This window comes from Carcharodon carcharias, chromosome 27 (genome assembly GCF_017639515.1).
Source record: "Carcharodon carcharias isolate sCarCar2 chromosome 27, sCarCar2.pri, whole genome shotgun sequence".
NCBI lineage: Eukaryota > Metazoa > Chordata > Chondrichthyes > Lamniformes > Lamnidae > Carcharodon > Carcharodon carcharias.
The window spans coordinates 17,481,264-17,542,211 of record NC_054493.1 but is presented as its reverse complement, the minus strand read 5'-3'; the positions used below and the strand labels follow the sequence as shown (position 1 = coordinate 17,542,211).

The window sequence follows — 60,948 nt, the reverse complement described above, 5'->3', positions numbered from 1 at the left end:
TCTGCAGCTTTCTTCCTCACTGTTAATGACAAGGCTGAAAATGTCTTAATCATGTCCCCAAGTTAAAGTCTAAATCAGTGGTTATATACTACAGAAGTATGGAATCTGTGCTGAGCCATCCAGAACTCAACTGGAAACAGCCTTGTGGTCCCCAAAACACCTCTTGGCCATTCCCTTTTGCTTCCTGCTGCTCCAGCTGATGACACTTCCTGCACTTGTGATTGTCCAGCACAGAGAAGCATCCTGGTTTTCCCACATGGAACTGGATGCGCACTCTACAGGAATTGGATGCTCTGCCATGCCTTTATTTATCTGATTATTAACTCATTTAAACAAAATAAGCTAATCATTAAAATAAATAAAGATTCATCAGCTACCCACCAATCAGCTTCTTCTATTGTGCTGAAGTCACCTTATTTTTAGAGGGAATTAACAAAAATGTTTTTCTTAACTCTTATTATCTAAACACCTCAGGGTTTAATTTACTGAAAAAAATCAGAATTCTTCACTGTTTCAACTCATTTTTAGTTAGCTTTATCATTATTCCCTAGATTTGATTAATTGAATACTGACTGCAATTATATGATAAATTATCAATTCATCTTCAGTTTCAGGCTAATTGATTACTTTATAGTTGATTAATGCAGTGACCAGGGCCATACACAGTACTCTAGCTATGCTCTAACTGATGTTTTACACAATTCTAACATAATCTCCCTGCTCTTATATTCTAGGCCTCAGACAAGAAAGTGCCCCAAATGCCTTCTTGACCACCTGATCTACCTGTCCAGCCACATTCAGGGATTTGTGGATGTGCACTCCAAGGTCTCTCTGTTCCTCTATACTTCTCAGCATCATCCCTTTTATTTTCATTTCCTTGTCTTGTTTGCCCTCCCCAATTTCATTATCACACACTGCTCCAGAATGATTTACATTTACCAATTTTCTGCTCATCTGACCAGTCCATTGATGTTTTCCTGCAGTCCACAGCTTTCTTCCTCATTGTCAACCACACCAGCAATGTTGACATCATCTGCAAATTTCTTGCTCATTGCCCCTACATTTAAGTCTAAATCATTGATATAAACTACAAATTGTGGAACCCAACTGAAAACTGATGTCCAGACATGATTCAGTCCTGTATGTGATTAACAGTAGCAATACCAGCAGAATCCAACCCCCGCTGTCGCATATGAACTTGCTGGTGTCTCAGCAGGTTGTTTGACTGAGCGAATCTCTTCCCACACACGGAGCAGGTGAACAGCTTCTCCCCAGAATGAACTCGCTGGTGTGTCAACAGATTCTGTTTACTTTTAAATCTCTTCTCACAATCAGAACATTTAAAAGGTCTCTGATCAGTGTGAACAAGTTGATGTGTAGTGAGATGAGACGACTGAGTGAATCTTTTGCCACACACAAGGCAAGTATATGGTCTCTCCCCAGTGTGAACTCGCTGGTGTATCAGAAGGTCAGATGAATCAATGAATTCCTGCCCACATTGACTGCAGGTGAATGGCCTCTCCCCAGTGTGAACACGAGTGTGTCTCACCAGATGGGCTAACCGAGTGAATCCCTTCCCACAGATAGAGCAGGTGAATGGCCTTTCCCCAGTGTGAGTGTGTTGGTGTTTCAGAAGATCCTTTTTGCTTTTAAATTTTTTCTCACAGTCAGGACAATTAAAAGGTCTCTGCTCAGTGTGAACAAATTGGTGTGTCAGAAGGTGGGATGAAGAATTGAATCTCTTCCCACACACGGAGCAGGTAAATGGCCTCTCCCCAGTGTGAGTGCGTTCATGGTTCAGTAAATCCTTTTTACTTTTAAAGCTCTTCTCACAGTCAGAACATTTAAAAGGTCTCTTATCAGTGTGAACAAGTTGGTGCGTCAGGAGGTGGGATGACTGACTGAATCCCTTCCCACACACATTGCAGCTGAATGGCCTCTCCCCAGTGTGAGTGCGTTGGTGTGTCAGTAGATCCTTTGTGCTTTTAAAGCTCTTCTCACAGTCAGAACATTTAAATGGTCTCTCATCAGAGTGAGCTCGATGGTGAGTCCGGAGGTTTGACAAAGCATTAAATCCCTTACCACATTCAAGACAGGTGAATGGCCATTCGCCAGTATGAACATGCTGGTGTGTATAGAGGCTGGATGACTGAGTGAATCCCTTCCCACACACAGAGCAGGTGAATGGCCTCTCCCCAGTGTGGCTGCGTCGATGAGTTTCCACCTCAGATGGATAATTAAATCCCTTTCCACAGTCCCCACATTTCCACGGTTTCCCCGTGGTGCGGGTGTCCTTGTGCCTCTCCAGGTTGCGCGGTCAATTGAAGCCCAGTCACACACAGACACACACACAAAACACATGTACAATCCCTCCCCGCTGTTAACAGTTGATTTTTTTCAGGCTGTGTAACTGGTTAAAGCTCTTTCCACAGTCAGTTCAGTGGAAAACTCTCACTCGGGGTGTGTGTCTGTCTTTGTGCTTTTCCAGTCACACTGATGTTTGAAACATTTTCCCACAGATAGAACAGCCAAACATTTCTCCTTCCACATTCAAAGGCCAATGATATTCGGATCCTGATGAATCAAGTGACTGTCAGATCTTGATGTGGTGTTTGGTTTGAATTTCCCATCTGCAAATCTAACCCTCCGAATACCCTGTAAATGAAGTTTAAATTTAAATACTCAAAATATGCAATCGACAAACAGACCATTCTATCCAACTATTCTGCTAGTATCCCATTCCATGCAAATCATCTCAGCCTTTCAGCTTACCTTTCTAATCCCTTTTCTCCCATGTACTCATCTAGTCTCCTGTTGAAACTATCACAATGTTTCCCCCTCAATGATTTCTTGTGAGTTCCACATTGTAACCACTCTCTGAGTGAAGAAATTTCAAGTGGAAACATTCTCTCCAAATCTACCCCGTCCAACCCATTGATCATTGTAAAGATCTCTATCTAAAGAAAAAATGCCCCAACCCAAACTTTCCCAACACCTGTAATTTTTTTTTTTTGGTTTACAAAATTCATCAATTGGCCCAGGATAGAAATTGGGAAGAGACAAACGTTTCTCTCGGTTTGAGTTTGCTGTGTGTAAATCCTCCTCTTCTAACCCCCTGTAAAAGGAGTTGCCAAAATCCATCCCTGTCAGTCCCGGATAGAAATCCACAACATACTCTCCTCCTGCTCCGGGTTTGTCACCGGGACATTTCCTCTCGGCTCCACTCAGTGCAAACGGAGAACCGGTAGGTTCTCATTTGGGGTTTGCAGTTTTCACAAGACGTTTCCGGAGCCTCTCCGTCCACCCGCCGAATCCCTCGCTCCCTCCGCCCCGCCATCCCGCCCTTTACCCATTGTGAATCCGGGAGAGAAGCGTCTGTCCCTGGTCATCTGATACTGCGCATGCTCCCAACACTGGCAGCATTGCGCCTGCGCACTGCTCCCCTGTTGTTATGGACAGGGGACATTCTCCACCGCGGGGGATACTGGGTAGAAATGCTGCCATAGAGAACCCAATTATGAACAGGTTTTTTTTTTTGCTTTCACACTGGGGTCGGATGGCCAATAAATAAGAATAAATTCGTGCTGGCTTTCCTTAATTAACCCACATTTATCGATGTGATTATTAATTTTATCCCGAATCATTGCTTCTAGAATTTTCCCCACCACAGAAGTTAAACTGACTGGCCTGTAGTTACTGGGCTTATCTTTACTTTGTTTCAACACAGTTGTAACGTTTGCAATCTTCCAGTCCTCTGGAACCACCTCTGAGCCTAAGTGAAATTGGAAAATGATGGCCTGTGCCTCTGCAATTTCCACTCTCACTTCCTTCATTATCCTTGGATGCAACTCATCCAGTCCTGGCACTTTATTAACTTTAAGTATAGACTATCTATCAATTTTAAATACTTCTAGGGTTTTAATTACCTCCTCTTTCACCGTGGCCATATAGCATCTTCTTCCTTGGTAAAGACAGATGCAAAATATTCTTATAAAAGCAAAATACTGCAGATGCTAGAAATCTGAAACAAAAACTCAACAGATCTGACAGCCTCTTACTCTCTCCAATATTATACTCTCATACGTTCTGTCTCCAGGAAGAATGTGTCCATTGTCCTTTGTTGTTTCATTGGCCTTTAATGTAAGTGGATTGGAGTAGAAGAATGAAGTCGTCTTGCTACAATTATACAGGGATTTTCTGAGACCACAACTGCCAGCCTGCATGCAGTTTTGGTTTCCACATTTAAAGAAGGATATACTTGCATTGGAGGTGGTACAGTGAAGGTTCACTACATTGGTCCCTGGGGTGAAATGGTTGTCCTATGATTAGTAGCTGAGTAAATTGGGTCTATAATCTCAGTAGTTTAAAAGGTAAGAGGTGATCTCATTGAAACATTTCAGATTCTAAGGAGCTTGATAGGGCAGACATGGAGAAGTTGTCTTCCCGGCTGAAGAATCAAAAAGATGGGGCACAGTCTCAGGATAAGGAGCCGATCATTTAGGATTGAGATGAGGAAAAATTTATTCACTCATGTTGTTGTGAATATTTGGAATTCTCTACTCCAGAGGATTGTGCATGGTCTATTGTGCACGATTCATTTAATGCTGAGATAGACAAATCTTTGGTCTCACAGCGAATTGATGGATATGGGGAACAGGTGGGAAAGTGGAGTTGATGCTGAAGATCAGCTATGATCGTATTCAATGATGGAGCAGGCTTGAGGGGCCATATGGTCTATTCTGCTGCTTTTTACTATGCACTTACGTCCAGAAAATGCTTTTAACTTGTAAAACTGATTCGATTTCTGATCCCAGCTGTCTGTGTTTTAATCTTGTCCCATTGAGTGATTTCACTATGACTGAATATGGTTTTACTGATCAATGGACATTGAGCTCTCAGTGACTGCACTGCAGAAACCATTCGTTTAACTGTTCTGTGTGGAAATGAGAAACTGAGCAGAAAATGGTTAACAGGTGCACTTCTCTCAAACACTGAGATTAGGGAGGGGAAAATGTATTATTGTTGACAGCAAACAGTCTCAGGCATTCCAGATCTGATTGGTTGTTTTTATTTAATTGTAAGATAATAGGGAAGTATAACATAGAAATAAGAGGAGTTCATACAACTCCACGCTCCCCCACCCCCCCCCCCATTTTACATCATTATTTTGTTAATCCCTCCATGATTTAGTCTTTTTAATCCTATTTGTCTTCAATACTCGACTTTCCAAGAGCTTATTTTAAACTCTTCAACTCATCTGTGATGGCCACTCTCTGTGCCCAACCTGCCTTTTTCGGAAATAATTTGATCATTACTTCTCTGTGTCAGCCTAATTTTCTCTCTTTCTATGTATCTGTCTTTCTCACTCTGCATCACTCTCCATCAATCCCACTCTTTACAGTCTTTGGAAAATATATTGTCCTTCAATAGAAGCAGGAGGATGTCATTCAGCCCCCTTGACCCTACCCTGAATTCACTAAAAGAATTGCTGATCTGTCTATCGGCACTATTCCCTTACGTCCATCTTCCTCGCTCAACAAAAGCAGGAAAAACCCTGGCAAACAAACTCCCAGGAGGAGGTTGGGTGTGGGGGGCTCAATTCCACTTGAGCATTCATTGATTGAACCTAAGTCCAACACCACAGATTACTCCAGATGCGGCCCAACTAGTGTTTTATACAGCTCCAACATAACCCCTCTGCTCTTATATTCTATGCCTCTACTAATAAAGGCAAGTATCCCATATGCCTTCTTAACCACATTGTCTACCTGTGCTGCTGCCTTCAGGGATCTATGGACTTGTACACCAAGGTTCCTCTGATCCCCTGTACTTCCTCGGCGCGTGACATTCATTTGTATTCTCTTGCCATGTTAATCCTCCCAAAATACATCACCTCACACTTCTCAGGATTAAATTCAATTTGCCACTGCTTGGTCCATTTTGCCAGCCCATCTATATTTCCCTGTAATCTAAGGCTTTCCTCTTCACTATTTACGACACCACCAATTTTTGTGTCACCTGCGAACTTACTGATTATACCTCATACTCACATCGAAATCATTAATGTACACTACAAACAGCAAGGGTCCCAGCACCGATCCCTGAGGTATATCACTCATCACAGGCTTCCAATCATAAAAACAACTTTGGATCATCACCCTCTGCCTCCTGCCACTAAGCCAATTTTGGATTCAATTTGCCAAATTGCAGAGCTTGAAAATCGGGGCTAAATTAACCACATTAGCTATATGGGGGCTGCAGCTGACCGACGCTGCAGAGTACCACTGCTCCCTGAGGCTCACAGTGACAGAAAACAGTGAAACTCTCATACAGAACTCCAGCACCCCCCACCGCCCCCCCCCCTCCCCCCCCCCCACCCCCCCACCACTGGATGCCTGGGCCCCAGCTGCTGAAACATGATATAAGGGCGGTCAGATGCTGACACGGTGCTGAGTCACACCCCTCTGAGCTGACACACATGGAGACGGAGCCAGGAAGCAGCCCCTTCTGTGAAGGACTCACAACAGACTGATTATTTGACACTGGTAAGTGTTCTTGAGTATCAGCAATCTCTGTCTCGGTGCGTATCTGAACTTTGAACCCTGGTTTTAAAGGGAGAAGTATTTGATCAGAGGCAGGAAGGAAGCTTTAACCTGGACATTGATTCTCTGATGGGTCTGTCTGTCCGATTGGATTCTACAGTTTGTTTTCTCAGCTGCTCCTGGAGACAGTTGGGTGACGGTTTAAGCCGAGTTTCTATCTGACACCCAACAGACAGGTGCTCCCAGCCACACTCCAAAGGCAGTTTTTGTACAGGGGTGAGACAGTTTTCCATCACTGTGAGTCTTAGAGAGAGTGCAGTGTGAATACGCTGGTGTCTCAGCAGGTCATTGCTTCTTGTAAAGGTATTCTCACATTCAGAATATTGAAACAGAGTGAACACATTGGTGTTCAGTGTATTGGGAGGATTCAGAGAGAAGCCGGAAGCGGCGGATAGTGAGAGTGGAGAATGTTCATTGTTTAATACAGAGATAAAAACAAAAAACTGCGGATGCTGGAAATCCAAAACAAAACAACTCCGCCGATGCTGCCAGACCTGCTGAGTTTTTCGAGCTATTTCTGTTTTTGTTCATTGTTCAATATTCGGCTCTGGGGCCGCACTCAGGATTTGTAAGCCCCGCTCGGGGTTTATTAACCCGCTCCCGACAGTGACCTCTCACCTGACAGCTCACAATGCCCGGCTGATTGACGGCAGCAACGGACCAATAGCATTAGGGGGCGCGTCCGCGGCAGCGCCTAGTTCTCGAGCCAATCGGAGTGATGGAGGGGCGGGGCTAGGCTGCGACTGAAGCATGCGCAGTACTGGAATCGGAGCTGGAAGAAGGCGGTCGAGTTTAGATCACAAAGGGTGAGAAATGAAGCCGACGGCTGGAGATTGGGAAACGGCGCGGGCGGGGGGGGGGGGGGTGCCTGGAAACCGCGCGCGAACTCAAAGGGCGGATGGAGATTATGAACCGGGGGGAGCCTGGAAACCGCGCGTAAGCTCGGTGGACGGGGAGACAGTGGCCTAGTGGTAATGTCACTGGGCTAGAAACCCAGAGACCCTGTTCTGAGGATATGGATTCAATTCAGTGAATAAATCTGGAACATAAACCTCGTCTCGGAAATAGTGACCATAAAACTATCATGGGTTGTTTTAAACCCTCATCTGGTTCACCAGCGCCCCTTCAGGGAAGGAAATCTGCCAACCGACATGTGACTCCAGACCCACAGTGAAGTGGTTCACTCTGAAACCGTCCAGCAAGGCACTCAGTTCCAGGGCTATTCCGGATGGGCAATGTCTGCATCCCATAATAGAATTAAAAAACATGGTGGCTGTGGGATTGGAAACCCTGCTAAGAGGCCTGGCTTATGCAGGCAACTAACTGCCCGTCACCATCTTGGGAGGGGAAGTGGGGGGGAGGGGTGAATGGTTGGCCATATTGGTGAGGGAATTGTCATTTGTGGGAGAGAATTCCAAACTTTTCCCAGCCTTTGTGTCAACAATTGTTATCTCATTTCACTCTGAACGACCTGGCCACAATTTTTAGACTATGACCCTAGTCCACGACTCCTCAGTTAACAGAAATAATTTCTCTCTATCTGGGATAAATTCCTGGAAACACAATCCGAGTTTCAGTCATCTCTCCTGATAATTTAATTTCAGATATTACTGTGACTGGAAAAGCAGCTGGATACACAAAGCCCTGCTCAGACCACACCTGGAGAACGGTGTTCACTTTTGGGCAGCGCACCTCAGGAAGAATATATTGTCCTTGAAGGGAGTGCAGCACAGAGTTGAATGAATGATACCTGGACTCCAAGAGTTAAATTGTGAGGAGAGATGACACAAAGTTGGGTTGTATTCCCTGGAATTTAGAAGATTAAGGGGTGATTTGATCAAAGTTTTCAAAATATTAATTGGAACTGATTGGATAGATAGAGAGAAACAATTTCCACCAGTTGGGGAATCTGGGACTGGGGGCATAGTGTAAACATGAGAGAGCCAGACCTTTCAGGAGTGAAGTTAACAAACACTTGTACACACAAAGGGAGGTAGAAGTGATGAATTCTGTTCCACAAACAACAGTTGATGTGAGATCAATGTTAATGTTAAATCTAACATTGAACAATCTTTGTTAACCAAAGGTGTTAATGGATATGGGGCAAAGGCAGGCATATAGGGTTAGATCACAGATAACCCATGATCTCATTTCACGGTGGAACAGATACGAGGGGCTAATTAGCCATCTCCTAGAATCGTAGAAACACATTGAGACCATTCAACCCTTTGTGCTTCTGCTGTCTCTTTGAAAGAGCAGTCATGTTTAGACCTACAAAGCACACTCTGTTAGTAATCAATAAGTTCCTCATTCTCAAATCCTTTTAAAATTCCTTATAGAATCAGGTTCCAGCACCTTTTCAGCTCAAGAGTTCCCGGTTCTGACAACTCCCTGCTAGTGCAGAAACTGCTGAACTCGATGTTGAGTTCTGGAAGGTTGTAAAGTGTCGAATCAAAACATGAGCTGCTGTTCCTCGAGCTCCCACTGAGCTTTATTGGAACAGTTCAGGGGGCCAAGGGCAGAGAGGTCAGAGTGGGAGTGGGGCGGAGAATTAAATTGACAAGTGACTGGAAACTCAGGGTCAAGCTCACAGACTGAACAGAGGTTGTTCAACAAAGTGATCACCCAATCTGTGTTTGAACTTCCCTATGTAGATGCAGACCACATGATGAGCACTGAATAAAGAAATTAAATGGAAAAAATTACAAGTAAATCACTGTTTGTTGTAGGCTGAAGAAAGATGCTTTATTTCAAGAGTAAGGGTTACAAAGTAAAACAAGCCGATTTCCAGAATATTAAATCAGCAGTCCAGTTATAGAGATTATTAACATCAGCAGAAACAAGCCCAAACTATCAGAATGAACATGGTTCAGTCCTAAATGTGATTAACAGCAGAATCCAACTCCTGGAGTCACTGCTGAACTTACAGGTGTGTCAGCCGGTTGGATGATGGATTAAATCCCTTCTCACACGTGGAGCAGTTGTCTGGCCTCTCCCCAGTGTGTTTGGAGCTGATGGTTTTCCCCATGCACCAACTGCTCTTGTCTTTCCAGGTGGTGGGGGTCATGGGTTTGGGAGATTCTATCAAAAATTCTGGTTGAATTGCAGGTCTATGCATTTCCTTTTCCCCTCCTCCACTTCTCTCTCTCTCTTCTCCCATAGAGGCCAGAGTCTTGTGTAGACCCAGACCAGGTGGCAGGTTCCCTTCCCTGAAGGACATTGGTGAACCAGTTGGGTTTTTATGACAATCCAGCAGTTTTCATGGTCATTTTTCCTAGTGCCAGCCCCACAAATTACCAGATTCATTCAGCTCAATTTCACAGCCTGCCCTTGTGTTTTTGTGGGTTCTGTTTCATATTTCCTTGTTTGTTTTAAATTCATTTTACAGGGTATTAGAAAGATTTTCAGTCAGGAAAGTCAAACCAAACATCACATCAAAATCTGCCAGAGTCGCTCGATTCATCAGGACCTGAATATCATCAGCCTTTGAACATGGAAGCAAAAAGTACCATTCACACCAGGGAGAAACCCTGGAAATGTGGGGACTGTGGGAAGGGATTCAGATCCCCTTCTGAGCTGGAAACTCATCGACGCAATCACACCGGGGAAAGGCCGTTCGTCTGCTCCGTGTGTGGGAAGGGATTCATTCAGTTAGTCTGTCTTCAGAGGCACCAGCGACTTCACACTAGGGAGAGGCCGTTCACCTGTTCTGTGTGTGGAAAAGGATTCACTCTCTCATCCCACCTGCTGAAACACCAGCAAGTTCACACTGACAAGAGAGAGTTTAAATGTCCCAAATGTGAAAAGAGCTTCAAAAACCTACACGGACTGAGGGTGCACCAGCACATTCACACCAGGTATGCACCATTCAGCTGCTCACAATGTGGGAAGAGGTTCAGGACATCACCCCACCTTCTGACACACCAACGAGTTCACACTGATGAGAGACCTTTTAAATGTTCAGAATGTGGGAAGTGCTTCAAAACTCCTGGGGATCTACAATATCATCAACGTATTCACACTGATGAGAGACCGTTCAGGTGCTCTCACTGCGGGACTGGCTTCAGGCAATCATCTCACCTCACTACACACCAGCGCACTCACACTGGGGAGAGGCCATTCACCTGCTCCAAGTGTGGGAAGGGATTCAGTCAGTCGTCCAACCTGTTGACACACCAACAAGTTCACACTGAGGAGAGGCCATTCACCTGCTCTGAATGTGGAAAGGGATTCACACGATCATCCCACCTGCTGAGCCACCAGCGCATTCACACTGGGGAGAGGCCGTTTACCTGCTCCAAGTGCGGGAAGGGATTCACACAATCATCAGCGCTGCTGACGCACCAGCGAGTTCACACCGGGGAGAGACCCTTCACCTGCTCCATGTGTGGGAAGGGATTTAATCGATCATCCAACCTGGGGAAACACCAGCGAGTTCACATGTGACTGCACTGCTCTGATTCTGCTGCTGTTAATCAGATTCAGGAGTGAACCTCGTTAATTATGATATTGGGGAAGTGTTGATGTTGTTGTTGCTAACCACAGTATCCAGGCTGGAGTTGACAATTGTGAAGTGCCTTTCACAATCTCAGGACATCTCTGTGTGCAGTAAGCCCCACAAACAGCAATGTGATAATGACCAGAGATTATCTGTTTTTAGTGAGTTTGGTTGAGGGTGAAATATTGGCCTCACAGGGGAGAACTCCCCTCCTCTCCTTCCAAATAGTGGCCATGGGATCCTTCAAAGTCCATGTTCAAATGCAGCAAGACCTGGACAATATCCAGATTTGGGCTGACAAGTGGCAAGTAACATTCACACCACAGAAGTGTCAGGCAATGACCATCTCCAGCAAGAGAGAATCCAATCATTGGCCCTTGATGTTCAAAAGCATTACCATCACTGAATACCCCACGATCAACATCCTGGGGGCTACCATTGACCAGAAACTGAACTGGACCAGCCATATAAATACTGTGGCTACAAGAGCAGGTCAGAGGCTAGGAATCATGCATCGAGTAACTCACCTCCTGACTCCCCAAAGTCTGTCTACCATCTACAAGGCACAAGTCAGGTGTATGTTGGAATACTCCCCACTTGCCTGGATGAGTGCAGCTCCCACAACACTCAAGAAACTTTATACCGTCCAGGACAAAGCAGTCTGTTTGATTGGCACCACATCCTCAAACATTCACTCCCTCCACCACCGACGCACAGTAGCAGCAGTGTGTACCATCTGCAAGGTGCACTGCAAGGATTCACCAAGGCTCCTTCAACAGCACCTTTCAAACCCACAACCACTACCATCTAGAAGGACAAGGGCAGCAGATAGATGGGAATACCACCACCTGGAAGTTCCCCTCCAAGTCACTCACTATCCTGACTTAGAAATATATCGCCGTTCTTCACCGTTGCTGGGTCAAAATCCTGGAACTCCCTTCCTAACATCACTGTGGGTGTACCAACACCACAAGGACTGCAGCGCTTCAAGAAGACAGCTCACCACTGCCTTCTCAAGGGCAACTAGGGATGGGCAATAAATGCTGGCCCAGCCAGCGAAGCCCACATCCCGTGAATGAATGAACAAAAAACATCTAGAGTATTGTGTACAGTACTGTTCTCCTTATTTAGGAAAGATGTCAATGTGTTCGAAGCAGTTCAGAGAAGGTTTACTAGACTAATACCAGGAATGGGTGGGTTGTCTTATGAGGAAAGGCATTTTTTTCAATTGTTCATGGGATGTGGGTGTCACTGGCTAGGCCAGCATTCGTTGCCCATCCCTAATTGCCCTTGTTCAGAGGCATTTCAGAGTGAACCACATTGTTGTGGGTCTGGCATCCCATGCAGGCCAGACTAGGTAAGGATTGCACAGTAAAGGGTATTAGTGAACCAGATGGGTTTTTACAACAATTGGCAATGGTTTCATGGTCATCAACAGACTTTGAACTCCAGATGTTTTATTGGATTTAAATTCCAGCATCTGCTGTGGCAGGATTCAAACCTGAGTCCCCAGAGCATTACCCTGGGTCTTTGGAATACTAGTCAGTGACAATACCACTGTGCCATCGCCTCCCCTCCCACCAAGGTTTGGCTTGGACAGGTTAGGCTTGTATCCGCCAGAATTTAGAAGAATAAGAGATGACTTAATTGAAATGTTTAAGATCCTGAGGGGTTTTGACAGGGTGGATGTGGAGAGGATGTTTCCTCCTGTCGGAGAATCTAGAACTAGGACTTACTGTTTAAAAATAAGGGGTTGCTCATTTAAGACAGAGCTGAGGAGAAATTTTTTCCCCTCAGAGGGCTGTGAGTCTTTGGAACTCACCATTAGAGATATAAATTAGCCTAGTGGGTCAAAAAATTAAAGGGGTTGTTTTTACGGTAAAAGACAGTTAATTTACATTTCTGTTTGGACCATCCTTGCTATATCACGTCATGTAGATAGGCTGTGGGAGTTAGGAAAGTTCTTTGGTTTAATTTATCTGTGTGTGGCCATCTTGGTGATGCAATGGAGAGTGGGTGGGGCTTCATGGTCCCAGTGACCAGGAGAGAAAATGATGAATTCATTGATTATATTCTCACCCTCCATACAGGGACTTGAGAACAGAACCCAGCCAGATTAGAGAGAGGGATAAACGGGGAGTGAGGAGAGGAATGGTGGAGATGGTATGATGGGTTTGGCAGGATGACCATATCTCACGGAGAAAATTAAGGGACAACCTGTCATGAGAATCCGTATGAGTGGGTGGGAGGGTCTTGTTTGGGATGCTGCCAGAGCTGGTGAGGCGTGGAGGAATGGGGTGAATTGGCTGACAGAGCTGTTGGAGCACAGAAACAGTAAAGGACAGTGTTCTGCATGAGGCATGACCACAATTTAAGGGACAAACAGTGTTCTGGCACCAGGAAGCCCAGGACAGCTGAATACAGGACAATTCTGTAAAATCCTGCATTTTGGATTCCAGCACAGGGAGGAGGAAGAGTGTGTGGGATGAGGGTTTACTGCCTTGCAGGAACAAGAGAGGAAACCATGTTCCATAGAAACCAAAATTGTCTGTTTAGAATTTCTATCCTGTCTTTACAGTGATGAGTTTTGTAAACTCCTTTTCCAGGATATTAGAACGGGTTTTACAGGCAGGAGACTCAAACCGAACACCACAGCATGATCTGACAGAATCACTCGATTCATCAGGACCTGAAGATCATCAGCCTTTCAATGTGGATGGAGAAATGTTTGTCTGTTCTGCCTGTGGGGAAATGTTTCAAACATCAGTATGACTGGAAAATCACCAAGACATGCACACCCGAGTGAGAGTGTTCCAGTGTACTGACTGTGGAAAGAGCTTTAGTTACACAGCCTGAATAAAGATCACACCATTCACAGTGGGGAGAAACCATACACATGTTCTGTGTGTGGATGAGGTTTCAACTGATTGTCCAATCTTAAGAGACACAAGGACACCGGCACCATGGAGAAACCATGGAACTGGGAGGAATGTGATAAAGGATTCAATTCTTCATCCAGGCTGGAAATTCATCAGTGCATTCACAATGGGGAAAAGCCATTCAGTTGTTCCGTGTGTGGGATGGGATTCACTCGGTCATCCAGCCTTCAGTCACACCAGTGAGTTCACACTGAGAAGAAGCCATTCAGCTGCACAACCTGTGGAGAGAGGTTCCAGTCTTCATCCATCCTCACTGAACACCAGTGGATTGACATGGGTGGGAGACCATTCACTTGCTTCGTGTGTGGGAGTTGTTGCAAGGATATGCTTTTGCTTCAGTAACTGGAAGCCAGTATCCAGTGGTGTGCGTACCACAGGGATCTGTGCTGCGCCCTTATTATTTATCATTTATGTAAACGACATAGATGATCATGTGGGGGATAGGATTAGTAAGTTTGTGGATGACACAAAGATTGGCCGGGTAGTTAACAGTGAGGTTGAGTGTCTTGGGCTACAGGAAGATATAGACGGGATGGTCAAATGGGCAGATAAGTGGCAGATGGAATTTAACCCTGAAAAGTGAGAGGTGATACACTTTGGAAGGAGTAATTTGACAAGGAAGTAGTCAATGAACGACATGACACTAGGGAGTTCAGAGGAACAAAGGGACCTTGGTGTGTCTGTCCATAGATGTCTGAAGGCAGAGGGGCAGGTTAGTGGGGTGGTGAAAAAGGCATATGGGACACTTGCCTCACAACCCTGTGAGATATCTGCACTCCACTAATTCTGACATCCTGAACATTCCCGATTTTAATTTAATCCTGAAAAGTGTGAAGTGATACACTTTGGAAGGAGTAAATTGACAAGGAAGTTTTCAGTGAATGGCATGACACTAGGAAATTCTGAGGAACAAAGGGACCTTGGTGTGTCTGTCCATAGATGTCTGAAGACAGAGGGGCATGTTAGTGGGGTGGTGAAAAAGGCATATGGGACACTTGCCTTTATCAATCGAGGCATAGATTACAAAAGTAGGGAGATCATGTTGGAGTTGTATAGAACCTTGGTGAGGCCACAGCTGGAGTACTGTGTGCAGTTCCGGTCACCACATTATAGGAAGGATATGATTGCACTGGAGGGGATGCAGAGGAGATTCACCAAGATGTTGCCTGGGATGAAACATTTAAGTAATGAAGACAGGTTGGATAGTTGTTTTCATTGGAGCAGAGAAGACTGAGGGGCAACTTGATCGAGGTGTACAAGATTATGAGGGGCATGGACAGAGTGGATAGGAAGCAGCTATTCCATTTAGTTGAAGGGTCAGTCACGAGGGGACATAAGTTCAAGGTGAGGGGCAGAAGGTTTAGCAGGGAATGAGAGGAAAAACATTTCTACCCAGAGGGTGGGTGACTGTCTGGAATGCACTGCCTGGGAGGGTGGTGGAGGCGGGTTGCCTCACATCCTTTAAAAAGTACCTGGATGAGCACGACACATCATAACATTCAAGGTGATGGGCCAAGTGTTGGTAAATAGGATTAGGTAGGTAGGTCAGGTGTTTCTCACATGTCGGTGCAGACTCGATGGGCCGAAGGGCCTCTTCAGCACTGTGTGATACTGCGTGCGAAGGGATTCACTGAGGTATTCGCCCTCTGGTAACACCACCGAATGCACACGAAGGAGAATCCATTCAGCTGTACTTCCTGCAGAAAGAGTTTCAGGCAGTCAACCGACCTCAGTGAACACCAACGTACTCACACTGGGGAGAAGCCGTTCACCTGCTCCATGTGTGGAAGGGATTTCCTTGGTCATCCCAACTGCTGACACATCAGCGAGTTCACTTTGGGGACAGACCGTTCATCTGCTCCTTGTGTGGGAAGGGATTCCCTTGGCTATCCAAACTGCTGACACATCAGCGAGTTCACACCGGGGACAGACCGTTCATCTGCTCCTTGTGTGGGACTGGATTCACTCAGTCATAACACCTAGTGAGACACGAGTGGGTTCACAAGTGATGACAGGGGTTGGATTCTGCTGCTGTTAATCACACCCAGGATCGATAGTCTGACAATAATTGGTTTGTTTCTGCTGATGTTAACAAAACTTTAACAGGCTGAAGTTAAATATTCTGGAAATGTCACTGATTTTCAGGGCTGCATTGTCCCTTTTTAAAAGCTTCATCTGTGATCTTTCCCCTTAATATGAGAACTCTCAATAGGAGCTAATTTACAATAAAATAATGAACTTTTACTTCAATCTTAAATTGATCTTTGATGCAAACTCTACAATTCAGTGTTTGAAAGGTTCCACTGATTAACATCTCCAATTAGAAAGTGCTGATTAACTCTTGCTGACAATTCTTACTGACTTCCACATACTTCACAGTGACACCTCCATTATGAAGTTAAATTATGAAGGAACAGCAATTAAAATGATGAAATATTTTACAGGCAGATTAATAAAAGCTTCATCAATCAACATTGATATTGATGAAGCTTGGAAGTCGCTGAGTTCAATCATTTCTGACACAGCAGCAGCAATGTTTGGTAAAGGTGGAACCCACACAAAGACAGGTTTGAGACCGACTCAGCAGAGATGACATCTGTCATTGAAGCAAAAAGCAAAGCCCACCTGATGCATAACATAAAGCCAACAGCCAAATACTGTGTGCAGTCCTGGTCACCATATGAAGTTAAGGGGAAGTGGTGGAGTGGTATTGTCACTGGACTCGTGTTCCAGAGACCCAGGGTAATGGGGATGCGGGTTTGAATCCCAGTATGGGAGATGGTGGAATTTGAATTCAAATATCTGGAATTAGAAGTCCAATGATGACCATGAAACCATTGTCATAAAAACCCATCTGGTTCACTGATGCCCTTTAGGAAAGGAAATCTGTCATCCTCACCAGGTCTGACCTACATATGACTCCAGACTCACAGCAACTCCTAAAAATGCTCTCTAAACAAGGGCAATTAGGGATTGGCAATAAATGCCAATGTTTATATGTCATGAGAACGCACACACACAGACAAACTGGGTCTCTTTTCTTTTGAAATAAGACGTCTGAGGGCTGAGTTAATCATTTAAAATGATGAAAGGTTTTGATAGAGAGGATACAGGGAGAATGTTTACTCTTGTGGAGAAAAGCGTAACTAGACAATATAAGATTGTCACCAAAAAATCCAATAGGGAATTCAGAAGAAACTTCTTCACCCACAGATGGAGTGAGTGAAGTGAATAGTATCAATGTACTTACGAGGAGGCTGGACAAACATATGAGGGAGAAGGGGATATTGGGTTACGGTGACAGATTTGGAAGTGGAAAGATGGGAGGAGACTTGAGTGGAACGTAAACACCGAAATGGACTGGATGGGCTGTTTCTGTGCTGTATGTCTATGTAATCCTATGTAAGGCTTCAACTGATTGTCCAACCTGGAGAGACACAAGGACACCCACAACAGGGAGAAAGCATGGAAATGCGGGGACTGTGGGAAGGGATTCAGCTCATCCCAGCTGGAAACTCATTGGCTCAGTCACACTGGGGAGAGACTGTTCCCCTGCACTGTGTGGAGGAAGGGATTCACCGAATCATCCAGCTTCCAGAAACGCCAGCACACTCACAGTGAGGAGAAACTGTGGAACTTACACTGTGTGTGGGAAGAGATTCATTCAGTCACCCATTCTCCAGATACAGTCTGTAAGAATTCTGTTCTTTCTTTGTGTATTTATATAGTCTGTAGGAGTTGTGTTCTTTCTTTGCCTGTGTGTTGATCTGTCGGGCAGAATCTGTGGAGGTGATGCCATGATTTGGACCAGCTTGTCCTAGTTTGGAACTGTGAGATGGTGGAAGTGTAGAAGTTCTATGTAACTCTTTCGAGTACAAACATGTTTCCATCTGTTTTTTCAGATGAAGTTACATTGTTTCATAGTTTTGCCATTGTGAGATTTGAACTCTTGATCTTGGGGTTACAAGCCCAGTACCATAACCACTTAGCTAGTTAGGCCAAGCAGAAGTTTTATGTAACTCTTTCGAGTACAAACCCGTTTCCATCTGTTTCAGATTAAGTTACATTGTTTCATAGTTTGCCATTGTGAGATTTGAACTCTTGATAATCTTTTAAATGAAAACCAAATCAACAAAATTGGGATAAATAAGGCACAGCCCCTAATTCAGGTCAGCTGTAAAACCAAGGACAAAGTTTAAAGGAACCTTACAAACTTTAAATCAAAATGTGATTAAAGGGGTCAACAAAACACCCCAGTCCCCGCGGTGCCCACCGAGCACGGAAGGCCTCGAGAGTGCCAGCAGACACCGCGTGCTCCCTCTCCAGGGACATCCGGCAGCGAACGTAGCCGCGGAAGAGGGACAAACAATCGGGCGGGACTCCCCCGTCGATCGCCCGCTGCCTGGACCTGTTAATGGCCAACTTGGCCAGGCCCAGGAGCAGGTTCACGAGGAGGTCCTCCTCCTTCCCGACCCCCTTCCGCACCGGGTGCCCATAGATCAGGAGCGTGGGGCTGAAGTGCAAACAAAACATCAATAAAAGGTTTTTCAAGTAACTAAAGAGGGAGTGCAGCCTACAACACCCTATGTATACATGGTCCACGGACTCCACAAGACCGCAAAAAGGGCACGTGTCCTGAGAGTCCGTGAACCTATGCATCCTCTTATTATAGGGGACTGCTGCATGCAACACCCTCCAACCCAGGTCCCCGATAGAAAGGGGGAAGACACCTCCGTAGAGGGCCTCCCATCGGGGGTCTCCGCCACCGGACGGCAACAAGGCACGCCAGGGCGTGTCCGGGCGACGGACAAGGGCGAGAAAATGGAAGGTGTGCAGCAGCAGTCCGTACAAAAAGCCCCTCTTTGCCGTGCCAAAAGGCACGGAGGGCATGTCCCCGAGGCGGCTCATATTGCGGGGCACCAGCACCCGAGGGAGGGTTCGGGGCTTGGGGCCAATGTGGAATTCTGTCCGAACAGGGGAGCGTTCAGACGGAAGACCACCGCGCACCTGGGCCACCTCAAGACCCAAAATAACATTGGGTCTGAGCACGACCGTTCTCAGGTCTTGGATGGCATCGGCTGCGACCTGGACACTCACAGACGCGCGTCGCGCCAACTCCTGCGGGAGCATCCAGCCCAGTCCTCCGCCACCCAGCACGTCCCCGATCCTGGTCATCCCTGCGGCCACAGCCCTCCTCTCCGCCAACCACTGAAAAGGACGGAGGGGCGGATTCCTGAGCAGCGGCTCTCTGACGATAGCCGCTACTCCTGACGGGGGAGAGCTGCATCGCGAGGCGACCACTTTCCAGACTTTGATCAGGTCCTGGTAAAAGACGGGCAACGCCTGCAAGGAGCCACCGAGGCCCAGCTGTTCTATAAACAGGAGCTGCACGTCATAATTCAGGCCGTGCACCTGATGGAAGAAATACGTCGTCAGGGCACACCATCTAGGAGGAGGCTCGACGTCGAGGTATCGCTGCAGGGTCTGAAGGCGGAAAGTTGCCACCTGTGTGTGTAGGCACACTAGCACCTGACCACCCTCCCAAAGCGGGAGACTCAGAACTTCAGCAGCGACCCAGTGCAAGCTTTTGTCCCAGAAGAAGTCGACTAACAATTTCTGGATTCTTGTGACAAAGTCCGGGGGAGGGGTCAAAGTGATCAGTCGATACCACAACATGGCAGCGATCAGCTGGTTTATGAGCAGAACTCGACCTCGGTAAGATAGCACTCGGAGCAGTCCTGTCCAGCGCTGCAGGCGAGCGGTGACTTTCGTCTCCAGTTCCTGCCAGTTCGCCAGCCAGGATTCCTCAGCAGGGCAGAGATGGACCCCCTGGTAAAGGAGGCTGGTCCTGCTCCAGGTGAAAGGCCTGAGCTCCTCGGGTAGGGGATCCATTTGCCACTGACCGACCAGGAGTCCAGAACATTTCTCCCAGTTGATCCTGGCAGAAGAAGCGGCAGAGTAGACCTCCTGGCACTCGCGCATCCTCCGCAGGTCAGCCGGGTCACTAAACATAAGGAGCACGTCATCGGCGTAAGCCGAAAGGACCACCCTGATGCCCGACCCGCGCAGAACCAATCCCGACAACCTCCTCCGCAAGAGGCGCAGGAAAGGCTCCACGCAAATAGAATACAACTGGCCAGACAGGGGACAGCCCTGACATACCCCTCTCCCAAAGCGAAGGGGCGCTGTCAGGGACCCGTTAACCTTCACTAGACACTCCGCGGCATAAGGAGCACATCATCGGCGTAAGCCGTTGAACTCTTGATCTTGGGGTTACAAACCCAGTACCATAACCACTTGGCTATTTAGGCCAAGCACCACCAATCTGTAACTCTTTCGAGTACAAACCTATTTCCATCTGTTTCAGATGAAGTTACATTGTTTCATAGTTTGTCATTATGAAATTTGAACTCTTGATACTCTTTTGAGTAAACCTGTTTCCATCTGTTTCAGATGAAGTTACATTGTTTCATAGTTTGCCATTGTGAGATTTGAACTCTTGATCTTGGGGTTACAAACCCAGTACCATAACCACTTGGCTATTTAGGCCAAGCAAAGCAGAAGTGGGGCTTGAACCCACGACCCTCAGATTAAAGATTACATGCTCTGCTGATTGAGCTAGTCAGGGATACAAAGTTACATTGTTTCATAGTTTGCCATTATGAGATTTGAACTTTTGATCTGGGGGTTACAAACCCAGTACCATAACCACTTGGCTATTTAGGCCAAGCTTAAAAAGACGGGGTAAGTGCCACCTGATCCCACTGTCGGAGGAATCATTGTTTTAAAGTTTGCCATTGTGAGATTTGAACTCTTGATCTTAGGGTTACAAACCCAGTACCATAACCACTTGGCTAGTTAGGCCAAGCAGAAGTTCTATGTAATCACAGAGGAATGTGTGTGCTCTCAACAACAGGTGAACACTGTTCAGATGAACACACCTGTGATTGGACAAGAGCCACATGATTGTGTAGTGAAATGTACATGGACAGTTCTGATTGGTGGCCTCAGGGGATCCAGTTGGGGGGGTGGGGGTTTCTAGCATAAGAACAGTCCTCTCAAGGGGTTTAATGCAGTGGAGAAAACAAAGGGAAGAAGACAAAGAAATAAGAAAGAAGCAGGAAAGCTGGAAACGCCACACGAAAACCAAAAGCTACAGGGAAAGAAGTGCGCTCTCCTGTCCAGATACGACACGGGAAGTATACAGCTCACATTATTCTGTAAATCACTGCTTGAACTTTACCTTTAGTCCAGAAGTTTGTCCTGCCTTTCTCTTAATAAAGCTGCTCCATAACTGAACTTTATTGTCACATCCGATCCTGTTGTAAGTAAGGAGTTCAATCCCTACAACCCACAAGTTCACATCAAGGAGATTCTGTCCATCTGCTCCATTTGTAGGAAAGGATTCACTTGTGTGTCCAGCCTCACTGCCCATCAAGTTGTTCACTCTGATAAGAGACCTTTTAATTGTTCTTATTGTGTGAAGAGTTTTAAAAGCTCTAAAGATCCGATGAAATACCAACTCACTCACACTGAAGAGAAACCATTCACCTGCACTGAGTGTGGGAAGAGATTCACTACTCACTCAACCTGTGGACACATCAATCATCCTGCCAATGGAAGCAATTTCTCCCAATGTAAATGAAAACTCCTAAAAAATAATCATTTCCACGCCTCTATTAAATCAGTCCTTAACCTTCTCTGTTCTAAAGAGAACAATTCCAGCTTCTCCAGTCTCTCCGCATAACTGAAACCCTCACCCCGATACAATTCTGGCAAATTTTCCCTGCACTCTCTCAAAGGCCTAGACATCTTTCCCAAAGTGTGGTGCTCAGAATTGACCACAAGACTACAGGTGATCAGTGATTTATAAAGATTTAGGATAACTGCCCTGCTTTTCCACTCCATGTCCCCATTACTAAACCGAGGTTCCCATTATATTTTTTATAAACAATTGATCAACACGTCCTGACGGGTTCAAAGGTTTGTGTGCATACACCCCCAGGTCACTCTGTTCCTGCATTCTGTTTAAAATTGTACCATTTAGTTTATACTGCCTCTTCTCATTCGTCCTTCCAAATGCATCATTGACTGTGAATCACTTTGAAATGTTCTGAGGATGTGAAAGGTGCTAAATGAACACGAGAACTTTCTTTTACAGCTGAATAAAAGTTGTAGATTTTGATCCAAAGATTAAATTGGGATTGATATTCAAAGATAACTACTTTACTGTAGAAAAACTCCAACTGGGAGTCAGTGAATTAAGAGGAATGATCCCAAACAATGGTTCTTCAAGGTACACTGCAGGCCCGACAGCTCAATCAGCTCCACTCTCAGCTCAGGAGACCTCAACAACTCCACAAAGTGTCGACAGGGGAGTTCTCCTGGTGCAGTGGGACCAATATTGGTGCTTTAACTATCACCACCAAAAAAACTGGATTAATCAGTCACTGGTCTGATTGCTGTTTGTGGAATCTTACTGTGCACAAACTGGCTGTTGTGAAACAGTAACAACTGGTATCTATATAACACGATTAATGTAATAAAACATCCCAAGTGCTTCAGAGGAAATTCATAAAGAAAAAAATTGGCACTGAGTTACATAAGACATTATTAATGTAGATGGCCAAAACCTTGATTGAAGAGGTAGATTTTAATGAGCATCTTTAATCAGGAGAGAGAGAGCTGGAGGAGCAGAGTGGGTTAGGGAGGGAACTTTATGCCTGGGTACAATTACTAATGGTGGAATAATTAAAATCAGGGATGTTGATGGGGCCAGAATAAGAGAGCAGATATCTCAAAGGGTGTGAGGCTGGAGATTACAAAGATTCGGAGGGATGGGGCCATAGAGGAACTTGAAAACAAGGCTACAATTTTAAAATCAGGATTTGGTCAAAACCAAGTTTTAACCAATGGCCAATGTAGAGCAGAGAACACAGGAGTAATAGGTGAATGGGAATTGGCGTGACAAAGCACATGGGCAGCAGAGTTTTGGACAATCTCACGTTTCCAGGTGGGGGTGGGGTGAACGTGAGAGTCTGGTCAGGAATGTATTGCAATCGTCAAGTCTAGAGGTAACTCAGGCATGGATGAGGGTTTCAGCAGCAGATGAACTGGAGTGGGGTGGAGACAGGTGATGACAGGGAGATTGAAATATCTGGTATTAGTGATGGTGTGGATATGTGGTCAGGAACTCATCTTGGGGTCAAATCTGACACTAAGATTGTGAAGCGTGGTTCAGCCTCAGACAGTTCCCAGGGTGAGGGATGGACTCAGTAGTTAGGGAACAGAATTTGTAGCAGTGACTAAAGTCAATGGCTTTGGTCTTTCCAATTTTTAATTGGAAGAAATTTCTGCTCATCCAGTACTGGATGTGGGATAAGCAGTTTGATAATTTAGTAACAGTAGAGGAATGGAGAGGGATGGTGGTGAGGTAGAGCTGGGTGTTGTCAGTGTACATGTGAAAACTAACATGGCGCTTTAGGATGATGTTGCCTAGTAGCAGCATGTAGATGAAAAATAGGAAGGTTCCAGGATAGATCCTTGGGGGACACCAAGTTCAAGAACTTTGCAGAGGAAATGGAGGTTGGAGATGGGGTGGTAGTTTGCTAGGACTGTGGAGTCAAGGGTTGGTTTCTCTCAGGATGGTGACAATGGTGCATTTCAAGGCGAGGGTGACAGTACCAGGAGAGAGAGAGAGAACTGTTAACAATATCAGCTAACATGGGCAAGTTGGATGGTCAGCAGTTTAATGAGAATAGGATCGAGGGACTTGGATCCGGATCTCATGGACAAGATGAGCTCTGACATGGATTGACAGGAGATAGAAGAGAAACTGGAGAAAGATGCAATTTCAGGGCTTGGTCAAGGAGGAACTGTAGAGACCGTATGGCCCGGTGGGCTGGTGGGAAAGAGGGAAGCAGCAGAGGCAGCTGATCGGATTGTCTCAATCTTCATGACAAAGAAGCTCCGTAAGCTCCTCACACTTGTTGGGAGTGAGGATGGAGGAGGCTGGGTAGAGCCATTCAGAAGGAACTAACTTGTATTCGAGATACTAAAAAGATTCGACAGGCTGTGTGTTCAACACAAAGCTGATTTATTTAATTATTGCCAGAATAATATCCTCTATAACTGGGCTGGAATTTATTAACATTAGCAGAAACAGACTCCAATGAACATGGTTCAGTCCTGAATGTGATTAACAGCAAAATCCATCACTGTAGTTACTTGTGAACTCGCTGGTGTGTCAGCAGTGTGGATGAAGTTGTGAATCCCTTCCCACACTCAGAGCAGGTGAATGGCCTCTCCCCGGTGTGAATTCGCTGGTGATTCAGCAGGATAGATAACTGAGTGAATCCCTTCCCACACTCAGAGCAGGTGAATGGCCTCTCCCCAGTGTGAATTCGCTGGTGATTCAGCAGGGTGGATAACTGAGTGAATCCCTTCCCACATTCCATGCAGGTAAATGGCCTCTCCCCAGTGTGAATTCGCTGGTGCACAGTGAGTTGTTCTGATCGCCTGAATCCAGTTGCACAGTGAGAGCACCTGAATGGTCTCTCCTCAGTATGAACACGTTGATGGCGCATCAGTTCCCCAGAACTTTTAAAGCACTTCTCGCAGTCTGGGCATTTGAAAGGTCTCTCCTCAGTGTGAACTCGCTGGTGTGTCAGCAGGTGGGATGACTGAGTGAATCCCTTCCCACACTTGGAGCAGGTGAACGGCTTCTCCCCAGTGTGAATTCGGTCGTGCTCCAACAGGTTGGATAACTGAGTGAATCCCTTTCCACACTCGAAGCAGGTAAACGGCCTCTCCCCAGTGTGATCTCGCTGGTGTTTCAGCAGGCTGGATGACTGAGTGAATCCCTTCCCACACATAGTGCAGGTGAATGACCTCTCCCCAGTGTGAATTTGCTCATGTTCCAATAGGTTGGATAACTGAGTGAATCCCTTTCCACGCTTGAAGCAGGTAAATGGCCTCTCCCCAGTGTGATCTCGCTGGTGTCTCAGCAGGCTGGATGATTGAGTGAATCCCTTCCCACACATAGAGCAGGTGAATGGCCTCTCCCCAGTGTGACTGCGTCGATGAGTTTCCAGGTCAGACGGGTAATTGAATCTCTTCCCACAGTCCCCACATGTCCACGGTTTCTCCCCCGTGTGAATGCGCTTGTGTCTTGACAGGCCTGTTGATTGTCTGAAACCTCGTCCACACACAGAACACGTGTACAGTTTCTCCGCGATGTGAACGGTGCTTTTTCCTTCCATGTTCAAAGGCTGATGCTTTCCAGTTATGATAAATTGGGCGACTGTCAGTTCCTGATGTGATGTTTGGCTTGAGGTTCACGACTGAAAGTGATTTAAAACAGAAATAAGGGAGTGAGAGAGAACCCACAAAAACACAAGTGCAGGTTGTGAAATGGAGATGAATGAATCTGGTAATTTGTGGGGCCGGCACAAGGAAGAAGTGTCCATGAAAACTGATGGATTGTCATAAAAACCCAACTGCTTCAGGGAAGGGAACCTGTCACCCAGAATGGACCTACACAAGACTATGGGAGGAGAGAGAGAGAGGAAGAGAGAGAGAGAGAGAGGTGGAACAGGCAGGGGGTCAAAGAGAGGGAACAAACCCAGAATCTACTAAAAGGACCAGGGTATCAGGTGTATGTGAACACCATCACCTCCAAGTTCCCCTCCAAGTCACTCATCGTCCTGACTGGTCTGACATCCAGTACTGGATTAACAGAAATTTCCTCCACTTAAGTACCGGGAAGACCAAAGCCTTTGTCTTCAGTCCCCACTACAAACTTCACTCCTTAGCCACCGACTCCATCCCTCTCCTTGCCAACTGTCTGAGGCTGAACCAGAGTGTTCACAACCATGGCAGGATTTTCACCCCAATCAAGATAAGCTTTCAGCCACGAATCCACATTATCACCAAGACCGCCCATTTCCACCTCAGTAACATCGTCCGACTCTGTCCTCATCTCAGCTCATCTGCTGTTGAAACCATCATCCGTTCCTTTGTTACCCCTAGACTTAACTATCCTCACACAGTCCCAACTGGCCTCCCACATTCAACCTCCCTCTGACCTTGAGGTCACGCAAAATTCTGCTGCCCATGTGTTTACTCACACCAAGCCTCGTTCATCCATCCTCCCTGCGCTCACTGACCTACAAAGGCTCCCGTTTAAGAAGCACCAAAATTTAAAAATTCTCATCCTTATTTTTCTCCATGGTTGTATTCTTCCCTATCTCTGTAATCTCTTCCAGACAGACAATCCTCCAAGATCATTGTACTCATCTAATTTCGGCCTCTTGAGTGTTGCAGATTGGTGGCTGTCCTTTCAGTTGCCTAGGCCCCAAACTCTGCTACCTCACTCTCATCCTTTAAGATAATCCTCAAAACTACCTCTTTGGCCATACACCTGCTGCCCTGCTCTCTCACAACAACTTATGTGGCTCAGTTCAAATGTTTCTTTGCAACATTTTTGTGAAATGTCTTGGAAAGTTTTATTATGTTAAAGGCACAATATAAATACAAATTATGAGAACATAAGAAGTAAGAGGAGTAGGCCATTCGGCCCCTCAAACCTGTCCAGCCATTCAATAAGATCATGGCTGATCTGTCCCTGGCCTCAAGTCCTTATTCATGCCAGCTCTTCATAGCCCTCAACTCCTCAATATTTCAAAAATCTATCTACCTCCTCTTTAAATCCTTTCTGTGATCCAGCGTCCACAACTCTCTGGGGTAGAGAATTCCAGACATTCACTACCCTCTCAGAGAAGAAATTCCTTTGCATCTCAGTTTTAAATGAGTGTCCCCTTATTCTGTAACTATGTCCCCTAGTTCGAGATTCTCCCACTAATGGAAACATCTTCTCAACATCTACCCTGACAAGTGCCCTCAGAATCTTTTATGTTTCAGTAAGATCACCCCTCGCTGACTTGGACATATATCTCTGCTCCTTCATCGTCGCTGGGTCAAAATCATGTAACGCCTCACCTAACAGCTTCATGAGATCACCTTCACCACACGGACTGCAGAGGTAAGAAGGTCAAACATCATCTTCACTATGAGCAACTGGGCATTGGCAATATATGCTGCTGGTCTTGTTAGCGGCATCTAGATCCCAAGATTAAATTTTTAAAATATGTATACGTTTCAAAAACAATACCCTTTTATATTGTATGGACAGTGTTCATTTAATAACCTGATCTCCCCTAGTATCTGCCTCCCTTGATAATTTCAGATTGAAATTGTTGGGTCCAACTGAGTTCCAAAGTCCTCAGGGTTAAATCCAGCAGCTTCTCCTCCATCTCCCCTTCAGCCCAAACTGATGCAAATAAGACTTTAAAAAGGGAATTGGATAAAAATCTAAGGAGAAAAAAAATTGCTGGGCTATGAAGAAAGGACAGGGGAGTGGGACTAGCTGATCTGTCCTTGCAGAGAACCAGAACAGGCACAAAGGATCAAATGGCCTCCGTCTGTATTGTAATCATTCAAAGATTCTCCGATTCTATTAAAAAGGACCAACACTGGAGGCTGAGAACCAACTTCTGAACCAATGCCTACCTGGCAACAAGCTGGCTCTTAATGTGTGTTTGTAGACTCGATTATGTGAGCAATGCTTGCAGTAAAAGGAACACAAATTACGCAGCTGCTGGAAATCTGAAATAAAAAGAACAAATGCTGGAAATACTCAGTAGATCAGGCAGTATCTGTGGAGAAAGCAAAATAGTTAATGTTTCAGGTTGTGCAGAATGAATAATGGGGAATAAAAATGATGTAGAATTTGGTGGTCAATATAAGCTTGGAAACGGAAGAGAAACGGGCTATGGCACAGGAAAAAGAATTCTTTACTATGAAAAGTTTGGTAGGAAGATACAGCCGGTAAGCAAAATATAAAATACCAAATAGAGCTAAAATACACCCAATACACGAGGCAGAGAATGTTAGACAACAGGAGAGAGGTGATCTGGAAGAGCAGAGGTGAAACAGAGCAATAGCTGGATTCAGGTCCACAGAACAGGAGCTGCACAGCCCTAGAGTCATGAAACTCTCACAGATAACAAAGCATAGCATTAAGAATTCTAAATGGTAGCTGAATGGTCAAAAATACTCACCTCTGAAATAATTTCACTGTTTTCAATATTAAAATCTCCTGCTGGAGCCTGCAGCTGGAAAGATATCAGAAGCACTGGAGTCAGAGAAAAATCTCCCAGTTGAGGAAAGACCCGGGGAGTGGGGTGATGTCACTGAGCAATTGTCGGCATGTGATGACATCACAGACATGAACACAGAACATCTGGGTCTGTGCAAACCAGTGATCACCACACATTATGAAGGATGTGAAGATCCTTGAGAGGGTGAAGAGGAGATTTACCAGAATGGTTCCAGGGGTGTGAATTTTACTTGTAATATTAGATTGGAGGAACTGGGGCTGTTCTCCTTGGAGCAAAGGAGATTGAGAGGAGATTTGATAGAGGTGTACAAGTTTATAATAGGCTTAGGTAAGGTAGATAAAGAAAATCTGTTCCATTTATCTGATTGTGAAAAGGTTACTCGCCATAGATTTAAGGTTTTGGGCAAGATTTACAGGGGAGATGAGGGGAAGAAATTTTACACAGCGAGTGGTAATGACCTGGAATTCAATACTTACACTCAAAGACTGATAATGTCCAGGTCCCGATGAATTGCTGATTCTGTCAGATGTTGATGTGATATTTGGTTTGAGTTTCCTGTCTGAAAATTTTCTTCAAATACTCTGTGAAAAAAGTTCACAAAGCCATCACTGTCAGTCCAGGATACAAAAATATTTCTCTTGATTTGAGTTTGCTGTGTGTAAATCCTCCCCTTCTAACCCCCTGTAAAAAGAGTTTCCAAAATCCATCCCTGTCAGTCCAGGATAGAAATTCACAACATTCTCCCCTCCTGCGCCCTGCTGCTTATTGCCTCTCATCGTCATCAGCAGTTCCTCGATTCAAGGATGATGTTTACTCAGGGTCGTGAGTTTCTGCCGTGGGTTTTAATGTGATTAAACAGAGGCACAGAGCTTTGGACACATTGGGTAGGATGTTCCATGAGGTATTGGGATTAGGAGAGCAGGATTTGCTTCCTTTTCTTTCTCTGTCTCCTCAATAAGACATTGGGACTCAAAGGCTAATGCAGCTTGATGGACAAGTAGTCACCATTCTGAACTTTGGATAACAAGTTCCTCCCGGTCAGTAAAACATTGCCCCCTACAAAGATGGCGGCCGCGCAGGCGCCTCCTGCAGATGACCCTCATTAAAGATGGTGGCAGTTAACCAGCACCAGCCCGATCACTGGAAGCTGCGACCCCACTCGGTACAAACGGTGGAACAGTAAAATTTTTTTCGGAGTTCGAGGTTTACACAACATGTTTACGAAGCCTCCCCGCCAATCGCATCCATCAATCCCTCCGCCCCGCCATTCCCCGCCCCCCTTTACCGATTGCGGGTCCGAAAAAGAAGCATCTCTCACTCTCGCCATTACTTTCACTGCGCATGCTTCAGTCACAAGACCAGCCCTGCCCCCTCATTCACTCCGATTCGTTGGAGGACCAGCCGCTCCAGCTCGGTCCTCCTGTCCCGCCCCTGGTTTCTATTGGTCCCGAGCTGCTGTCAATCGCCTGGGTATTGTGACGGTTTCAAACTTTGAGAGCGGCTACAGACTCAGCCTCAAAGCAAAAAACTGCGGATGCTGGAAATCCAAAACAAAAACGGAAACAGAAATACCTGGAAAAACTCAGCAGGTCTGGCAGCATCGGCGGAGGAGAGCACAGTTGACGTTTCGAGTCCTCATGACCTTTCAACCGAACTAAGTAAAAATAGGAAACGGGTGAAATATAAGATGGCTTGGTGGGGGGGGCGGGGGGTTGGGTTGTTGGGACAAGCAGCCAGTCATGGGTGGAGATAACCAAAAGATGTCACAGACAAAAGGACAAAGAGGTGTTGAAGGTGGTGATATTATCTAAAGGAATGTGCTAATTAAGAGTAGAAAGCAGGACAGACAAGGTACAGATAGCTCTAGTGGGGGTGGGGGAATACCAAAAGGGCTAAAAGATAAACAATGGGTGGAAATACATTTAAAAATAATGGAAATAGGTGGGAAAAGAAAAATCTATATAAATTAATGGAAAAAAAAAACAAAAAGGAGGGGGAAGCAACAGAAAGGGGGTGGGGATGGAGGAGAGAGTTCAAGATCTAAAATTGTTGAATTCCGGAAGGCTGTAAAGTGCCTAGTCGGAAGTTGAGGTGCTGTTCTTCCAGTTTGCGTTTTGACTTGCTGATTCTTGGCAGCATTTTCTGTTTGGGAATTAGAGCTAGAGATGGATGGTCAGTTCCCCTTTGTCCGGGGGATTCACACTCATTTCCCCAGTGCAGTGATTATCACATTTACTTTACATGAGGAAAGTCCCTGGTTCAATCCTGGCTCAGAAGAAGAGTCATACAGACTCGAAAAGTAAACTCTGTTTCTCTCCCCACAGATGCTGTTAGACCTGCTGAGTTTTTCTTTAGTTTTCTGTTTTTGTTTCAGATTTCCAGCATCAGCAGTATTTTGCTTTTATCAATCCTGGCTGGAAGCTTTGTGATTAACATTGTTGCTGATGAGGAATTAACAATGAGTTTAGCTTCATGTTGGACAGGGTGACAGTTACTGTTGTCTCATTTCTTAAACGTTCCTTCTTCACCTTGAAACAGATAATGGAAAGTGAGAGTAAACTGATCCACAGTGACCCAAAAACAAGATACTGCAGATGCCAGAAATCTGACCTCAAAACAGAAAATGTTGGAAACACTCAGCAAACAACATCTATGGAGAGGGAAACAGAGTGAATTTTTCAGATCACTGAACTTTTATCCAAACTGGAAGAACTATGTTCCTATGTTTACCAACAGGTACAGAGTCGGGGATAAGAGAAGCATAGAGCAGAAAAGAAAAACGGTCTTGTGAAAGGATGGAAGGTTGGAGATTAAATGACAAAGGGGTTGATGGTGCAAGGCAAAATTGGACGATAATGATACAAGTAGACAAACCAATGGAACAAGTGAACAAATAAAAGACAAGTCCAGAGGAAGTACAAATCGTAACAGCAGAACCATTAGCAGCAGCTACTGTGCGGGGAAAAAAAGGGAGTGATTATGATCTGAAATTGTTGAAATGAATGTTGAGTCCAGAAGGTCATGAAGTGGCCAATCAATAACGAGGTGCTGTTCCTCAAGTTTCCTTTGAGGTTTATTAGAAGACTGCGGGAGGCTGAGGGCAGAGGTCAAACCTGAAGTGAGGTGAGAATTAAAATAGTAAATGACCGGAAGCTCACAGACTGGTGATATTCCACAAAGCAATCACCCAATCCAGATTTAATCTCCTCAGTGTAGAGGAGACCGCATTATGAGCAGGTAACACAATACTAAATTGCAAGAAGACACAGGAAATCACTGTGCTACTTGGAAAGTGTGTTTGCGGCCCTGGAATGTAAGAAGGGGAGGTGAAAGTGCGGGTGTTGCATCTGCTGTGTTTGCATAGAAATGATTCACACTGCTGTTCAAAACAGCACAAGAAATAGGAGCAGGTGTAGACCATACGGTCCCTGAGCTTCTGAACCAGTAAATGACTTTCCACCTTAACCCCACTTTCCCACTCTATCCCCAAATCTGTTGATTCCCCGAGTATCCAAATCATGGATTTGCATCTCGAATATACTCAAGATGGAGAGTGATAGATTCAATTCATTTTTAATCTGGAAAATGCATAGAGAGGGTGCACATGAATCGCAAGTGCTCCCTGTCACTGCTTGGCAATCATATTAACTGAACTTTCATCTGGCTTCTGTCACTCCACTGAAATCCTGTCTTTCTCTGACATGTTATTCTTTATGTCATAAGTGATGGATTAAGAGTTAAACAGCCCACCATCCCACTGTAAGGGGAAGAGATAACTTTGTAAATGCTCCATAATATTACAGACTGGCTCGTTGGATCTGCTCATTCCATACCATCTTATATTCAGCTTATGATTAAAATGCTGCAACATACAGGCATTTGGGGACAATTGTGAGTTTGCTGCTCAGATTAGCTTCATATATAAAATGGATCTGGAAGAACTGGAGAAGATGCAAGAAAAAAAATACTCGAATGATGGCGAAACTGGCAGGTTACACCAACAAGAAAGATTGGACAGGCTGTAAATGTTTTCTCTGGAAAAGAGAGTGAAGGATGGCCTGAACATTTAAGATTATGAAAAGGTTTGACAGGGTAGACAAGTGAAAGATGTTTCCAGTTGCAGACAGATGAGAATAATTATCAGTTTGTCACTGATAAATCTAATGTATAGTTCTAGAGCAACCAGAGATAAAAACAGAAAATGCTGGAAATGCTCATCATATCTGTAGAAGGAGTTAATATTTCAGGTCTGTGCAGTTCTGATGAAAGGTCATCTGCCTGAAATGTAAACTCTGTTTCTCTCTCCACAGATACTATCAGATCTACGGAGTATTTCCAGAATTTTCGAATGTTAATTCAAATCTGATGCATCCACAGTATTTTGCTTTTCTTTAACTGGAGAGTGCTGAGAACATGGAATTCATTACCAGGGGCATTTGAGATTCCCGTCTGAGCTGGAAACTCATGGGTAAAATCCCCCTATGAAAAGATACTTTGCCAGATGAATGTGGAAATAGATTCACTCAGTTATCCCATTAACCGACACAACAGCACAGTCACACCAGAGGGAGACCACTCAGACACTTCCTGTGTGTGAAGGGATTTGCTCAGTTGAGCCAATGGTTAACATTCTAGCTTTAAAAGCTAAAAGCACTTGATCCACTGTCAGTGCTTTCATGTTGGTGAGGGGCAGTTTAACTATTCTGTATATGGGGAAAAAACACTTTTACACTCCACCTGCTGATACCCCGGTGAGTTCACACCTAACTGTAGGTGTTCGTTCTGCTTTTAATCACTCCCAGTACAAAACTATGTTAGAGGGCCCGTGGTCTTTAGTTGCTGCACCAACTAATTTAATAAATTGGTATCGTGGCCCAATGGCTCCAATCGTAATCGAATCGCATAACTTTATGTTCCATCAACAACTATCGACTTTCAATGGCGAGATGTTACCCAGCATTCGCTGCGAGTATGAATGTGCTCTATCCTGATTACAGGGGCTCTTTGCGCAAGCGCACTATTCCGTTGCGACCCGAGCATGCGCAATGTGGGCTGTCACTGGAGCTGCAAAGAACGGAAAGGAAGTTATCGAGTGCAGTTGAGTAATGGAGCCGGTGGCTGGGTGAGGAGGATTAGAACCATCGAAGTGGGTGGGGATGCTTCATAAATACTCAGTGTAGGCCTGAAACCCGAAATAAAAACTTATCGATCCCGCCTTGGCATCGAACGGAGTATAAGCAATGGGACTCCTCCCGCTCGTAGGCCTGGTTTGCCGGCCGCCATCTTGGTGGGGGGCAATGTACAGCACTGCGTGTGCGCGACAACCATATTTATTGGGGGTGATCCTGGACCAGGAGCAGAGGAAGTGTTGCCATCCCATCAGATTCACAGAATTGTTACGGCACAAAGGAGTCCATTCAGCCCATCGTGTCTGTACCGGCTCTCAAAATGAGCATTATAACAGTGCCATTCTCCTTTTCCCCGTAACCTTGCATATTGTTTCTATTTAAATAATCATCCAATGTCCTCTTGAATGCCTCGATTGAACCTGTCTCCACCACACTTCCAGGCAGTGCATTCCAGATCCGAACCACTCACTGTGTGAAAAAGTTTTTTTCTCACATCACATTTGCCTTTTTTTGCAAATCATTTTAAATCTTTGCTGTCTTGTTCTCCATTCTTTTCCGAGCAGGAACAGTTTCTCCCTTTCTACTCTATCCAACTCCCTCATGATTTTGAGCATCTCTATCAAAACTCCTCTTAGCCTTCTCTTCAAGGAGAACAGTCCCAACCTCTCCAATCTATCTTCATAACTGAAGTTTCTCATCCCTGGAACCATTCTTGTCAACCTCTTCCGCACACTCTCCAATGCATTCATATCGTTCCTATCGTGTGATGCCCAGAACTGTACACAATACTCCAGATGAGGTCTAACTAGTGTCTTATATAAGTTCAGCATAACCTTCTTGGAGTCTCCAGGAATTGAAGATGAATCCCCAGGACACTGTCGTGTGCAACCCTGGAGAAAAATCATCAGGACATTAAAAAATATATTTTTTTGTAATTTTCTTTGAACATTTCTCTTTACCAGATATAAAAATACTGAAAATGGGATAAAGGCTGTTTGGCTGACAGTCAATCATCATCCAATTGGATAATGAGACTTTTTGATTTCCAATTGGTGTCGGAAGGCAGTGTGAAAAGGATGCATGTGTGGGGGCAGGTCATGTGATTAAACCTCCAGGATATATTTAATCAGAGTTGTAACCCTAGAGGAGAGAATGCTGTGAATTTCTATCCTGGACTGACAGTGATGATTTCTGTAAACTTACAGGGTACTGGAAGTGAAGGATTGACAAACAGGAAACTCAAACCAAACATCACATCAAAATCTGACAGAGTCACTCACATCATCAGAACCTGAATATCAACAGCATCTGAATGTGGAAGGTAAAATGTTTGTCTGTTCTCCCTATGGGAGAAGATGTCAGGTATCAATGTGACTGGAAAAGCACTGAGACACACAAACCCTGGTTAGAGCACACCTGGAGAATTATATTCAGTTCTGGGCAACAAATAACGGGAAGGATAGAATGGCCTTGGAGGGAGTGACATTTACCTGAGTGATATCTGAACTCCATGGTTTAAATTACAAGGTGAGATTACACAAAAGAGTCATAGACTTATTATGGCACAGAGGAGGCCATTAGGCCCATTAATTCCATGCCAGCTCTCTACTGCAATCCAGTCAGTCCCATTCCCCTACTCTATCCCTGTATCCTTGCAGGTTTATTTCTCTCAAGTGCCTCTACAATTTCCTTTTGAGATCATTCATCATGTCCATTTCCACCACCCTCATAGGCAACAAGTTCCAGCTCATTACACTCACTGTGTAAAAATGTTTTCCCTCAGAAGCCCCTCAATCTCTTACCCAAGTCCTTAAATCTGTGTCCATGAGTCCTTGAGCAATCAGCTGATGGGAATAGCCTTTCTTTTTCTACCTTATCTAAACCTGTCATAGTCTTGTACACCTCTATCAATCTCCCCTCAATCTCCTTTGCAGGAACCATTCTGGTAAATCTCCTCTGCACTTTTCTCAATGACCTTCACATCCTTCCTAAAGTGAGGTGACCAGGACAGGATGCAATTCTTGAATTGTGGCCTAACCAGAGCTTTATAAAGATTCAGCATAACTTCCCTGTTTGTGTACTCAACGCCACTATTCATGTAGCTCGAGATCCAATTTATTTTAACCAGCTACGCTCTTAATATGTCCTGTCACCTTCAAAGATCTCTGCACATGAACCCACAGGTCCCTCTGTCCCTGCTCACTCTTTATAACTGTGCCTTTCATTATATATTGACTCTCTCTATCCATTCTGCTAAAATACTCACTGTGAAGATTGTGATCCCTGAATTTAGAAGATTAAGTGGTGATTTGATCAAAGTTTTCAGTATATTAATTATAACTGTCAGGGTGGATAGAGAGGAACTATTTCCACTGGTAGGGGAATCTAGGATGAGTGAGCGGAGTCTAAACTTAGAATCAGGTTCCAGCACCTTTTCAGGTCGAGAGTTCCCGACCCTGGCAATCCTGATCCTGTTGGTGCAGAAACTGCTGAACTCGATATTGAGTCTGGAAGGTTGTAAAGTGCCGAATCGAAAGATGAGCGGCTATTCCTCAAGCTCCCACTGAGTTTCATTGGAACAGTTCAGGAGGCCAATGACAGAGAGGTCAGAGTGGGAGTGGGGCAGAGAATTAAAATGACAAATGACCAGAAGCTCAGGGTCAAGGTCACAGTCAAAATGGAGGTTGTTCCAAAAAGTGATCACCCTCATTGTCGAGCAGATCACTTCATGAGCAGTGAAGACAATAACTAAATTGCAAGAAGTACAAGCAAATTTCTGTTTGGTTTCATCTTGCAAAACCTTGAGAATAGCCCAAAGAAAGATACTTTCTTTTAAGAATAAAGGTTACAAAACAAAGCCTCTTCCCAGTGTGAATGTGCTGGTGTGTCTTGGACGTGCTGGTTTTCCCATGCGCCAGCTGCTCTTGCTCTTCCAGAAGATGGGGTGCTGGGTTTGGGACATGATGTCAAAATTCTCATGTATCAAATCCGTCTCCGTTACCCCCTCCTCCACCTCTCTCTCTTTCTCCTCCCATAGAGGCCAGGCTCTTGTGTAGCTCCAGACCGGCTGGCAGGTTCCGTTCCCTGAAGGACATTAGTGAACCAGTTGGGTTTTTATGACAAACCAGCAGTTTTCATGGTCACTTTTTCCTGGTGCCGGCCCCACAAATGACCAGATTCATTCAGCTCAATTTCACAACCTGCCTTTGTGTTTTTGTGGGTTCTCTCTCACTCCCTTTTATCTGTTTTAAATCAATTTTACAGGGTATTAGAAGGGGAGGATTTGCAGTCAGGAAACTGAAACCAAACATCACATCAGAATCTGATGGAGCCTCTCAATTTATCAGTCTGGCAATATCATCAGCCTTGGAACATGGAAGGAAAAAGCACCGTTCACACTGGTGAGAAACCCTATAAATGTGGGGACTGTGGGAAGGGGTTCAATTACTCGTCTCAGTTGGAAACTCATCGGCGCAGTCACACTGGGGAGCAGCCATTTACCTGCTCTGAGTGTGGGAAGGGATTCACTCAGTCATCCAACCTGCTGTAACACCAACGAGTTCACGCTGACGAGGGAGAGTTTAAATGCTGTAACTGTGAAAAGAGCTTTAAAAGCCCACGTTCACTGATGGAACACCAGCGCATTCACACCAGTTCCATGCCGTTCAGCTGCTCTTGAGTGTGGGAAGAGATTCAGGGGATCCTCCACCCTGCTGAAACACCAATGCACTCACATCGGGGAGAGGCCGTTCAGCTGCTCCAAGTGTGGGAAGGGATTCACTCGATCATCCAATCTGTTGAGGCACTGGCATGTTCAGTCAGATGAGAGACCTTTTAAATGTCCAGACTGTGGGAAGTGCTTTAAAAGGTCTGAGAAACTGACGTCCCATCAACGTGTTCCCACTGACGAGAGACCGTTCATGCGTTCTCACTGCGGGACTGGGTTCAGGTGGGCAGACGACCTCACTGCACACCAACGAGTTCATACTGGGGAGAGACCGTTCACCTGCTCTGAGTGTGGGAAGGGATTCACTCGTTTATCTCATCTCACTACACATCACCTTGTTCACAAAGATACGAGACCTTTTCAATGTTCTGACTGTGAGAAGCACTTTAAAAGCAGAAATGATCTGGTGAAACATCAGCAAATTCACACTGGGGATAGGCTGTTCACCTGCTCTGTGTGTGAGAAGAGATTCACTCATTCATCCAACCTGCTGAAACATCAGTGAATTCACAAGTGATGACAGGGGTTGGATTCTGCTGTTGTTGCTGCTGTTAATCACATCCTGGACTAAACCGTGTCCATTCTGACAGTTGGGGTTGATCTCTAATGTCAGTTGCCCAGTTTAGACTTAGTGTGTATCTGCACCGTCTCTCAATCATGTGTGAATAAACCATCATGTCTGCAAACCTCGTTTTCAATGCAAATCACTCAGAAACTGTCTTGAACTAAAGATGAACAATAAATAGATCACAGTGCTCAATATTGACTGGAGAAAGTCTGTCCTGTAACTCGAGGATGAGGCTCGGTAAGCTTTGAATGTTTGTAATCACAAGGAGGCTCAAGCTGTTTGTGAGACGGGCTGATCAAAGCTGTTAATTTATCAGATATTGAAGGAATTACTCTGAAAATAAACTCACCAGTTTATAACCTCAGACTCTGCTCCTCGCTGTAATTAATACTCAGCATCCATTTGTGCTGATTTGCAATGAATCACTGAATATCCTGTGGAATCTTTGTTCTTTGTTTTGTGAAATAGCTTTCCCCATTTGTGCTGAATTGCTGAATAACTCTGATCACATTTAGACACGTCTAGAAAGGGTCTGTGTGCCCACATTTTACTGTGATTTGAAAACAATAAACAATGATCATGGCCTGACTTGTAATCTGGTATCCGGGTGATTTGTGAAGAAAAATTTAATTCACTCACTCAGCAGCTTGAGAGGAACCAGACTGAGGTTTAATGAACATAAGAAATAGGAGCAGGAAAGGCCATTCAGCCTGCTCTGCTAGTCGATACGATCATGTCTGATCTCCTACCTTAGCTCCACACTCCCCACGAACCTTAATTCCCCTTGTCCCCAAACCTCTATCGACTTCTGTTTCAAATATAATTGAGAACCACAGCTCCCTGGGTTAGAAAATTCCAAAACCCTATCGACCTCTGTCTTAAATATAACTGAGAACCACAGCTCCCTGGGGTAGAAAATTCCAAAGGATCACAACTCTGAATGAAGAAATTCCTCCTCATCTCAGTCATGAATGGTTGACCCCTTATTTTAAGACTAATCCCTGTGTCTAGATTCTCCAGATGGGAAACTTTTTCTCAGCATCTACTTTGTCAGGCCCCTTAAGAATGTTTCAGTTAGATCACCTCTCATTCTTCTAAACTCCATTCAATATAGGCTTAATCTGCTCAATCTCTCCTCATGGGACAATATCCTCATGCCAGCAACCAGTCTGGTGAACATTTGTTTCACTCCCTCTAGGTCAAGTATGAATTTCTTTAGGTAAGGAGCTTAAACCCGCACACAGTACTGCAGGTGAGGCTTTACCAATGCTCTGTGTAATTGTAGTAAGACATCTTTACTCTTATACTCCAATCCCTTTGTAATAAAAGCTAACAGACCATTTACCATTTGCTTGCTGTACCTGCCTGTTAACTTTCTGTGATTCATGTACAAGAACAGCCAGGTCCTTCTGAATGCAAATATTTCCCAGTCTCTCACCATTCGAAAAATATTATTTTTTTTACTATTCCTACCAAAGTGGATAACTTCACATTTCACCATGTTGTATTCCATCTGCCATGTTCTTACCCAACCTGTCTATATCCCGCTGCAGCCTCTTTGTGTCCTTCTCAGCACTTACTTTCCCACCCAACATTGTATCATCAGAAAACCTGGATACATTACACTCAGTCCCCTCATCTAAGTCATTGATATCGATTGTAAATAGCTGAGGCACAACTACTAATCCTTGTGGTACCTGCTAGTCACAGTGTGCCACCCTGAAAATGTCCCGTTTATTCCTACTCTCTGTTTTCTGACCATTAGCCAATCCTCAGTCCATGCTGAGATACCCCCAAACACCAGACCGAATTGTGTGTAATTACCTCTTGTGTGGTAAGTGCTTTTTGAAAATCCAAATACACAACATCTACTGATACCCTCATTATCCTCCTTACTTATTACATTTTCAAAAAGCTCTGAACAGATTTGTCAAATATGCATCCATAAATCCATATTGGCTCTGCTTAATCAGTTAATGATTTTCTAAATGCCCTGTTAACACATCCCTCATGATAGATTCCTACATTTTGCCAATTATTGATGTTAGACTAACTGGTTTCTAGTTCCCCATTTTCTCTCTTCCTCCTTTTCAGAAAAGTGAGATGATGTTTGCTACCAAGGCTAGGAGAGACACTCTGGAAGGTATGGGCAGCTGGGACTTGTCCATGAGAGTAACCAGAAGTTTGGGAACTGAAATAATCCAGAGTGATGATGTGTTAGTCGTGGCTCAGTTGTTGCATTTTCATGTCTGAGTCAGGAGGTTGTTGGTCCAAATCCACATCCAGAAAGATGAGCATAAAATCCAGGCTGACATTCCACTGCAGTACTGAGGGAGCACTGCACTGTCAGAGATGGCACTGAGACAGAATGGATGGGTGTAAGAGATCCATTGACACTATTTCAAAGAGCTGGGGGTTTCTACCAAGAGTTGTGGTCAATATTTATCCCTCAATCAACATCACTGAAACAGATCATCTGGGTATTATCAATTTTTTGTCCATGGGATCTTGCTGTGCATAAATTAGCTGCTGTATTTCCTAGATTACAATATTGACTGACCTCAAAGGAATTTCATTGGCTGTAAAATGCTTTGGGACATTCCTGGTGTCATTAAAGGCTCTGCAGAAATACAAATCTTTCTTTAACAGTGGAGAAAAGGCCCAGAAATGGAACAGTCAAGAACAGGATTTCAGTTTGTCTCCTCTTAACCTGGAGAGAACAAATACTCCACACACTGTGTTGGACACCAAGTTGATTTATTTGACATTTAACCAGAATATTAAACTCCAGCCCTGTTGCAGGGATTGTTAACATCAGGAGGAATAAACTCCCAAGAGCTGGATTTTCAAAGAGGTTTGGAAACCTGACACTGGATTAATTCCAAGTTCAGACACTGCACCTGAACTGCATTGCTCGAGACATTATTTTTAAATGTAAATGAGCTGTTTTGGCAGGAGGTGAGCTCAGCATCCAATCCGAGGCACCAAGTGCCTCCAGGGGGAGGGAGCTTCTTGTTTGACGCCAGCAGCAAATGCAGACAGCAGCCATTTTGGGGTTTGCTGCTGCTTTGCAGAGGGGACCTGGCAGTTCATGAAATGACCAGGACAATAAAGACAAAACAAGTGCGCACTGACATCAAGTTGAGGTGCAGTGCTCAAACCAGAACAAGTCTACCCCACAAATTTTACACACAAAGAAAAAAGAAAATTAACTTCCTTTTGACGCATAGTAATTCTAACAGCTATGCACTAACATGTCTGGCATCATCCTGTAAGTAAGCCTGGGTAATAGATTTTAGTGCAGCCCAACCACGTTCAGGTTCATTTCATTTCATATTCATTGTAATAAGCTAACAAGGTCAAAACACAATTTTCTGCTAACGCTGAGATGAGAAGCCATTTTGATGTTAACCTTTTACAACAAACTAACCCAAAACAGTATCACGAAGCAATGACTGATGAGCAACAGATGACTAGTGGTTAAACAGAAGTCATTTAATGTTTTTTCTGTATTTCTCCATTAGCATTTCTTATGAGAGAATTAAAGTGCTGTAACAGCTGGGAAAGAAATGGGATCAGCCCTGGACTTGCTCCCTATCAGGAACACACACTGTCCTTGGTTGTTGAGTCTGTCTTAATGAATGGGCTCCTGTAAAGACACCAAGAAAAGAGACACAGCTTAAAGGTAGGCACTGTCCTAAGTTTAAGACAATGTGGTAAATTAGCTAAAACCAATGGAGTTAGCTCTTGCCACATTCTTGACAAATTATAGACCAATTAGCCATTTCCAACAACTTGGCTAAGGTAGGCTTACAGCATCTTTTAAGTGTAAAAATGAAGGTTGCGAGAAGCCATTTTGTTAGCATGTTATCTGTGTATCAAATGATGGAGGGTTATCCTCACTTCACATCTTCTGCCTGATCGACCGAGCAACATTGAGAAGTCTGTTTAATTGTTAAAGTTAAACATTCTCCTCTTACTGTTAATAGAAACTTTGATTTAATCTTTCTAACTTGTTACCTTTCCATCTTTTAATGGTTAATATATCTTTTTGAAATGACCATTTAAAGCATTCATTCCTGCCAGATGGTTAAGTCCTGTAGAACCTGACGATTTCATTCACAATTGGGGATTTATTGCAAACAACCTGTACCCCATAAATCAATTTAGAATCCAGAAGAAAAGATTGAAATTCCCATTCTGTTTTAGACAGACTCCGTAATAACTTATTTAATGAGATTAAATTGGTTCATTAGTGGTTAATCAGACGGTTAATTGGTGGTGAGTTAATTGGCGCTTTGAAAATCACAAACTGTCTCAGAGGCAGCGGATCCAATGCCTCTGACCAGGAAAGTAATTTTCAAGTCGCACAAGTCCCAGTTCTCACCCTCGTCAGGAAGTGAAAATCCAACCCCAGCTCTCAGAATGAACATAGTTTAAACCTGGATGTGATTCACAGCAGCAATAACAGCAGAATCCAACCCCTGTTGTCATATGTGAAACTTCTGGTGTCTCTTCAGGTTAGATGAAAAAGTGAATCTCTTCCCACAGATGGGGCAGTTGAAAGGCCTCTCCCCAGTGTGAACTCGCTGGTGTCTGTGCAGGTTATGTGACCGAGTGAATCTCTTCCCACACACACAGCAGGTGAACGGCCTCTCCCCAGTGTGAACTTGCTGGTGTTTGAGCAAATTTATTGGTCCTTTGAAACTCTTCTCACAGTCAGAGCATTTGAACAATCTCTGATCACTGTGAACAAGTTGATGTGTCAGTAGAGCAGATGACTGAGTGAAGCCTTTCCCACACACAGAGCAGGTGAATGGCCTCTCCCCAGTGTGAACCTGCTGGTGGGTCCCCAGGTTAGATGAGCTCATGAATCCCTTCCCACATACGGAACAGCTGAATGGCCTCACGCCACTGTGAACACGCTGGTGTGTCAGAAGATTTGATAACTGGGTGAAACCCTTCCCACAATCGATGCAGGTGAACGGCCTCTCCCCATTGTGAATACGCCGGTGAATTTCCAGCTGGGATGGGGAAATGAATCCAGCTCCACAGTCCCCACATTTCCACAGTTTTACCGCAGTGCAGGTGTCCTTGTGTCTCTCCAGGTTGGATCCTTGTCCAAACACACAGACACGTGTACGGTTTCTCCCCACTGTAAATGCTGTAATTTTTTCAGGTTGCGTAACTAGCTAAAGCTCTTTGCACAGTCAGTGCACTGGAACACTCTCACCGGTGTGAGTGTGTCTCGGTGCTTTTCCAGTCATATAGATGAGTGATTTTTTTCTTCTACGGTCAGAATAGGCAAATATTTCTCCTTCCACATTCAAAGGCCAATGATATTCAGCTCCTGATGAATCAAGTGACTCTGTTAGATCTTGATGTGATGTGTTGTTTGAGTTACCAGTCTATAAATTCTCCCTTCTGATGCCCCTGTAAGCAGAGGTTTCAAAAGACTTCATTGTAAGCACAACACAGAAATTCAGAAGTTAATTTTAGTTTCTATGGAACATTTTTTCCTCTCTTGTTCCTCCAAAGCTGTAAATCCCCGTCCCACACACTCTCCCTCCTCCCTGGGCTGAAATTCAAATAAAGTGTTGGATAATTCTCTGTATCCTTTTAATAAATTCTACAACTGAAGATCATGTTTTACAAGGGGCCATTTGTTAACAGTTTCCTAAACACAGATCAGATTCCTCATTGATTTGAGCCCAAAGCGTAACCTCTTATTTATTGTCCCCCCTCCCCCATCCTCTGATGTGAACCATCCTCCACTCGCTGACCCAGGATGGCGGCCGTTAACCTGGGCCTGTTCCCGGGAGGGAGAAGTCCCGCAGCTGCAAACCAGGAGCTGACAATTATTCCTCAGGGTTTGCGGATCCACAAAGTTTTTCCAAATCCTCCACGTCCAGCAGCCGGCTCCATCGCTCCCTCCCCCCGGGCCTGTCACCGTGGGGTAAACATGGGGCCTGGGGCCTACCCCAGAAGTTGATCCAGTTCCCAGTCCAGCCGCGGTTTCCATTCCTACCCTGTGCTCACAATCTCCTCTCGCCTCCCGAACCGTCCGCCCCTCCTCACTCTGTCACCATAACTGACACTGAGCATGCTCAGAGCGCACACCCACACTGCACCTGCACACTGGCGGGGTGGGGGGATCACCATCCGCCGCCATCTTGGAAGAGGAAGGTGAGTTGTGTTCAGGGAGCAAGGATCATGAACGGCCATTTTGGTGAAGGCAGAGGGGTGAGGGCGGGGCTTCCTCCCCGGTGACAGGCCCGGGTTATCTGGGCAACCGGCCGCCGCCATCTTGTGCTGAGTGTTTTCCATCCGGGTCTTTAGTGAAGGACAATGAGCTGGAGTCAGTTTGAAAACTGTTCAGAGGAAGGTCTGAAATCAGATTTACATCCAGATACCTGTAAGGACAATAAAGTTTACATCAATTATGTGTTTAAAATGAAATCAGAATGCTGGAAATACTCAGTTCTGAAGAAGAATCATATTGGATTGGAAATGTTAAATCTGTTTCTCTCTCTTCACAGAAGCTGCCAAACCTGCTGAGGATTTCCAGAACTTTCTGTTTTTATTTCAGATTTCCAGCATCTACCATATTTTACTTTTATTTCAGTGCTGGTACTTCTATAAAGAAATATAAGCCAAAAAGCTGTGTTGAGGTAGATGGAATGGAATTGTCTTGTGTGAAATATAAACACCAGCATAGATCAGTTGAACAGAAAGCTCTGTTTCTGGAGTCGGTATTCTCTGTAATTCAGCGTCATCTCCCACCTGCTCCTGATCAGCATGTTCCACATCCACCACTTGTACTGTACATGCTCAGAGTACAACCTGGTGCTGAGTAATCACACTGGGCTCCTGCAGTCATTGATGGGTCACATTCTGGCATATGGGAAATTATGGATTATAACAATGTAATTGAAAGACCAATTGGTGAACAGAAATTTTTACCACCACATTGAGATTGGACCTGTTTCTGGGACGTTGTCCTATGGGACAGAGACGAATTAATGTTCAACTCTCTACAGCTGTGGCCCAGGAGGTGGTTTAGTACATGGGCCCATAGCCCCCACCCACCGCCATTAACACTGTCATCCTCATCACCAACTCCATCCCCCTCCCTTACCAAAGTCTGAGGCTGAAGATGACCGATTGCAACCTTAGTTTCCTATTTGACCCTCAGCTGAGGGCTGAGCTACCGACAACTTATCCTATCCATCACTAAAATCAGCTCCCCCACCTCTAATATCAGTTTCTTCATCCCTCCTCAGCTCATTTCCTGTTGAAATCTTCAATCATGTCTTTGATTCCAGATTCGACTATTCCAATGCTCTCCTGACTAGTGTCCCATCTTCCACCCTCCATAAACTTATGCTCATTTAAAACTCTTCTGAGTGGTCAGCAGTTTAGCAGAATAGGGTCAATAAAGCAGAAGGTGGGTCTCATGGACAAGATGAGCTCTTGAGAGGATAACGGGAGATCAGAGAGAAACTAAAGAAAGATGTGAGTTCAGGGCTAGAGTTGGTCAGATCTTTAGAGGAAGTTTGGCCAGATGGTCTAGTGGAAAGGAGGGGAGGAGCAGAGAGAGTTGATCGGATTGTCTCAATCTCAGCGACAAAGAAGCTTCATGAGCTCCTCACACTTGTTTTTGGGGGTGAGGATGGAGGAGATGGGGAGAGAGAGAGCCCTTCAAAAGGAATTAACTTGTGATAGAAATATTAAATGACTTGTCACATTGTCTGTTTTATATAAAGCTTATTGGTTTGACTTTTATCCAGAATATTAACACATATAACTGGGTAAAACTTTTAGCTTTATTAACATCAGCAGAAACAGTTCCCAATGCTATTTTTATTTTGAGACAGGTGATGAAGAAATATTGGGGAGGTCAATGAATCATGAAGATTGTATTTATTGATCTAGAGAAGGCTTATGACCAGGTGCCCAGGGAGGGAAACTGGAGATGTGTTAGAATTCATGGAGTCCCTGGGAAGTATGTACGACTATTAAGGACATGTCCAAGGAGTTCCAGACAAGAGTAAGAAGCTGTGTGGGAGAAACTGAGAGCTTCAAAATCAAAGTTGGGTTGTACCAAGAATCAACACTGAACCCTTTCCTCTTCCTGATGGTCACAGATGTTCGAACTGAGCAAATGTGACAGGAACTGCCATGGTCAATGATATTTGCAGATGACACTGAGTTGTGTGGTCGGTTTGATGGGAACATGACTGAGTATCTGGAGAAAAACACTGGTAAGACATGGGTATGAAGATTAGGTCTTTAAAAATTTATTCTTTCATGGGATGTGGGAGTCACTGACAAGACCAGCAATTGATGTCTATTCCTAATTGCCATTGATGGTTTCCTCGTCCATTGCAGGGGGCAGTTAAGAGTCAGCCACGTTGCTGTGGGACTGGAGTCACATGTTGGCCAGACTGGGTAAAGATGGCAGATTGACCTTCCCTAAAGGACATTAGTGAACCAAAGACCCAATTTATGGACATCAGTTTGAGTCTAGGGAAGAGAATCAGCGTGAAGGTGTAAAGGTTATGGGTGAAGACTTGGAGAAAGTGAGTAGCTTCAAGTACCTGAGGTCAGTGATGGCAGAGAGTGGAAGTATAGAAATTAAGAAATGGATTAACTCAGGTTAGAGTAATTGGAAGAAGTGCAGCTCAGTGTGCTGTGATAGAAAAGTGTCACTGAAGTTGAAAAGGAAGAATCTACAGGACCGGCCGTGTTAAATAGAGCAGAAGCTCGGACAACATCAAGAAAAGAGGAACAGCAACTGAATACTCATGAGAGATACAGATGCTGAAGTGGACGTGTGGAGTGACAAAGGATAAGATCAGGAATCAGTGTGGCCGTTATCATCGTGACGGCAGCGGTGGCAGACAATGAGGACAACATTTCTTTCTTCTTTCATGGGATGTGGACGCCACTGGCTAGACCAGCATTTACTGCCCATCCCTAATTGCCCTTGAGAAGGCAATGGTGAGCTGCCTTTTTGAACCACAGCAGCCCATGTAGTGAGGTATACCGACAGTGCTGTTAGGGAGGAAGTTCAGCATTTTGACCCAGTGACAGTGAAGGAATGGTGATATATTTCCAAGTCAGGATAGTGAGTAGTTTGGAGGGGAAATTTCAGGTGGTGGTGTTCCCATGTGCCTGCTGCCCTTGTCCTTCTAAGTGGTAGATGTTGCAGGTTTGGAAGGAGCTGTCAAAGGCCTTGGTGAGTTGCTGCAGTGTATGTTGTAGATGATGTCACTATGGATCGGTTGTAGAGGGATGAATGTTTAAGGTAGTGGTCGGAGCACCAATCAAGCTTGCTGCTGTGCGCTGGATGTTGTTGAGCTTCTTGCATGTAATGAAGCTGCACCCATCCAAGCAAGTGGCAAGTATTTCATCACACTCCTGACTTGTGCCTTGTAGATGATGGGGAGGCTTTGGGGAGTGTTATGACGTGGTAGGTGATGTGTGCCAGGTGGACCAAATCCATAAGGGAAACTTATCCACGCTATCACAAGGGTTTTGCAATTTGTATTTATTTCAAGATTTGTGCACAGAAGTAATGTGTGCACTAACACCTTTAGAGACTTTATAAACTAAATTGAAACATTTATTATTGAAAAAAAATTTCAAGCACATACATAAGATTACAGTTACGTAATACAATAACAAATCCCAAAATTACTAATTAACCTGATTCCCAACTACACACTTCCTTTAAGACAACAGCCCAAAACAGTTAAAATAGCAAGCCAGCAAGTTTATCACAGCATCCACTCGACAGTGGAATTCCAAAGGCTTTTCTTCAACTTTAGTTACCGGACACAGCAGACTTCTGTAAAAACGGCTGGGGGCTTCTCTAAGGTTGTTTCACACACTCGTCTTAGATCTTACATGGCTCCACAACAAAGCCTTTCATTCCTCTGTATATATGTTTCTCTCTCTTTAATCTGTAAATTCCATTGTTCTGTATGTCTTTGGAAATTTACTTTCCTCATAATATAAAAAGCTTTCATATTGCCAATATGATCAGTACCTTTGGGAAAAATAAACACACTGCTTGGCAAAAACAGAATTATCTGGAAAAACTCAGCAGGTCTGGCAGCATTGGCGGAGAAGAAAAGAGTTGACGTTTCGAGTCCTCATGACCCTTCGACAGAACTAAGTAGAAATAGGAAAGGGGTGAAATATAAGCTGGTTTAAGGTGTGTGTGGGGTGGCGGGGGGGGGGGGGGGGGGGGTTGGGTGGGGGGAGAGAATTGGAGGCAGGGTGTGGTTGTAGGGACAAGCAAGCAGTGATAGAAGCAGATCATCAAAAGATGTCACAGACAACAGAACAAAAGAACACATAGGTGTTGAAATTGGTGATATATATCTAAACGAATGTGCTAATTAAGAATGGATGGTAGGGCACTCAAGGTATAGCTCTAGTGGGGGTGGGGGAGCATAAAAGATTTTAAAATATTTAAAAATAATGGAAATAGGTGGGAAAAAGAAAAATCTATATAATTTATTGGAAAAAAACAAAAGGAAGGGGGAAGAAACAGAAAGGGGGTGGGGATGGAGGAGGAAGTTCAGGACCTAAAGTTGTTCAATTCAATATTCAGTCCGGAAGGCTGTAAAGTGCCTAGTCGGAAGATGAGGTGTTGTTCCTCCAGTTTGCGGTGGGCTTCACTGGAACAATGCAGCAAGCCAAGGACAGACATGTGGGCAAGAGAGCAGGGTGGAGTGTTGAAATGGCAAGCGACAGGGAGGTTTGGGTCATTCTTGCGGACAGACCGCAGGTGTTCTGCAAAGCGGTCGCCCAGTTTACGTTTGGTCTCTCCAATGTAGAGGAGACCGCATTGGGAGCAACGAATGCAGTAGACTAAGTTGGGGGAAATGCAAGTGAAATGTTGCTTCACTTGAAAGGAGTGTTTGGGCCCTTGGACGGTGAGGAGAGAGGAAGTGAAGGGGCAAGTGTTACATCTTTTGCGTGGGCATGGGGTGGTGCCATAGGTGGGGGTTGAGGAGTAGGGGGTGATGGAGGAGTGGACCAGGGTGTCCCAGAGGGAACGATCCCTACGGAATGCCGACAGAGGGGGTGAAGGGAAGATGTGTTTGGTAGTGGCATCATGCTGGAGTTGGCGGAAATGGCGGAGGATGATCCTTTGAATGCGGAGGCTGGTGGGGTGATAAGTGAGGACAAGGGGGACCCTATCATGTTTCTGGGAGGGAGGAGAAGGCGTGAGGGCGGATGCGCGGGAGATGGGCCGGACACGGTTGAGGGCCCTGTCAACAACCGTGGGTGGAAAACCTCGGTTAAGGAAGAAGGAGGACATGTCAGAGGAACTGTTTTTGAAGGTAGCATCATCGGAACAGATGCGACGGAGGCGAAGGAACTGAGAGAATGGGATGGAGTCCTTACAGGAAGCGGGGTGTGAGGAGCTGTAGTCAAGGTAGCTGTGGGAGTCGGTAGGCTTGTAATGGATATTGGTGGACAGTCTATCACCAGAGATTGAGACAGCGAGGTCAAGGAAGGGAAGGGAAGTGTCAGAGATGGACCACGTGAAAATGATGGAGGGGTGGAGATTGGAAGCAAAATTAATAAATTTTTCCAAGTCCCGACGAGAGCATGAAGCGGCACCGAAGTAATCATCGATGTACCGGAGAAAGAGTTGTGGAAGGGGGCCGGAGTAGGACTGGAACAAGGAATGTTCCACATACCCCATAAAGAGACAGGCATAGCTGGGGCCCATGCAGAGTGTGAGAACAAGTTCAGCCAGACGGAGGAGAGTAGTGGTGGATGGGGATTGTTCGGGCCTCTGTTCGGGGAAGAAGCTAAGGGCCCTCAGACCATCCTGGTGGGGGATGGAGGTGTAGACGGATTGGACGTCCATGGTGAAGAGGAAGCGGTTGAGGCCAGGGAACTGGAAAATGTTGATGTGACATAAGGTGTCAGAGGAATCCCGGATGTAGGTGGGAAGGGACTGCACAAGGGGAGAGAGAAGGGAGTCAAGATAACGAGAAATGAGTTCTGTAGGGCAGGAGCAAGCTGACACGATCGGTCTACCGGGACAGTTCTGTTTGTGGATTTTGGGTAGGAGGTAGAAGCGGGCCATCCAAGGTTGGGCAACTATCAGGTTGGAAGCTGTGGGAGGAAGATCCCCAGAGGAGATGAGGTCAGTGACAGTCCTGGAAACAATGGCTTGATGTTCAGTGGTGGGGTCATGGTCCAGGGAGAGGTAGGAGGAAGTGTCTGCGAGTTGACGCTCAGCCTCCGCGAGGTAGAGGTCAGTGCACCAGACAACAACAGCACCACCCTTGTCAGCGGGTTTGATGACGATGTCAGGGTTGGACCTGAGAGAATGGAGTGCAATAAGTTCAGAGAGAGAGAGATTAGAATGGGTGAGAGGAGCAGAGAAATTGAGACGACTAATGTCGCGCCGACAGTTCTCAATGAAAAGATCAAGAGAAGGTAAGAATCCAGAGGGAGGGGTCCAGGTGGAGGGAGAATATTGGAGGTGGGTGAAAGGATCCGTTGAATGGGGAGAGGACTCCTGCCCAAAGAAGTGAGCCCGGAGATGAAGACGGCAGAAGAAGAGTTCAGCATCGTGCCGAGCCCGAAATTCATTAAGGTGAGGGCGTAGCATCCACAATTTTTTGTTTTTAACACTGCTTGGCCTTGCTTATCTTGCTAGTTGTAAACATCCTATCATCCCTTTGAAACCCAACAACTCCTTCGCTTAACTAAAAATTCAAATTTCCTTTGCACCATATATGCAAAGCCTTGTCCATGCTTACACATTAGCATTTATAATACTGTTTGTACACCTCACTTCTTTTGATATTTTCAACCTTGCAGTCGATGTGACTCTCATTACATATCATAGACAGAAAAATGTACATTCACATCCACAAACCAACTTTACAATAAACCACTATAATATTATGAAAATTATTATAGTTTCATGACAGGAGACAGGAGGTGCGAAACACACCACAGAAATCCTCGTCTCAACCTGTTCTTGTTGTCACGCTATAGCGGGGGTTTCAGGGATGGTAATGCCATTGAATATCAAGGGGAGATAGTCATTGCCTGGCACTAGTGTGAAGTGAAAGTAACTTACCAAAGTTACTTGTCAGTCCAAGCCTGAATGTTGTCCAGGTTTTGCTGCATATGGGCACGGACTGCTTTAATATCCAAGGAGCCATGAGTGATGGCTGAACATTGTGCAATGATCATTGAACATCCCCATTTCTGACTTTATGATGGAGGGAAGGTCATTAATGAAGTAGCTGAAGATGGTTAGGCCGAGGACACTACCCTGAGGAACTCCTGCAGTGATGTCCTGGGACTGAGATGATTGACCTCCAACAACCACAACCATCTTCCTTTGAAGAAGAAGAAAAACGATCCCAATGAACATGGTTCAGTCCTGGATGTGGTTAACAGCAAAATAAAATCACAGTACTTACTCGTGAGCTCACTGGTGTGTCAGCAGGTTGGATGACTGGGTGAATCCTTCCCAAACTCGGATCAGGTGAAAGGTCTCTTTCCAGTGTGAACTCGCTGGTGTCTCAGCAGGTTGGATGACAGAATGAATTCCTTTCCACAGTCAGAGCAGGTGAATGGCCTCTTCCAGTGTGAATTTGCTGGTGCGTCAGCAGGTGAGATGACTCACGAAATCCCTTACCACAGTCAAAGGAGATGAATGGCCTCTCCCAGTGTGAACTCGCTGGTGTCTCTGCAGGTGGGATGACTGAGTGAATCTCTTCCCACACTTGGAGCAGGTGAATGGTTTCTCCCCAGTGTGAATTCGCTGGTGCGTCAGCAGGTGAGATGACTCAGGAAATCCCTTCCCACAGTCAGAGCAGGTGAATGGCCTCTCCCCTGTGTGAACCTTCCAGTGTGTCAGCAGGGTGGATGACCGAGTGAATCCCTTCCCACACTCAGAGCAGGTGAATGGTCTCTCCCCAGTGTGAACTCGCTGGTGTATCAGCAGGTAGGATGACTGAGTGAATCCCTTTCCACAGTCCCCACATTTCCATAGCTTCTTCCAATTGTGACTGTGCTTGTGTCTTGACAGGCCAGATGATTGCCTGAAGCCTTGCCCACACACTGAACACGTGTACGGTTTCTCTCCACTGTGAATGGTGCTTTTTCCTTCCATGTTCAAATTCTGATGATACTCAGGTTTCAATAAATTGAGCAACTCTGTCAGATCCTGATGTGATATTTGGTTTGAGTTTCCTGACTGCAAATCCTCCACTTCTACTATCCTGTGAAATTGATTAAAAAGCAATGAGAGAATCCACAAACACAGGTTGTAAAATTGAGCTGAGCTGAATGAATCTGGTAATGCGTGGAACTGGCATGAGGAAAAAGTGACAATGAAAACTACTGGATTGTCACAAACATCCAACTGGTTCACTAGTGTCCTTTAGGGAAGGGAACCTACCACCCTGTCTGAGTCTGGCTGTACACAAGAGTCTGTACACTTGGTGCGGAGAGAGAGACGTGGGAAAGGGGTGAAGGAGTGGGATTTTAAATGTTTACTGCTTGACCAAAACTGTGACAGAATCTCCTAAACCCTCAACTTCAACCATCTAGAAGGTCCAGGTGGTAGGTGCTTGTGAATACCATCACCTGCAAGTCACACACCATCCTGACTCGTCTGACATCCAGTACTGGATGAACAGAAATGTCTTCCATTTTAATATGGAGAAAACTTTTTTAATTCGTGCATGGGATGTGGCCATCTTTGGCTAGGCGAACATTTATTGCTCATCCGCAATTGCCCTGGAGAAGTTGGTGGTGAGCTATCTTCTTGAACCACTGCAGTCCATGTGGTGCAGGTACACCCACAATGCTATTAGGGAGGGAGTTCTAGGATTTTGACCCAACAATATTGAAAGAACAGCAATATTTTTCCAAGTCAGGATGGTAAGTGGCTTGGAGGGGAACTTCCAGGTAGTGGTGTTCCCATATGTCTGCTGCCCTTGTCCTTCTAGATTTGAAAGATGCTGCCGAAGAACCCTTGGTGAGATCCAGCAGTGCATCTTCTCGATGGTGCACCGTGCGTCGGTGGAATGTTTGTAGACGGGGTGCCAATCAAGCGGCTGCTTTGTCCTGGATAGTTTCGAGCTTCTTGAATGTTGTTGGAGCTACACTCATCCAGACAATGGGAAAGTATTCCATCAAGCACCTGACTTGTGCCTTGTAGATGGTGGACAGGCTTTGGGGAGTCAGAAGGTGAGTTATTTGCTGCAGCATTCTTAGCCTCTGACCTGCTCTTGTAGCCATAGTATTTATATGGCTAGTCCAGTTCGGTTTCTGGTCACTGGTGACGCCTAGAATGTTGATAGTGGGGGATTCAGCGATGGTAATGCCATTGAATGTAAAAGGGAGATGCCTGGCATTTGTGTGGTGCGAACGTTACTTACCACTCGTCAGCCCAAGCCTGGATATTGTTCAGGTCTTACTGCATTTATTCATGGACTGCTTCGGTATCTGAGGAATCGTGAATGCTGCTGACATTGTGCAATTATCAGTGAACATCCCCACTTCTGACTTTATGATGGAAGGAAGGTCAGTGATGAAGCAGCTAAAGATGTTTGAGCTCAAGACACTACCCTGAAGAACTCCTGCAGTGGTGTCCTGGAGCTGAGATGATTGACCTGCAACAACCACAACCATCTTCCTTTGTGCTAGGTATAACTCCAACCAGCGGAGAGTTTTCCCCTGATTCCCTTTGACTCCAGTTTTGCTTGGGCTCTTTGATGCCACAGTCAGTCAAATGCTGCCCTAATGTTGAGTAGTCACTCTCACCTGACCTCTGGAGTTCAGCTCTTTTGTTCATGTTTGAACAAAGGCTGTAATGGGGTCAGGAGCTGAGTGGCCCTGGCAAAACTGTATGTCATTGAGCAGGTTATTCCTAAGCAAGTTCTGCCTGATAGCACTGTTGATGACGCCTTCCACCACTTTCCTGATTATCAAGAGTAGACTGATGAGTCTGCAATTGGCTGGATTGGACTTTTCCTTTTTGTGTGCAAGACAAACCTGGGCAATTTTCCACATAGCCAGGTAGATGCCAGTGTTGTAGCTGTACTGGAACAGCTTGGCTAGGGGCATGGCAAGTTCTGGAGCACAAGTCTTCAGTGCTATTGCCAGAATGTTGTCACGGCCCATAGCCTTTGCAGTATGCACTGCCTTCAGCCATTTCTTGATATCACCTGGAGTGAACTGAATTGGTTGAAGACTGACATCTGTGATGCTGGGGACCTCAAGAAGAGGCTGAGTTGGATCATCCACTCAGCACTTCTGGCTGAAAATTGTTGCAAATTCTTCAGCCTTATCTTTTGCACTGATGTGCTGGGTTCCCCCATCATTGAGGGTGGGGATACTTGTGGATCCTCCTCCTCCAGTGACTTGTTTAATTGCCCACCACCATTCATGACTGGATTATGGCAGGACTGCAGAGCTTAGACCTGTCAGGAAGATATAATTATTATAATGTTATTGTAAAATAGAGTAACAGTGGGATGTGTCTATATGTGTCTGCGTGTGTGAGACTTAATTGAATTAGAGGCAGCTAGTCTGGATGCTTTTATGTAAGAAGAGAAGTTGGTTTGAAAGATTAATTTGATAAACATAGTAAAGTTTAGAAACATCGGTGTCAAGGGAATATTTGCATTTTTGAATAAACCAGACCAGATTGTTTTCAAAAGATGGAGTGAAATGTGACACACCTAGCCAGGTGAAGTTTAGAAAGAGTGTGTTTATCTTTCCCAAAGACTACCGGTAAAACTTAGTGGTATGAGACATTTTATCAGAAACATAAAGTCCAACGACATAGTGAAGCAATAGGAATTTGCATTTAAAGGGGAAGAAATGTATAAAGGAACGAAGGTTCCGTGTAAGGGAAAGCAGTCTAAGGTTCAACGAGTGTGAAAAACCTTTAGCATCTATGTCTCAAACTGCTGCCTTCAGGGGCTGAAGTTAAGAGAACTCATTTGGATTCTTAATTTTTAAAAAAATATTCATTCACGGGATGCAGGCTTCACTGGCTGGGCCAGCATTTATTGCTCATCCCTAATTGCCCTTGAGGTGGTGGTGAGTTGCCTTCTTGAACGACTGCAGTTCATGTGGTGTAGGTACATCCACAGTGCTGTTAGGAAGGGAGTTCCAGGATTTTGACCCAGTGACAGTGAAGGAACAGTGATATATTTCAGGTCAGGTTGATCAGTGACTTGGAGAGGAACTTCGAGGTGGTGGTGTTCCCATCTATCTGCTGCCCTTGTCCTTCTAGATGGTAGAAGTCATCGGTTTGTAAGGTGCTGTTGAAGTAGCCTTGGTGAATTCCTGCAGTGCATCTATTAGATGGTACACACTGCTGTTACTGTGCGTCAGTGGTGGAGGGAGTGAATGTTTGTGGACGTGGTGCCAATCAAGCAGTCTGTTTTATTCTGGATGGTGTCCAGCTTCTTCAGTGTTATAGGAGCTGCACTCATCCAGGCAAGTGGAGAGTATTCCATCACATTCCTTATTTGTGCCTTGTAGATAATGGACAGGCTTTGTGGAGTCAGGAGGTGGGTTACTTGTCGCACAACCTGCTCTTGCAGCCACAGTATTTATATGGCTAGTCCAGTTCAGTTTCTGGTCAATGCTCACCCCCAGGAAAGTGGGGAATTCAGTGATGGCAATGCCATTGAATGTCAAGGGGGCGTTAATTGGATTCTCTCTTGTTTGAGATGGTCATTGCCTGACACTTATGTGGCACGAATGTTATTTGCCACTTGTCAGCCCAAGCCTGGATGCTGTTCAGGGTATGGTTTATTTTGCCTGGGACTTAGGAAAGTATGTGTCTTACTGTTGCCTTAATGAAAGTACAACTGGAGTCTGATTAAGCAGGGGATTTAGAAGTTATCAAAGTAGTAATTTGTAGATCTATGTATGTATTTAAAGTCATTTCTTTTACTAATAAATGTTTAACATAGTTTTGTAAAAACCAATAAGACTTGATGGGCTTATTACTACTGAATTCAAGGCACACATCTCAAAATGTAAACAAATTGCAAAATAAGTTGTGGCAGTTGCTTCAAGTTCCCCTTTCGGATTTGAACAACTCAGCATTTACCATCGCCTGTGCCATAACAGATCTGAACCGTTGATTGTGGAATCGCTTAGCTCTGTCTATCACTTGGTGCTTATGCTGTTTGGAACTCAAGTAATCCTGTGTTGCAGCTTCAGCAGGTTGACACCTCATTTATACATATGCCTCGCGTTGCTCCTGGTATGCCACCTGCACACTTGATTGAAGCAGAGTTGATCCCCTTGATGGTAATAAGACCATAAGACATCGGAGCAGAAATTAGGCCATTTGGCCCATTGAGTCTGCTCCGCCATTCAATCATGGCTGATAAGTTTCTCAACCCCATTCTCCCGCCTTCTCCCCATAACCTTTGATCCCCATACCAATCAAGGACCTATCTATCTCGGTCTTAAATACACTCAATGACCTGGTCTCCACAGCCTTCTGTGGCAATCAATTCCATAGATTCACCACTCTCTGGCTAAAGAAGTTTCTCCTCATCTCTGTTCTAAAAGATCTTCCCTTTACTCTGAGGCTGTGCCCTCGAGTCCTAGTCTCTCCTACTAATGGAAACATCTTCCCCACGTCCACTCTATCCAGGCCTTTCAGTATTCTATAAGTTTCAATCAGATCCCCCCTCATCCTTCTAAACTCCATTGAGTATAGACCCAGAGTCCTCAAACGTTCCTCATATGTTAAGCCTTTCATTCCTGGGATCGTTCTCGTGAACCTCCTCTGGACCCTCTCCAGGGCCAGCACATCCTTCCTGAAAAACAGGGCCCAAAATTGCTCACAATATTCTAAATGTGGTCTGACCAGAGCCTTATAAAGCCTCAGCAGCATATCCCTGCTTTTATATTCTAGTCCTCTCGAAATAAATGCCAACATTGCATTTGTCTTCCTAACTACCGACTCAACCTGCAAGTTAACCTTAAGAGAATCCTGGACTAGGACTCCCAAGTCCTTTTGCACTCCAGATTTCTGAATTCTCTCCCCATTTAGAAAATAGTAATGGTAGAGTGGGTGATGTTACAGGGCATGAGGTTACAGATTGTGGATGAGTACAATTCTGCTGTTGCTGATGGCCCACAGCACCTCATGGCTGCCCAGTTTTGAGTTGTTCGATCTGTTCAAAACCTATCCCATTTAGCAAGCTGGTAGTTCCATACAACACGATGGAGGGTATCCTCAATGTGAAGACGGGACTTTTTCTCCACAAGGACTATATTCTGCGAATATGAGTGTGTCAGGCTTTTGCTTAACTTGTTTGTGAGCAGCTCTCCCAATTTTGGCACCAGATGTTAGTAAGGATGATGTTCCAGGGTCGACAGGGCTGAGTTTGCCATTGTCACTTCTGGCCTAGGTTGATGTCAGGTGATCTGTCTGGTTTCATTCCTTATCCAATTGCTGGTAATGGTTTGACAGAGTCAACCACATTGCTGTGGGTCTGGAGTCACATGTAGGCCAGACCAGGTAAGGAAGGCAGATTTCCTTCCCTAAAGGGCATTAGTGACCCAGATCGGTTTTTAAGACAATCAAAAATGGTTTCATGGTCATCATTAGACTTTTAATTCCACCTTCTGCCATGGTGTGATTACAATCCGGTTCCCAAAGCATTACCCTGGGTCTCTGGATTACTAGTCCAATGACAATGCCACTATGCCACCACCTTCCCTATAACTGAAATCATTGTCTTCAGTCCCTTCTCCATTCAATAGCCACTGACCCCATCCCTCCCCCTAGCAACCATCTGAGAATGAACCAGACTGTTCACAACATCGGTGTCAGGTCTCACCCCAAACTGACCTTCCAACCACATATCTGCATCACGTGAACATTCAAAATAGGAGCATAAGTAGGCAATTTGGCTCCTCAAGCCTGCTTCGCCATTCAATATAATTATGACTTTGATTAGAGAACCTTTGATTCCCTTGCCTAACAAGAATCTATCTACCTCAAAAATATTTAATGACCCTGCCACCACCGACTTCTGAGGCAGAGAGTTCCAGCGTCGCAGAACCCTCAGAGAAAAAAATTCTCCTCATCTTTGTCCTGAAAGGGCGACTCCTAATTTCCAAACAATGCCCCTAGTTCTGGACTCACCCAAAAGAGGAAACATCCTTTGCAAGTCCATCTTGTCTAAATGATTCAGGATCTTATATACTTCAATCAAACCACCCCTCGCTCTTCTAAACTCCAGTGGAAACAGGCCAGCCTGACCAACCTTTCCTCATAAGACAACCTGCTCAGTGCAGGTATCAATGGAGTAAACCTCCTCTGAACCGCCTCAAACACTTTTACATTCCTCCTTAAATAAGGAGACCAAAAACTGCTCACAGTTTTTGAGATGTGGTCTCACCAATGCCCTCTATAACTGGTGTATAACATACTGACTTTTATGTTCAATCCATCTCATAATAAAGAGAAGCTTCCATTAGCCTTCTAAATTACTTACTGTACCTGCATACTAATTTTTTGTGACTCATGCACTAGAACACCTTGATCCCTCTGCACCTCAAAATTCTGTGTTATCCTCCATTTAAGTAACACTCTGCCTTTTTATTTTTCCTGCCAAAGTGAACAACTTCACATTTTCCCACATTATACTCCATTTGCCAGATCTTAGCCCACATGCTCAACCTATCTATATGCGTCTGCAATCTTCTCATGTCATCTTCACAACTTACTTTCCCACCTATCTTGGTGTCATCAGCAAATTTAGCTCCCATGACTTCGCTCCCCTCATCTAAGTAATTGATATAAATTGTTAAATGTTCAGGTTCCAGCACAGACCCCTGCTGGACTCCACTCATCACATCCTGACAATTAGAAAAATACCCATTTATGTATACTCTCTGTTTTCTGCCAGCCAGCCAATCTTCTATCCATGCTAAAATGTTACCCATTACAACATGAGCTTTTATTTTCCACAATAATCTTTGGTGTGTCACCTTATCAAATGCCTTTTGGAAATCCAAGTACAGTATTTCTACAGGTTCCCCTTTATCATCACCAAGACCGCTCATTTCCACCTCATTGAAATCGTCCAACTCCATCCTCGTCTCAGTTCATCTGCTGCTGAAACCCTCATCCATTCCTTTGTTACCTCAAGACTTAACTAACCTAACACAATCCCGGGTGGCCTTCCACATTAAACCTCCTGTAATCTTGAGGTCATCCAAAACTCTGTTGCCCATGTGCTTACTCATACTAAGTCTTGTTCACCCATCATGCCTGTGCGTGCTGATCTTCAAAGGCTTCAGTTTAAGAAACACCTAAATTTTTAATTTCTCATCCTTGCTTTCAAATCCCTACCTGTCTCTGTGATCTCCTCCAGTCTCACACCTTCTAAGATAATTCTTAAAACCTACCTCTGTGACCAAACCTTTGCCCAAACATCTCCGTATGTGGGCTCATTGTCAAATGCTGCTTTATAAGACTCCAGTGAAACGCCTTGGAATGTTCTATTACATGAAAGGCGCTATATAAATATACATCATTGTTGTTGATTTGGACGTATGTCACCGTTCCGTCATCGTCACCGAGTGAAAATCCTGTAACCGCTTATCTCACAGAATTGTGGGAGCACCTTCACCACACAGGCTGCACCGGTTCAAGGTCAAACATCATCTTCTCCACAATTGCTGAACAATTCTATGACTCGATGACTCTTTACATAGATGGGAACATCACCACCTGGAAGTTCCCCTCCAAGTCACTCACCCACCTGACCTGGAAATATATCGGCCGTCCCTTCACTGTTGCTGGGTCAAAACCCTGGAAGTCCCTCCCTAACAGCGTGGTGGGTGCACCTACACCACAGGGACTGCAGCGGCTCAACAAGACAGCTCAGCACCACCTTCTCAAGGGCAACTAGGGATGGCCAATAAATGCCGGCCTCTCCCCAGAGTCGGACCCGAGCGAAACGGAAGAAACCGGGGACTCGGGGATAAATATTCACTGTAGTCGCGTCTTAAATAGAAAATGTCGCCGGTTTTATTTGGGGCTCGGGATCCGCATTCGGTGTTTGTCAAACCTCCATTTTAAACCCGCTGCCTCGAGCTCTCTTACCGTCGCATCTGTTCCGATGATGCTACATTCAAAAACAGTTCCTCCGACATGTCCTCCTTCTTCCTTAACCGAGGTTTTCCACCCACGGTCGTTGACAGGGCCCTCAACCGTGTCCGGCCCATCTCCCGCGCATCCGCCCTCACGCCTTCTCCTCCCTCCCAGAAACATGATAGGGTCCCCCTTGTCCTCACTTATCACCCCACCAGCCTCCGCATTCAAAGGATCATCCTCCGCCATTTCCGCCAACTCCAGCATGATGCCACCACCAAACACATCTTCCCTTCACCCCCCTTATCGGCATTCCGTAGGGATCGCTCCCTCCGTGACACCCTGGTCCACTCCTCCATCACCCCCTACTCCTCAACCCCCTCCTATGGCACCACCCCATGCCCACGCAAAAGATGCAACACCTGCCCCTTCACTTCCTCTCTCCTCACCGTCCAAGGACCCAAACACTCCTTTCAAGTGAAGCAGCATTTCACTTGCATTTCCCCCAACTTAGTCTACTGCATTCGTTGCTCCCAATGTGGTCTCCTCTACATTGGAGAGACCAAACGTAAACTGGGCGACCGCTTTGCAGAACACCTGCGGTCTGTCCGCAAGAATGACCCAAACCTCCCTGTCGCTTGCCATTTCAACACTCCACCCTGCTCTCTTGCCCACATGTCTGTCCTTGGCTTGCTGCATTGTTCCAGTGAAGCCCAACGCAAACTGGAGGAACAACACCTCATCTTCCGACTAGGGACTTTACAGCCTTCCGGACTGAATATTGAATTCAACAACTTTAGGTCGTAAGCTCCCTCCCCCATCCCCACCCCCTTTCTGTTTCCCCCTTCCCTTTTTTTTCCAATAAATTATAAAGATTTTCCTTTTCCCACCTATTTCCATTATATAAATAAAAAAAAACCCCACTAGAGCTATACCTTGAGTGCCCTACCATCCATTCTTAATTAGCACATTCGTTTAGATAATATCACTAACTTTAACACCTATGTGTTCTATTGTACTATTGTCGTTGATATCTTTTGATGATCTGCTTCTATCACTGCTTGTTTGTCCCTACAACCACACCCGCTCCCCCCCCCCCCCCACCCCCGCTCCACCTCTTTGTCTCTCTATCTCTCCGCCCCCCACACACACACC

At 45.1% G+C, this 60,948-nt stretch overlaps 2 protein-coding genes and 2 long non-coding RNA genes across 4 annotated transcripts; 2 read left to right on the top strand and 2 right to left on the bottom strand.

Annotated features, from left to right (window-relative positions):
• The first annotated feature begins 10,070 nt into the window (after positions 1-10,070).
• LOC121270380 (gastrula zinc finger protein XlCGF7.1-like) lies at positions 10,071-11,133 on the top strand. The gene has a single exon (XM_041175684.1). It carries the CDS (start codon positions 10,095-10,097, stop codon positions 11,046-11,048), a length of 954 nt encoding a protein of 317 aa, XP_041031618.1. The 5' UTR covers positions 10,071-10,094; the 3' UTR covers positions 11,049-11,133.
• A 13,021-nt stretch (positions 11,134-24,154) lies between these two features.
• LOC121270379 (zinc finger protein 271-like) lies at positions 24,155-42,635 on the bottom strand. Its single transcript, XM_041175683.1, has 2 exons — positions 42,140-42,635; positions 24,155-25,108 (listed from the first exon to the last, which is right to left on the bottom strand). Exons 1-2 carry the CDS (start codon positions 42,512-42,514, stop codon positions 24,263-24,265), a joined length of 1,221 nt encoding a protein of 406 aa, XP_041031617.1. The 5' UTR covers positions 42,515-42,635; the 3' UTR covers positions 24,155-24,262.
• On the bottom strand, positions 27,142-29,548 carry LOC121270388. Its single transcript, XR_005941518.1, has 4 exons — positions 29,505-29,548; positions 28,696-28,800; positions 27,609-27,704; positions 27,142-27,158 (listed from the first exon to the last, which is right to left on the bottom strand). It is a non-coding gene; the product is annotated as an uncharacterized LOC121270388 (long non-coding RNA).
• On the top strand, positions 33,267-38,227 carry LOC121270387. Its single transcript, XR_005941517.1, has 3 exons — positions 33,267-33,341; positions 34,554-34,669; positions 36,613-38,227. It is a non-coding gene; the product is annotated as an uncharacterized LOC121270387 (long non-coding RNA).
• Positions 42,636-60,948: the final 18,313 nt, after the last annotated feature.

What these genes read in the sequence shown, in the direction of transcription:
- LOC121270380 (XM_041175684.1), top strand. Translation starts at nt 10,095, where the DNA reads ATGGAAGCAAAAAGTACCATTCACACCAGGGAGAAACCCTGGAAATGT.
- LOC121270379 (XM_041175683.1), bottom strand. Translation starts at nt 42,514, where the DNA reads ATGAGCTCATCTAACCTGGGGACCCACCAGCAGGTTCACACTGGGGAG. An exon ending in AGAGACACCAGAAGTTTCAC is followed by an intron (nt 25,109 to 42,139) that starts ATATGACAACAG and finishes CGACGCAGTCAC; the next exon opens with ACTGGGGAGAGGCCATTCAC.